Source organism: Gossypium hirsutum, chromosome A12 (genome assembly GCF_007990345.1).
Source record: "Gossypium hirsutum isolate 1008001.06 chromosome A12, Gossypium_hirsutum_v2.1, whole genome shotgun sequence".
Lineage (NCBI taxonomy): Eukaryota > Viridiplantae > Streptophyta > Magnoliopsida > Malvales > Malvaceae > Gossypium > Gossypium hirsutum.
In genome coordinates this window covers 94839900-94911988 of record NC_053435.1, presented here as the reverse complement: position 1 = coordinate 94911988, position 72089 = coordinate 94839900, and the positions used below count along the sequence as shown (strand labels likewise).

The window sequence follows — 72089 nt, the reverse complement described above, 5'->3', positions numbered from 1 at the left end:
GAGTAATTAGTAAAAAGGATAAGATTGAATAAAGGTTAAAAGTTTAATTCTAAAACAATAGAAAGAAAAAGGGATTAAAATGGCAATTAAGCCATTTGTAATAATTGAGGCGGCAAAATGGATAGAAAAATCTAATATTTTTCTTAGATTGTATTAATTATTATTATTATTATTTGATTTAAAATTTTGTTATTAGATTATAAATAAATTAAAATTTGTGCCAAATGTATGATGATAAAAGTGTACATGTGTGATATGTGTATTTATACACATGTAAAAAAATAAAAATAAAAAATATATATTTGTATATTTTCTTAAATAATAAGTAAAATATATTTATATATATTAATAATTATTAAATTGATATTATATTATGAAATAAGACAAGTGTATAATTATTATTGGTACATGTGTAAAATATATATAATTTCTTATATAATAAGTAAATGATAATAGTTAAATTATAATATTTTTTATAATAAACAAATTGAATAATGACAATTGTAATAAAAATATTGGTACAATTGTTATAAAAATAATTTGTTTACTTAATATTAAAGTAATATAAAATAACCAAAAGAAATAAGTAAATAGAATAAAAAGAAAGTAAAAGAAAGAAGAACAGAAAAGAAGCAGAGAACAAAACTAAAACAGGGGAACAAAAAAAAAAGAAAAATTAGGATTTTAAAGCTTCAAGTTTAATTGCTAACAAGGAAAACGAGGCATCGACATCCAAAGGAAAAGAAAAGATTGTTGAGGAATAAACGCGTATTTCGGGTTTGTATTACTATAACCAAACTATTTATTAAATCTTATATTGAATTTGTAGTCATGGGACATCTAAGATAAGGTAAGTAATAATATTTGAAATTAAGTAAGAATATGTGTGGATATTGAATTATATGTGAATTGAGATAATAGATGATTTGAATTGATTGAATATTTGAAATTGTTGTGGAAATGAATTCGAAATTGGAAAAGTAAAATAATACCCTATTAACTTGTCGGACTAGATTGGATACAAATGGCATGCCATAGGATTGTGATGTGATGAGGAGATTTGTAGCTCAGCTGAAAAGATGATTTTGTTATTATATGCTTCGGTTTAACCGAAGAGGCATTTAATACCTTATTGGTGTGTTTGGGAGGATATGATATACCGGAGTGTTTGGGAGGCTATATTATACTGGTGTGTTATAGAGGATTTATATTATTCCGGGTTGTTTGGGTTGGATATTCTGGTGTGTTTGGGTGGAATCTGTGTATCTGTCAGAGTTCGAGCCTTGTTAATAGTGTAAATAATTGAAATGAAAATTTGAAAATGAGATTGATTGATTTGGCACTACTGAAAAGTACGAGAAAGAATGTATGAATTAAATTATGAATTGAATTAGTATGTGAAAAAAAATGAAATATGAATTTAAGATTTATGAAGTGATATATAATTATATATAATTAGTTTAAATGATTTATAAAGCTTATGGTTGATATTGTAATTTATTAATGTTAAATAGTTTGGTTTATAGTAATACCACTGAGTATGAAATACTCAGCGTACGGTTGTTTCCGTGCGCAGGTCATTAGAGTTCAAGATCCACTTCAGCATCCAGAAAGATCCCGACTACAACAAGAAAATTTTGGTGATGTGTTTCTTCTTTTTGTTTAAGTGGCATGTACTAGGTGGTTGTACATGAATTATATATATCTAGGTTAAATGATCTTGTTGTAATTAGATAGTTATGAAATTTTGGATGATAAGTAAGTTTAAAGTTATAAATTAGTAAATTTGGTATTAAATTTTGAAATGAAATGAAAGATATGAATTAGTTCCTTATATGTTAACACTTTAAAATTTAAGTAATAAATCAATGGATTAAGCATGATCTAGTAGTGTTTAAGATGTAAAATTCTTTGGTTGAAACATTGGTATTGGTTTGTTTTTGGTTTGAATTTGCAGGGGGTTTTAGGTAAAAATTAATAAGCAGAAATACTGTCGAAATTTTTTGTAAAAAAAATAATTTACGAAAAAAATTTCGGAACACTCGAACAAGTCCCTTTCTATTTTTAATACATGTTTTGGGCTTCGAGAGTCCAATATATGGACTAAATTATTAAATTATACTTTGAATGTTATATTAATGGTGAATTATTTGTAAGTTGTCTAATATATCTAGTAATGCCTCGTAACCCTGTTCTGGCGACGATTTGAGGTTAGGGAGTGTTACATATAGTTTGTATGAATAGGTGTTTATAATCATTATTCAATAAGATATATTTTATAGTTTAATTGGTGAAATTAAGTTTTGATAGATATCATTGAAGTTGTTAATTTTTTATTTTGATTATATATTCAATTTTATGGGTGTTTTGGTGCAAATTCATGCCAACTATATACATATTTAAATATTTTGGTTTAGGTTTAGGTTTGGTTTTATAATATTATGTTTTGGCATTTTATGGTTCCAAATATTTGGTTAAATTATGATGATATGGTTTATTGTATGAATTGTGAGATATGCCCAACAAGGGGTAGTACAGGAATATTCACCTGTTGTCCATCGACTACGCCTTTCGGCCTGATCTTAGGCCCTGACTCACCCTCCGTGGACGAACCTTGCGGAGGAACCCTTGGGTTTTCGGGGCATTGGATTCTCGCCAATGTTTGCGTTACTCAAGCCGACATTCTCGCTTCCGCTTCGTCTACTCTTGCTCACGCGGGTGCTTCCCCCTAAGGCGGAACGCTCCCCTACCGATGCATTTTTACATCCCACAGCTTCGGCAGATCGCTTAGCCCCATTCATCTTCGGCGCAAGAGCGCTCGATCAGTGAGCTATTACGCACTCTTTAACTATTATGATTTTGTTTTTTTTAGATTTATTGGCTTAAAAATATTTTTCAAGTATTCATGTGAATATCTGTTTAATCATAAATACAACTTTGGATTTACATGGTAAATTCAGGGTAAGTTTTTCTATTTGATTATGAATACATGTATATGCGTGAATTGTTTTGGTGTTTTTATCCATGCCAAAATTATGAATACATGTGCTTGTTAATTATTTGGCTTTGAACCAGTACATTATTTCTGTTTGGTTTTGATATATATGGTTTTGGAGCAAAAAAGAAATAGTAAAAAATTAAGGTTTTCGGTTTTTTATTGCATTATTAAGACAACCTTATTTTGGGTTATTTCAGAGCCTATAAAGCAATAAAAAAATAGTTTTGACATTTGATTATTGGGGAAATTTTAAATTTGAATATTGGTATATTTATATATATTTTAAAATAACTTAATTGAAGTTAAAAGTCACCAAAGTGAATTTTTTTGTATAAATTTTTTTGTTTTAAAATATAAAAGGTTGTGTGCATGTAACTTAAGTTATGTTAATATTGATTGGCCCAAATGAAAGTTAATAATATTACATGTGCAACCATGATAATAAACATGTGACAATTATTCGGTTTTATATGTGAGCAATAAATTGGGCTAAAGGAAGATTTATGGTTCTACACATTCTTATTGTCAGTGTTTGATTATTACACTAATATATCACTTACAAGTTAATATTTTGTCCAAAGATGAAATATTAATGGAATGTCCAATATCTTGAGATGAGGTTTACCTTTATTCAAATTATTTTGGTTTAAATTTGAAGTCTTATATGAAGTTGTTTATGGTTTATGATTTATTCAACTATTGTTATATTTGTCAACATCATTGTAGGTTGTTTTGGGATAAATATATACATATATATACTATTATCTTATAATTTGATTGAAAGATGAAATTAAGAGAAATATTTTGAAACAAATAAATTCAGATTTTGGCTTTAGGTTTTAATTAAGGATGTCTAATATTTTAAATAGATTAGTTGAAAAAAATGCTGCCAAAGTGACATCTTTTGTGTAGATTAGTTTATTTGAAATATCAAGATGATTATATGTTTTTGTAATTCATGCGTTAATTAATTGACCCAAAGATAAGTTAATATTTGGCAGAATTTCAACGACATCTGTGGTGATAAATGTGTAATAATTATAAGGTATTTTATGTTAGTAATAAGTTAGTATAAAGATTAATTAATTATTTGACATAATTTATTATCAATGTTTGATTGCTACAACAAGAGTATCGTTTACTGTTAATATTACTGTCCAAAGACTTGATATTAATGTTGTGTTTGGTATCTTGAGATGGGATTAGCCGTTATCCTAAATTTATTGTTTACTTATGAATATTGATATGAGCTTATTTTTATTTATTTTTTGTTCTATATTCAGCTAATTCATCTTCTACTGCCACAATATCTGCTAATATAAATTATATACCCATGCTTAATGGGACTAATTTCAATGAATGGAAAAGGCACTTACTTATAGTGCTTGGCCGTATGAACATAGACCTTACACTAAGGGAAGAACTACTCGCACCTCTCATTGCAGAAAGCACCCTCAATATTAAAAAGGGATTTTGAGAGGTGGGATCGTTCAAATTGCAAGCGTCTAATGATCATAAAACACAGCATTTCAGAAGCCTTTAAGGGCATAGAATCAGAAAAGATTACTCAGGCTAAGGTTTTCTTGACGAAATTAAGAAATGTTTTGCTAAAAACGATAAGGTTGAAATGAAATCACTTCTGACTTCTTTGATGTCTATAAAATTAAGGGTTAAAGAAATTCTGAGCGGTTTAAGGGCTATGAGTTTTATGATTCCACAATTAGGAATATTTTTGAGACGAGAATTGCAACATTCTTTTAGGATGTTGAGTTTGGAGGGAGAAATAAGATTAGAGACATTACTTTTAATGAGGAATTGAATTCTAACTCATCTCTTACTATCACTTTTGATGATGTTTAGGTTCTCATACCTATTATTGATTAAGAAGTGAATCTAGAACCTCAATAAGACAATGTTGAACAACTCCTTATTCAAGATGAGGTAATCGTTCTAGAAGAACAGACTCAACAACCTTAAGAATGAATGTCATTGAAAAGGTCCACTAGAGAAATGGTTATAATGGTTTTAGTGGAATATTTTGACATTAAGCTAATCAGATGAATATTAAGTGTAGTAACCCGAAATTCACGGGCACCGGAAAAGTGAGTTATAGGGCCTCCGTCTTAGTGAAATAAGTTCGAAAATAATTATTAAAAATATTTATGAGCCTAGTGGTGTGTCTAATTAGGATCTAATTAGGTGAATTTAGCTTAATTTAGAGTAAGTAATAAAAAGGATTAAATTGAATAAATGGTAAAAGTTTAATTATAAAGCAATAGAAAATAAAAAGGATTAAAATGGCAATTAAGCCATTGACTACAAATGAGGCGGCATATTGGTGAAATAAAATCAAAGATTTTTTTAGGTTTTTATATTATAATGATTATTATTATGGTTTTATATTAAATTATTATAATTATTAATTAACATTATGGTTTTATATTAGATTATTATTATTAGCATTATTATTAAATAAATTAAATAGAAGACAATTGTATGGTAATAAAATATACATGTGTAAGAATTGTATTGGTACAATTGTAATTTAAATATTTAATTACTTATAATTTAAGTATAAAAATATTTTATAATTATTAATTGTATTAATTAAATCATGAGATTTTTATTTGTAATATAAATAATAACATTTGTAATAATATAAATATGTACACTTGTTATATAATTATTAATTTACTTAATATTAAAGTAAAAGATATTTTAATATATGATATTAATATTATATTATGTTAATAAAATAATAAAGCATAAAAAGAATTAAGGAAACAAAGAAACAAAACAAAAGAAACGAAGCGGGGAACAAAACGAAAACAGGGGAAGAAAAAGGGAAAGAAAATAAAAAGGGAAATTGGGATTTTAAAGCTTCAAGTTTAATTGGTAAGCTTAATTAAGTCCTTTTCTCTTAATTTTGATATTTTAGAAGCTTTAAAACAAGTTTTGATGAAATTAAGTTGATAATTCAAGAGTTTATATGTTTCCAAATATGGTTCATGTTGGATAAATTATGAAATTAGGGATTTAATTGAATGAATTCTAAGTTAGAATTGATTAAGGGATTAAATTGTAAACTAGGCTATAAGTTTTATGTTGAAGGGACTAAATTGAAGAAATTTCGAAATTAGGGAAATATGCTGGAAATTTTATAGTTAAATATAAGTTTAGACAAAATTTGAATAGAAAAAGAGAGTGAATTGGATTAAGAAAATAATTAAGTTTAGTTAGGATTAAATTGGGAATAAGGTAGGAATTGTTTAGAAATTTAATTATTCATTATAATTAATGCTGTAAATAATAATATAAATTACTATTATTTTCGTAGCCAACAAAGAACCTGAAACGTCAGCATCGAAAGGAAAGGAGAAAGTCATCGAGGACTAAAACGGGAGAATTACGGTGTGTATTACTATAACTCAAATTTTAATTATTATTGATTGCTGGAATTTTAATTGTTATGTATGGTAAGTAAGACCTGAGGTAAGTATGTGATTATTTGAAAAGTGTATTGATTGAAAAATAAATAAATGGTGACAATTGTATGGTGTTGATGGTATACACTTGTGTGAATATTAATTTGTATATGAATTAAGATAATAGATATTTGAATTGAATGAGTATTGAAAATTTTTGTGTAAAATAAATTGAAATTAGAAAAAGTAAAATAATACCCTATTAACTTGTCGGACTAGATTTGATACAAATGCCATGCCATTGGATTTGTGATGTGATGAGGAGATTGTAGTTCAGCCGAGAAGATGTTTCTGTTATTATATACTTCGATTTATCCGAAGAGGCACTTAATGCCTTACTGGTGTGTTATGGAGGATTTAAAATATTCTGGGTGTGTTTGGGTTGGACATTCTGGTGTGTTTGGGTGGAAATCCGCGTATCTGTCATAGTCCGAGCTCTGTTAATAGGGTAAATAATTGAAATGAAATTTTGAAAATGAGATTATTTGTTTTAGCACTATTGAAAAGTACGAGAAAGAATGTATGAATTAAATTATGAATTGAGTTAGTATGAGAAAAATGAATTATGAATTTAAGATTTATGAAGTAAAATAATTATATATAAAAGTAGTTTAAATAATTATAAAATTTATGGTTGATGTTTGTAATTTATTAATGTTAAATAGTCTTGATTTATAGTAATACCACTGAGTATATCCATACTTAGCATATGGTTGTTTCCGTGCGCAGGTTAGTAGAAGTCAAGTGTCCCGGCTCAGCATCCAGAATTGTAATATCTTGATTTTGGGCCTAGTCGGAATAGTGGTTTTGAGACCACAAATCTAAGATAGAAAGAATTTTTTTTATAATTATTTTGAGGTCTATGATATGATATGATTGTATGATTGTGTGAAAATTTCATGAAGAAATTCTATGCATAAAGTGCTTAATTTGAAATTAGGGACTAAATTGAATAAATTGCAAAACTTGTGTTCTAGAAGCATTTTGCATAAAATTGAATTAGATTATTAATTAGAGGTCCTTACAGAGCAATTTGACCAATTTGTAAGTCTATGGACAAAAATTGGACATGGATGGAATTTTTGGAAAGTTTAGTAGTAAGGGCATTTTGGTCATGTGGATATTAAATGAAATTATGTAGTATAGGAAGTTGTAGATAAAACGGAATAAAAACGAGGTATTGAGACCTCGAATTCATAAACCGAGCCATAAATATTTTTAGAAATATTTATGGAGTGTAAATAAGTTAGTATTAAAGTTTCGTCAAGAAATTTTAAGGTTTCGATAATTAATTAGGTGAAAAGGACTAAATTGAACTAAGTGCAAAATTTGTGAGATGTGATTAAATAGCTTAAGTATTTAAAAAGATGGATTTAAAGAGCAATTAGACCCAAAGGTTAATGGCTGGACAGTTTGGGTATGAAATAAGCAAGAAAACAATGTGAACAAGGGGCAAAATTGGAAATAGCATAAAAGTTAGTAATTAAATAATGATGTAATTGAAAAATCTAGACATTTCTTCATCTTTCTCAGCCAAAAACGCCGTAGTAGGTCTCCTATGCTGGTTTTTCATATTTTGCACCATGTAAGTTCAATTTTTACTTTTTCTTAGTAATTTTTATGTTTTTGTGACTTTTACAATTAGGTCCAATCATCTAATTCATTAGTTTTTGATTTGGTGGGTGAAATTGGAAGTTACCGTGGCTGAGTAAGGGCAGTATATGATGAATTATTATGAAATTTAAGTTCTAATTTCATATTAAGGTTGTTTTATTAAGTCATTTTGATAGAAAATGGTATTTAGGACCTAATTGTGAAAAAAATTGTGAATTAGATGTTGGTGTTGAAATTCAGAATATCAAAGGTTGTGAAATAGTTTATAATGATAAAATAAAGAGTTAATTGAGAAAAATTAGTTCAATTTATGGGTGAATTGAGTAGGGACTAAATTGTAAAAACTGTAAATTTTGGGGTAAAAGTGCAATTTCAAAATTTAAACAGCATAAATTGTGAAGTGAAATAGAAATCAAATAAATGCTAATGAGTAGAAATAATTTATATTATAGATCAAGAGAAACGAGATTCAAGTCGTGATCGAGGGAAAAATAAAGTTTACGAATAGGCTCGATTGCTAATATTTTATATCGAGGTAAGTTCATATGATTTTTAATAATGCAATGTGTAATTTAATGTTTTGAAATGAAAATTTCATGAATGATATATTATATTATTGCATATAAAATGTCATTAAACTGTGATAATTGTAAAATGATATTTGAATAAAAGTACAAATTAAATGGAACACCGGACTTGAGTACTTTCATTCAGTGGCTAAGAAGAATTGACGGAAAAGACCATGGTTGGACCATGGCAACATGTGAAATGTGATTTCCGTATAAGACCATAGCTGGGCTATGGCTTCGGAGAAATGTGATATGTGCTACTGTATAAGACCATATCTGGGATATGGCATCAGTGTGATACGTGATCCGTGTAAGACCATGGCTGGGCTATGGCTTCGGTATGTGATATGTGACTATGTGCAAGACCATAGTTTTACTATGGCATTGTGATAATGAGGTACTCAATTCCGTAATCGTTCCCTAATTTGATTATGAACGAAAATGTAAAATGGCCTGAAAAGATTAAGAATTGGTGAATACTATGAAAATGACACGATTTGGAATAAGTTCTTGATACTTGATGACATTGAGATTATGGATCTATGCTTATGAAGCATAATTATGTGTTCTTACCATGATGGATGAAATGATATTGTATGGATTTAGTGAATAATAGTGGTGAATGAACAAATATGGCCTTGGCAGTTTTGGGTTACTGCAGTAGTGTAAGTTTTGAAGTTCACCATAAATTGTGGAAATTGAGTTACGGGCTGAGTAAAATATGAGATTAAAGCCTGATGAGTCTAGTTTCATATAGAGGAAACGGTACATGCAATTGGATTTTATGTTATGAGATATTTAAATTGTTGTGAGACAGTCTGAATGACTTCGAGATCCCCTGTTCTAATTTTAGAAAATCATTAGAAATTGTACTAAATGGCTAAACCAAAAATTCTGGAAATTTTATGGCAGAAAGGTATATGAATCTAGTTTCAAGGAAAATTAACGGAACTTAATTTGAAGTTCCGTAGCTCCAGAAATAAATTATTTAGTAAATGTATCTCGATAAAACAGTTTAAGCTGAGTATGTATAATTGTACAATTGTGGTGTTTTATCTTAAAAGCATGTTGGTAATTGCTTATTAATTTCATATGGACTTACTAAGCATTTATGCTTACTCCCTCTTTTTCATTCCTTGTAGTTTTGACAAGCCAGCTCGGAAATCGGGAACAGTCGGAGGCCCACTCACACTATCCGTATACCATCTTGGCATAATGGCTTGTATATTTTGAGTATGGCATGTATAGCATTATAATCATTTTGTGTATATGGTCTTATGATATGGATATTGAGTGGTATGGAAATGCTTGGTAATGATTAGCCATTGGAATGGCTAATCATGACCATATTTGGTGTTATGTATGCTAAATTGCTAGCTAATCCATGGAAACCATGAAATAGGTAAAATTTACCATAAAATAGATTCAGACAGCAGCAGTGATGTGAGTTTGAAAAATCATTAAAAATAGTAGAGATACAATTAGATGATGAATAAAATATGGAATTGAAGAATTATTAGTCTATTTTCATATGGATGGAACAAAACAGGTATATGAGTTATATTTTATGAGAAGTTTAAATTTTTGTGAAACAGGGCCAGAGCGATTTCTGGATCCCCTATTCTGACTTTGGGAATTCACCATAAATTGTACAAATATAATTAGAAGTTATGCTTTATATGTACAGATTCCTTATTGAGTCTAGTTTTATTAGAAACAAATGGAATAGTCATTGAAACTCTGTACAGGGAGATATCTGATTCGTAATATACAGAGGTCAGAGCAGTCGAACCCTAAAACAGGGGAGACTTTAACTAATAAACTGTACTAATTGGCTTGACCAAAAATTGTAGAAAAAAATTACTAGATAGATATATGAGTCTAGTTTAAGGAAAAATTTACGAAATTTGATTTCGAGTTTCGGAACTCGAGATATGAATTTTTAAACAAATATGACGCAGTTGGACAGCTTGTCCGAATTTGTTTAAGTGCTCAAATAAGTTTAGTAATGCCTCGTGCTCGACTCCGGCGACGGTCTCGGGTAAGGGGGCGTTACAAGAACAATCCCGACTCCAACACAAACTTGGTGATGTATATTTTTCTTTTGGGTAAAGGTGGCATGTACGTAGGTGTTGTTTAGTCACTTGAATATGTATATTACTTTGAGTAGTGAAGGATGAATTATAAGATTTAGATGGTTAAATGAAATGGTAAGGAAAGTACATGATATTTTGATACATGAACATTAAGTTGTTAAATGAATGAAGTTTATAATCAATTTTGAATGATGCTATGATAGTTATTAAGTTAAAATTATGTTAATGATATAAATATTAGTTATATGACTGTGAAACACTGGTGTTGGTGATTTTGGTTTGAATTTGCAGGAGGTTTAGGTAAAAATAAGCAGAAATGCTGCCGAAATTTTTTATAAAAAAAAAATTGGAATACTTGAACAAGTCCCGTTCTACTTTTAATACGTGTTTGAACTTCGAGAGTCCAAGATAGTGACTTAATTATTATATTATACTATGAAAGTTATATTAATTGTAAATTATTCGTAAGTTGTCTGATATGTCCGGTAATGCCTCATAACTTCATTCCGGCGACGGTTTGGGGTTAGGGGGTGTTACATTAAGTTAATGGTTTCTCAATGGTAACATTAATTGTAATACCCCTACCCGTATTCATTGCCGGAATAGGGTACGAGGCATTACCGAAGTTTACGAATTAATTTTTTTTATATTCAATATAGCCCTTTTATAAATATCTAACCTTCTCTGTAATATTAAATCGAGACCAATCCACATCAACCAAATCAATTCAACATATTTTCATGATAGATTCATGTATTTATATAAGATAACGTCATCACATATCTATAACCAGGTTTGTTAACCATACTAATGGCTAACTTTACATTCATTTCACGTTAACATTTACTTTGTTAGCTTATACATGCCATTGATTTCCAAAATAAAGTTTCTTTATATACCGAAGTCCTGAGGTTGATAGTGTGATGTGTCTCCGACCAAATCCGACCTCCGAGCTCTTAACACTACAAAACAGGGAAAAAGGAAACGGGGTAAGCACTTTGTGCTTAGTAAGCTCATGTAACAAGAATTATACTTACCTAATATTTTCAATACAATACAATAAACATTCATATATCCATTCAATGCATTATTACCCTAACATTTACAAACTCAACATTTAAGTTAGTACAATAATTTCCATGTACCAATAATATATACCATGATTGATGTGTTCATCAATACCATGATTTCCATTTCCTTGTTATTTTTCCATATTTATCCCGTTGAATTTATCGGAATTTCGATGGATTTTTCAGAGGTACACTTTTAGTTTACAATTCCGGGTCCGTCAAATCATATTCATGTGCGCACATATCCATTTCAGAGAGTACACTCCCGCAAACCTCAACCTTGCAGCGGGATTACCAGTCCAGGCTAAATCCCCTGCAATATAAACTCATAGAGTATTGTCGGGATTACCAGTCCAGGCCAAATCCCCTGCAATGACAATTACTCTAATGAGCTTGGATCTGAATTACTAGTCCAAGCTAAATTTAGACCCTAATTCGGATTACCCGTTCGGGCTAAATCCATTTTACACATATTCTTCGGGAGGGCTATATCAAGATTGGATCACCCGTCCGGGCTAGATCCTTTTTACTGTCAATTCCTTTTTAGAGATCCATCGAATTTTCCTTTCATTCAACCGGGATTTCTTCCCATTTTATCAAATATATCAATGTTTCATTCATTTTCATACAATGAACATTCAAATCATATTCACATCAATAACATACAATCTCAAGCATTTAAGAATATAATTCAAGTTACACGAACTTACCTTGATACTTGTTTGTAAATAAAAAAAATCTACTAATCCCGAACTTTTTCCTTTCCTCGATCTAGCTTCGTATTTGAATTTTCTGGATCTAAATAAATAAATTTAATTATTAATTTAATACATTTCATGTTCATATGCAACATTCTCTATAATTCAACTATTATTTATAGTTCATTCAAAGTTGTCTACTTGAGTCATAGTCACTAAATTATTTTTATCTTGAGATACAGAACTCCAAATTAGGATATGATAATTTTTCATGAAACTAGACTCACATATCTTCTTACCATAAAATTTTTAGAATTTTTGGTTTAGCCAATCAGTACAGTTTATTCTTTAAAGTCACCCCTGTTCTGCTGTCGACAGTTCTGACCCTTCTTCACTAAAAATTATTTATCTCTTCATACAGAATTCAAATGATGTTATCGTTTGTTTCTCTTAAAAATAGACTCATTAAGGATTCTATAAATATAAATTTAAGCCCCTAATTGTTTTTATTCAATTTTTTATTATTTTTCAAAGTCAGAACAGGGGAACCCAAATTCATTCTGACCTTGTCTCACAAAATTCATTATATCTCAAACTTTACAAATCCATTGCTTACAATATTTATTCTATGAGAAACTAGACTCAATAAGATTTAATTCCATATTTTGTTCATCTTCTAATTCGATTCCTACAATTTTTGGTGATTTTTCAAAGTTAGTCTACTACTGCTGTCCAAACTGTTTTAGTGCAAGCTGTTTATTACCATTTTTCCCCTAAGCTTTTAATAAATGATAATTTCGTCCCTAATCAATTAGCCTCTCAATTGAGCTGATTTTTCTCAATTAACATTTTATTATATCACCTTAAACTAGTTTACAACCTTTAGGAATCAGAATTTCAGCAATAGACTTTAATTCCAAACATTTTCACAATTAGGTCCTAAAAATCAATTCCATTGAAATTGTCTAATAAAATCATCTCATAAACAAATTAAAGCTTTAATTTCATTCTATTTCATCATAAAATTACAGCACTCAACCATGGTGACTTTCAATTTCATCTATGAAATCAAAAACTAATGAATTTAATAGTAGGACCTAGTTGTAAAAGTCTTAGAAACACAAAAATTACAAGAAAAAGGCAAGGATTAACTCACTTGGTGCAAAAATTATGAAATACCAGCTTAGAGAACCCTCCTATGGCGTTTTTAGCTGCTGGAATTGAAGAGAAATGAAGAGAAATCTAGATATTTCCTATTTAGTCCTAGTTTTATTGAGTTAAGTTTGCAATATTCCAATTTTACCCTTAATTTATCAATTTTTCTGCTGATTTCATACCCTTGCCGTCCAGCCCAAATAACTTTTGGGCCTAATTTCCTTTTAAATCCTTTCTCATTAGACTCTTAAGCTATTTAATCATTCTAGCAACTTTTACACCTATTACAATTTAGTCCTTTTCATTTAATTGACTACCCAAACATTAAAATTTCCTAACGAAATTTTAATACCACACTAATAACATTTCATAAATATTTATAAAATTATTTTAGACTCGGTTTTACAAGATAGAGGTCCCGATATCTTATTTTTACCCAATTTCTTCAATAATTTCTTTTTCTAACTAACCACTAAATCGGTAAAATTTTTCTATCAATATTTTCATACGATTTTCCTATCATATCAATTTTCATGCAAAAATATTGAAATAAATTTCTCTTTAAATCGGATTTGTGGTTACGAAACCACTGTTCCGATAACCTTGAATTTAGGCCATTACATTAATCATACATTTATATGGTGCAATTTGAAAGCTCTGTGTCTAATGATGCAAAGTTAATGATTTGCAAAGAACTTCATCTATGGGTTTAAGCAAACTTCTCGTCAATAATATTACAAATTTTACCAAATAATTATCTCATTCGATTTAGAGATGAATTTTATTGATAATTGTATATACCATAAGTTTAGTGGGAATAAGGTTCTATATTTGGTTTTATATATTAATGACATACTGCTTGTCAATAATAAGTATAGCCTCAATCAATGCCTTAAGAATGATTTTGAGATTACAAAAATGCATTAGATTTTTTTACATTTTAGCAGTGGAAAGTTTAATGTATGTTTAGGTTTGTATACATTGGAATATTGTATACACTATTAGGATGTTAGGCATATATTTTAAGCAACCCTGGTTTGGACCATTAGATAGCATCCAAGAGGGTTATAAGGTATTTTCAGAGAACAAAAGATTACATGCTCACGTATCGGAGGTCTAATCAGTTAGAGATCATTAGGTATATAGACTCCAATCTTGGTGGAATATGGATACAAGATTTTGTCACTAAGGTGTAAATTTTGAAAACAAATTGCAGTCTTTTATTCCAATAGCAACAGGAGCATATCAATGTAAAAACACATAGACTTTAAGTTCCTGATTGTTAAAGTAAAAGTTCAGAGTTATTAGGTGCTTATAAAGCATATTAGGACAAACTCCATGATTGGGGATCCGCTTACTAAGGAACTACACCTGAGGTTTTATAAGAGCACACTGCTCATATGGGTATAATGTCATTTAAAGGATATTTGGTTTTAGTGGGAGTTTGTATTTTTAAATGCCTTTATGTCATAGACACATTTTCAGTTATTTCAATTTAAAAATATTTAGTTTATTTTTTGCAGAAACAAAATTTATTTGGTTTATTCACACTTTGATTTTGGTAATGTTTGATTTCACCAAGGAGGACAAGTTGGAAATAGACATGTTTAGGTCGTATTGCATGTAATTTCCATGCTACACATCCACATTTGATCTATGTCATTTGGTTGCGTTAATATATGTGATCATGGATGGATTTAGTTACGATGTAACGAAAGTTGTCTTGGTTCTATGTTAACATAATTAATGGACGAGATTGTTCGAAATACCTTTTGGATATGATAGTAAAATTTTGAGCTCATAAGGTTATATAATGACATACAATTATAGAGTAATTAGTATATATATGTGGTCCAATTAGGAGATTGTTGGAAAATATAGACATCACATATATAATAAGGGTAATTACATGTTATTATTTACTATCATGATAGGTTAGCCCAAATTAGAAGTGATCTAATTTGATTAAAGTTTTATTGGGCTTTAATTATTAAATAAAGTATAGGTCAAATATGTATAGATACTCTAGTAATTGAGTTCTAATCAAATTCTAATTAATGATGGGCTAATTAGGAATTAGAACTAATAGGCCAAGGTTATAAATATTAGGGTCATGGTCCCCAAATAACACAACAAGATATCTTTTTTCTAATATCCACATTAGCCGAGGAAAAAGAGCAAATATTCTTTGAATTTCTTGTGTGCTAATTTGGAAGATTAAATCCCCAAGATCCAGAAAAATTTCAAGGAATTCATGGATTCAGGTACGCTTCCGCATCTAGTTTTGTTCTTAATTTATTCTTGATGATTTGAAATGATAGATCCCGGTTTATTAAGTTTTATTTTTAGATTTATTTTACAATTCTAACAGTCACATCAAAGGGTGATTCGCCTTTATTCCACTCCACCGTCACAGTTGCTCCCCCCTGAAAGTCTCATTGCATCGAATCAGTCTTGGAGGTAGAAGCCACAACCTTTGGTGGAGATGAGAAAATTTAATAAGCTTATTATACCAAGAAACCCCTCAGTTTTTCCCTATGATTATGCCCTCAAACTTATGTATGGTATTTATAAGGCATATCTTCGGGTATCCAAAGAGCATGAACTCGTGAACACATAACGATCGTCAACTGGAGCCCCAGTTATACTCCAACTCGTAACCCCATAACGGTCGTCAACTGGGACCTTTACTTAAACTAAATCACCGTCACCTCGAAACTCGACTTCCATAAGATGAGTTTCTAAGGTAATGGTCCTGTAATAGCCTGATTTAGACCCCAGTCGAAATGGTAGTTTCGGGACCACGAATTTCGAGTAAAAAATATTTAAATATTATTTTCTGTGTTTATAATGTGTGAATTTATATCTGTAAAATTTTTGTGATTTAATTTTATCGTTTGAGTGCCCGATTAAATAAAAAGGGCTTAATCGCATTAAATGAAAATTTGATGGTTAAGTTTAAAAGGGGCCAAATTGATGATGTCTTTATTGCATGATGTATTTATGTTGCAATTTGACCATATTTATATGTAATGGACGGTAGTGACTATATGTTATAAAGGTTTTATGTAACACCCCAAAGCCGGCCCAGACGTTATGACCGGATCCGACATGTGTTCAAAACATTTTATATTATTGGTCTAGAAAAACTTACTTAGTGTTTTAAAAGATAATTTCATTATAGGTTAAAGTGAATGGAAGCTGTGCACCAGGTAGGAAACCGGAAAAGAGGTGGTGAGTCCATCGGACTGCTTAAGTACCAAGCTCCCTTCGGATCCAATCCTAGACATGCATACCGCCATTGCCACACCTTAACGTCATGGATATTTCTAGGAAACCGATTTGATTAAGTCATTTTTAGGAAAAGTGATTAATTTTGGAAAATACTTTCATTGCGGAAGCTTTATTTGTTGTCGTGTTATTTTGAAATCAATTGTTGTTTTTGAAAATGCGCCCTAAAGCTATCCAATTTCAACAGTTAAAATAAGTAATACCTATCTTAGTAATACATATTAAAACCATCAAAAATAATTAAGCGGCCTTATTACATTTAAAAACCCAAAACTTCAAACGTAAATAAAAGGATGTCCAGTTCACCAGAAGAAAATCAAACTTTCAGAACGGGTGGCCACTCCGAATTCCCTCACAGCTCCAAGCCCACTATGGTTGGGGATTTCCTGCGTGGATGAAAATAAAAGGGGTGAGTTTGGGGAAACTCAGTGTGTAAGGAAAACTCATTCAAAGCCCAAGTCAGCTCAAGCCTATTGGGCCTAAGCCCATTCAGGTAACAGTGGTACTGGGCCAGAGCCCTTTTCAGATTACAATAAACTGGGCCTTAGCCCTTTATTCAGATAACAGTATGGCCCATAGGCCCATTTCAAAATACATGCAACATCAGTAAACATATGCAAGCCCATTTGGGGAGACTACTCAACCCACCAACCACTACACTCCACCCGTACCAGCCATACACTCCATGTGGGGAATAGCTCAACCCACCCAGCCCAACACTCCACAGTTGCAGCCTTGCTGCTCAGTTAACAGTAAATTGAGGCAAAGCCTCCAGTACATGGACAAGCCACTTTCAGTACTTCCTCCGTCAATATCCCAGTCCCATGCATCAGATAATAACAACATGGCATGCAGTGAATAACAACAGTCAAACATGCATTTAGGTCAATTTAACCCTAGGGGTATTTCGGTAATTTATCTCCTAGGGGTAAAGCTGTAAAATTTTCACTTTTAAAGGTATTTCAGTAATTTATCTATTTTAGGGTTTTTCATGCATATTCCTACCTTTCACGTAGTAACAGAATCACTACCGAGGGTTCTTACCGAATTGGGCCCATTGGCCCATCATTCCAATTTTGGCCCATTAAGCCCAAAAATATCGAGGGCACAGAAATCATGCACTTTGCAGTCCAAACATTGCAGCTTACCAAAAACATTAATCGATTTACCTCACGAGCATTCGCACACTCGCAAATCTACAAAATACCGGTTTTTAGCATTTCGGCTTTTCGACTTTTGCCGATCCAGACTAAGAAAGAGGGTGTTAGTTACACACCTGTTTGCGACGATATGCTGACGAGATCCACACACGAACCGCCTACAATTGGATTACTAACACGTTAATCTAACTATTCAAATACAAAATACGTATTAACCCCATACAATATTCGGCCAACCACACCTACAGATCATAGTAAGCTTATAAGAAATCAATAAGCAACTCATTAACAAATTTTTGTCAATGTTTACCACATAATCATAATTTCACTGCAAGCTGTCTTCCTGAGCAACAGTCACTAAATCATTTATAACTGGAGCTACGAAACTCCAAATCAAGTTCCATTAATTTTCCCTGAAAATAGACTCATATATCTTCTATCCATAAAATTTTCAGAATTTTTGGTTTAGCCAATCAATACCAGTTTTTTCTCAAAGTTTCCAATGTTTCACTGTTTGACTAATCTGAACACTGTTCATTACGAATCAAATTTCTCATTGTAAAGAATTCAAAATATGTTCTTGTTTATTTCATTAGAAACTAGGCTCAATAATCTTTAATTACATAATTTATTCAGCTTCTAATTCATCTCCCACAATTTATGGTGATTTTACAAAGTCACGTTACTGCTGCTGTCCCAAGCAGATTTATTACCAAATCACTCTTTCACACATACCTTGCATGCATGTTATTTAAACATGTATAACACCAATCAATCATCACATATCTATGATTTTACTTAAGTATAATCTCCATTTCATCATTTTAAAGCACAACATGTTAGCCGATTTTCCCTTTAGCATCTAAGGCACATGCATGCTCATTTGTTTGGCTCAACTTCACCTATCTTCCATTTTTCATCAAAAGAACATAAAACAACAACCATTTCCTTCATTTTAATTCACGACTAAATGCTCACAACACAACTAAAAACCAAAATATGCTTCAAGAGTTAAGGTAGAATCAAGAAGAACTCATGAACCTCAAAATAGAAGCAAGGTACCAAAACTTACCTTCAATTTTCTTCCCTAAGTGACCGAACATTCAAGAGCTTTCTCCTCTCCTTTCTCTTCTCTAACTTTAGGCTATGATGAACAAAGACGGACAAAACTTTGTTCTTTTCACCCTTTTTTTTTTAATAAAATTTCATATTTCATCCATTTAATTCTTTAATACAAAAGATATGAAATGCCCATCATGGAACATTTACTAACCCATTATCATGGAACATTTACCTAACCCATTATCATGGAACATTTACCTAACCCATTATCATGGAACATTTACCTAATCCATTATCATGGAACATTTACCTAACCCATTATCGATTTGTACCATGAATTATGGATATCAAGTGCTCATATTGTCTACAACAACATGATGGCTGGCCACTTCATGTAAAATGGGAGGTTTGTCATGCAAATCCTCCTATTTTGCACTCCTATTTATTTGGCCACTTCAATTTAGCCTATAGCATTTTCAAACATTTTCATATAGGTTCTATTTCATAATTTCACCCCCTTTTTCTTATGGAACAAAAATTAACTAAAATTGTCGGGTTCTATCTTAAGCTTGGGCCTTCTAGAGGCCCACTAACATAATTAAACCTATGCCAACATTCACAGATTTCCTGAAAATTGGGGCGTTACATTTTATATTTATGTTTAAAGGTTAATATGGTAATTTATGAAATAACATATGTTATAATAAAACATAAAAAAATTAAAATAAGCTTTCATAATACTTTGTTCTTTCCAAAATTAAAAAGAAAGAAAAGAAACAAAAGTTTGGGGTATTTAGCCATTAGTAAGTTTGATTCAAGGTGAGTTTTAACTCGGTTTTTGATAATTTTTACGTTTTTGAGATTGTTGCTATGTTATCTATCAAGCCCATGTCTCAATTTTTGAATTTGATGATGATTTTGTATTTTTTCATTGTTGAAACCTTGTGATATTTGTTGTTTGATGATGGAAATTAAAAGATATGTGATAGATTAACATGTTTTGTATTTGAATTTTTGATGATTTTGAGTAATTAAGGCTAATTTGTAAAAATGATAAATTGAGGACTAAAATGTGAAAGAAATGAAATTTTTGGACTTGTATGAGGAAGATGAATATTCAGCCTAAGCATGATATATTGAAATTTTTCATATTTTGTGTTTTGTACAATAGGGACTAAATTGTAAAAAGTGTAAATGTTAGGGGTAAAATGGTAATTTGCCCATTTACGTGTTTTTGGACTAAAATGAGTGAAAATATGCTTGAATGAGTTTAATTTGAATATGTTTAGATCAAGAACCAAAGAAATCGAATTTGGATCGGGGGAAAATTAAAGTTGTCGATTCGCAGTTCCGTTCCGATTTTCATCATCCGATGTAAGTTTATAAGCAAATAGATATTGTTAATTTTAAAAAAATATGAATTTTATATGCTGAAATGAACTATGTGGAAATATATATGTGTTAGCCGAATGTAAGTAAGCTTGGGAGCTATGTTTACGAATTCGTTTCGACTGAGTTACGACGTCTGAAAGCCCCGTAAAAACCTTAGGAATAGTGAGGATACATATGTCATGACATAGGATTTCCGATATGTGTTTTCTTGTAAAACCACGTCTGGGACGTTGGTATCGATATATGTGGTTACGTGTAAGACCATGTCTGGGACATCGTCATCATATTTGATTCGTGTAAGACCCTATCTGGGATAGTGGCATCGATATGAGATAGCATGTAAGACTACGTCTGGGACGTTGGCATTGTATGATATATGTGATTATCCGAGTATCCTATTCAATTCCGAATGGTTCAACGGGAAGTGATAAGTTGTGATCGAAGGTGTAAAATGAGCTAAAACAATCATGTATGAGTTAGTTGATTACCCATTTGAAAATAAGGTAAGTTGGCTATTTGATATGTGATACAAATTATACAAGTTACTAATTGAACATATGTGCATTTGTGTTATATTCGGCCATATGCTATGTATATGCAAGTGATGTTATATTTTGATTCACAAGTATATGTATATAAGTGTAAATATATTTGATTATGAAATTATATTTTGGCTTTGAAATTGAAAGATACTTGTTAATATACATATATATATATGTGTGTGTGTGTGTGTGTGTGTGTACATTCGGCCATGAATAAGTTTATATGTTAAAGTATATGTTATACATGAAATTGTAAGCTTGAGATATAATGTGATTATGATAGTATAATTTGGTTTGGTTTAAATAAGTTAATTATGCCATTGAATTTTTTATTTGCTTATGACTTACTAAGCTATGATAGCTTATTGTGTGTGTTTATGTTTGGCTCTGTTTTATAGATTTTGGAGATTAGTTACGAGCTCGAGGATCATCAGCAAAGTCCATACACTATCGACTATTTTTGGTATTTTATAAGTTTAAACTTGAACCTATGGCATGTATAAGCTAGGTTGTATTTGGTTAAGTTTGAAGTATGTATATATTAAGCCATGCGAAAATGGCTAATATGTTATGTGAGTATATGAAACTTTAGTCAATATATATGTGTTATATGTTTTGAAAATGGTTGGTGATTTTGGATGTGGTTTGAACGAATCGGCCATGGTATATACATAGGTATGAATTATGCTTGTTATGTTACTCTTGGTTAAAATGGTTCGGTTATGATTTGTATTGATAGTAATAGTTTAATTCGGTTGACAAGTATATTCGGTTAAATGTTGAATTTAGGTAATGAATATGTTTGATTGATGATTTGGCACTTGAACTTATATATCTAAGTATATGATGTATCGGTTTGATATATATTATTTCATGGCATATATGAAGGTGGTGTTTGGATATACGAATTTGGTTTAAGTGAAGTAAACATGGTTGATCGATTTGTTTTGGTTGAGGTTTATTATTGACCCTTATTTTAATGTATAATTTGTATACATATTGGTTTAGAATTGGCAATTGATGACCTTTTATATTCAGTTGATGATAGGTAAATAAAAATATATGCCTATGTCATGATTTCTGGTGATTCTCCGTGAAGGGTTGAATTGCTTATATAATGTTTGATGCGTAATGTGTTATGAAGATAAGTAGTTGTATGTTCTGCTTTAGTATTTGACTATTTAGAATAGTTTAGAATGGCAAAGAATATATATAATTTAAATGTTATACGAAAGATAAACTGAATGATCGAATATAAAATAAATATTTTGGTTGTGTATATGCATTTTAGGCATGATAATTAGCATGTGTATTGAGCGCACTCTAAGTCATTATTTGTGCTCTATATAAATGATTTGGGTATAATTTTTAGTATGTGAATTAGGCTTGATATGTTTAAGTATAAATGTTTCGAAAATGGTCCAAATTTGATTTGGTTAAATGTGCATAAGGTTTCTATTGTTTAATAAAATATATATGATCATTTGGTGAAGTTGTTAATGCTGTATATGCTAATGGACAAAGTGCCATGTGAATTGTTTTATTTGATTTAATATGTGCATGTAAAGAAATATGAAATAAAATGTTTGATTTTTATTAGGTATTCGAATACCATTAAAGTGTTAAATATATGATTTGTATATGTATTATGATTAATAAAATCATGCTTAATATTTAATTAGATATATGCTTTATATATATGAACATGACTTGTGTTAATGTGTGAATGGTCGAAACTGTGCTTTTGTTCAGTAATACCTCGTGACCCTAATCCGGCGACGGATACGGGTTAGGAGTGTTATAGGTCCCATCCTAACTTCCATGGAATTGTTTTCCCATTATTGAAAGAGAGCACAATTTTTCAAAAATAAAAACAAAAACACAATGATTCACCAAAAAAGAGCTTGTTTGAATGTAAGTTTTGGCTTTAATAATTCTGGGTTTGAATTTGTCTTAATGAAAATTTGACTTTGATTTCTTAAGGAAAAATGATAACAAAAAATAAAATTGATAGCAGATTTTTAAAAAATGGTTTTAATACTTTTTAAAAATATTTTGACTATAATTTTTAAGATTTTTTTTAATTTTTTTATAGAATTATGGTTAATTTTTTTTAAAGTATCAAACTAAAATTTTACCAATAGTTTAAGGGCTAAATTAGAAATTAACTATTTAAATTAACATGCCATGTCATCCTTTTAAGGTAGTTAACGAACAAATGACCAAAATGTAACAATTGAATAACATTAGTGACTATTATATAACTTTTGAAAGTTTGTGACCGAAATGTAATTTTAAACAGAGCTTAGGGACAATTGGTGTAGTTTACCTTAAATTTTTTTTAAGTTTTATCTCAATTCTTTTGCAAGTGACTTGAAAGAGTGTAATCTTTTTCCTATTTTAGTATATTATATAGGTTAGCCAATGGGTTATAAAGGGCTTTTTTTTTTAATATATTTTTTAATTTTTATAGTTAGGGCTAAATTGATAGATTTTGTAAATATTGAGGGTCATATTTATTGAATATTTTAAAATGACAAATTTTGTAAAATTGAGGGTTAAATTTGTTGAGTTTTTAACATATTTTTAATAATTTATATTTATTTTAATATTTTTTAAAAATTTAAAATTATTAAGAAAAAAAATTAAAAAATAAAATGATATTTTAGTTATAGTTTAGGGATCAAATTAATAATTAACTATTTAAATTAATGTTCCATATCATCATTGAATAAAAAAATTAACTAAAAAATTAATTAATTTATTTTTTAGTAGAAGGGTAAAAATATACAATAAATAGTGAAAAAAAAGTAAATTATAGATACAAATCCTCGCCCTTACACCGGGTAGGTGCCATCAATTTAATTACTTAAGGATGGAGTGGAGTTTGTCTTGACATTATTTTCTAAACCAACACTCATTTGTTGTTGATGTTGGTATCTTTTTTCTTCTACTTTCAATGAAACCAGCAAAAAAGAAAAACTAGAAAAACAAGGTTAAAAGCTTGAAGAATAAAAAAGGATTAATGGTGAAATATACATCAGAGTTTGTCAAGTGCCCCCATATCTGGCTTAAAACAAAAAGGTTTACCACTTGCAATGTTCATCGATATGTTAAAAGGATTTCAAGATGAAGCCTTTATTTTTTTTTTCATTTTCTTAACTCTAATCGTTTGATGATTGTAGGACAAGGATCATTTTGCATTGAATTCATAGATGATATTTTTGTGCAAAGGTTTACTACATCAAATTGTTTGAAATTGTACCATTGTTTTGCATTGAATTCATAAATGATTTTTTTGTGCAAAAGTAAAAAGAAATATCTTTGATGAGACCAAATCAGGTTAAGTTATTGTTGAATGAATGTGTTTACTGAACATGGTGATTATAACTATTTCAGAGCTGATATTGTATGTAATCAATGCAATATTTGAGAACAAACAGGAAGCTGAAAGTGTGATGATTCTGTAACATGTAAATCATCAAGTAGGATTAACGGATTAATTGTTGTCACTTTTGATCGCTAAGATCAAAAGAATCTGATTAAAATAAAAACAATTTTCTTTGAGTGAATTAAAAAAGAAAAGAAAAGAAAAACTGTTAATTGTTTGGGTGAGTGGAGGCTTGCTCATGTTTCGCCAATGTAGTTGCTTCCAAGATTCTCATAATGTCAATCTAAACAAAGGGGAAAGACAATTTTCATGAAAAAAAAAAACAGCTTTATAAAATGAGGAAGGGGTAGAGGATTTTTTCATGTCAATAAATATAAATAAAAGAACATGTCAAAAAATATTAACAGCTAGACTAAATTTTAACAAACCAAAAAGTCAAGGACCATTTTGATCAAATAAAAGTAGAAGACTAAAATTATACAAAACGTGAAATGCAGGGATGAACTGTAAAATTTAACCTAAGATATTAAAATCTGGAACGAAGTCGTTTTGAATCATATTTGGAGGACACTTATTTACGAATTGTTCGCTGCTTCGCCGTCGCCAGCATCAACAGAAGAACGATAATGGCGACTGAACTGGAAGAGCTAATAGGCTTCCTCTCTGCCCCCTCTCCTCCTGTAAGTTTCCTGTATTCATTGTGATCATCTATTTTGCTTCTTATAATTCGCCACAAATTGATGTAAAATTCTCGAAACTGGTTTTTATCTTTTTAAAAATTGTTTTAACAAGTTTTCAACTTCTACTCTATATTTAGCTACTTACAAGCACTCGAACTAAGCTAAACAATTTATTTTTGGGTCATTTCATCTTCATACAAGAAAACCCCATTTAATTCCCAGCTTTAGTTCTTCCTTTTACAACTTGTAGAATTCAAGTCGTTGAACCTTAAATATACTTGTATAGAAGTTTCTCTATTCAGGGTTGTTGCTGTTTCAAGCTCAGTTGAATTACTTGTATTGGTATTTGTTGATGTTATATGTGTAGGTGAAGAAGGCTGCTGTTGATATTGTGCGTGATTTAACAGGCTCTGAGGACGGCTTGCACTCTCTTTCAAACTATGCCAACACTGTGCTTCCATCGTTATCTAGGCTTTTGAGTGATGATAAGGTGTTTATGTTTTTACAGAGAAACTTTCTTTTGCTAATCCTTAGTGCTTTTCATTAACTGATTTTAGTGAAAATGTTTGAATCAATTAACACAAGCACCTATCTTTCGATTTCAAGCACATTTCATTGTATGGGGTGGTTCTCTCATAGATAAATGTTGCAGGAAGTTTCAGAACCAGCTGCTGAAGCTCTTGTAAATCTGTCCCAAAATGCAGGACTGGCTGCTAAGATGGTTGAAATGGGGTTGATTAAAATAGCCATGGATATGTTGCATAAGCCAGGCTCTAGTATTACTCGATTGCTGGTTATGCTCCTGGTTAATCTAACACAGTTGGATGATGGTATTTCTTCCTTGCTTCAGGTGCTTTATTTTTATTACCTATGACTATTACTACTATTTTATGAAATCCATACAAATATTGGGAAAAAGGTCATTTTTTCATTTTAACTATTGCAAGATTTATATTGAATGTTGTATGTCTATATCTAGCTTCTTATTATGGCTCTTTTTCTGCCTTATCTTTGGGAAACTTCATTTACTTATCACATGACCTTTTGTGCTTTTTAGATTGGAGATGATAAGATGCAAGGACTTTATGTAATGAAGCTTGTAAGATCATTCTGTAGATCCAGTGAAACCAGTGGTGTGTTTTACATCTTTTTTTTTTTACTTCAATTCATTTATAGCCTTGTACACTTGTATTGTCTGTTTATCCTTCAAATGTTAGCCTCACATTCTTCTGTTACACCTTTACAAGATGACCCTTTTGATCATGTTGGTTCCATACTTGTAAACATCTCAAAGAAAGAGGAGGGGCGGAAAATGTTATTGGATCCCAAGCGTGGCTTGTTAAAGCAGATTATTAGACAGTTTGATTCTTCTAGTCTATTGAGAAAAAAAGGGGTATGTAAAATTGATTAATGAAGCAGTAAGTTTCTTCAGTATTACTCATTTTATGGAATATTAATCTTCTTTTAGTTTTCTTCTTCTTGTCCTTTATGGCAATTACGCTTGACCCAGAAATCTTGGAAACTCTTTCTAACCTTGTGGAAAGTCTTTGAAGTTGCATTGAAATATTTATAGCCTTTTCTAGGATCCAGTGATTCGATCATTTTGCTTCATTGCATTATTGCTATAAACATGTAAGGTCCTTTAGAGAATTTGCTGCTGTTGCCAAGTTAGGACTGTCTCAGAAAAAGCTGGTTCATTAACGGCCTATTACATGTTAATGAGACAACATCTGCTTGGTCACAGTTTTTCTTTTTGGCCAAAGTTTTCCCATGGTTATTTATCAGCCCCAGAATGATTACTGCATTTTTTCTCGCAGATGTCTTTGATAAGAATAACCGTTTTAGGGGAGCTAACGGAAGGCTTTCCATAAGATAGCCTGTCTATAATATAACCCAAGATTAATTTGAGATTTGCATTAGAAGAGCTTAATGAGCTAGAAATTTGTTGTAAGAAGAAACTGAAAGAGCTGATACCTCATAGCTGACGATCAATGTTCAATAGTAGACTTGTTCAGAGTTTGGTGGGTAGATAAATTGACTAGTTTGAGAGTTTGATTAAGCTTGTGAATAGCTTCTTTTCAACAATACTAATTTGAGAGTTTGATTAAGCTTGTGAATAGCTTCTTTTCAACAATGTATTGTAAATAAAAGCTTACTCTAATCAAACTTAGGGGCAAAGCTTATTCAAATAAAACCAATTTGTACTTGACTAGACCTATTAACTTAGCTTCTCCAGAGATCAGCGGGTTGTTTTCATGGTTACAGGTTTCTGGAACTATTAGGAACTGCTGCTTTGAAGCAGAGAATCAACTACAGAATTTGCTCTTGATATCAGAGTTTCTTTGGCCAGCTCTGCTTCTCCCAGTTGCTGGAAACAAGGTAACTTTGGTCAGCTCTGAAGAGAGATTTCTTAGTTTGATTTGAATGTCTTGTGGCAGCATTGCTTGATGTGTCACATTTGTTTCATCAGTTTCTTGTTTATATATCCAGCAAAAGCTCATGGCTTGAATTTTTTTCCTCATTTGTCTCTTGGCCTCTGCCCAGATATATGGTGAACAAGACACATCAAAAATGCCACTTGAACTTGGAAGTGCACTCTCCATTGACCGTGAACCTGTTAAGGATCCTGAGATTCGTGTTCAAGCATTGGAGGCTATTTACCTGATTGCTTTACAGGTGAAAATTGGTGATATTTCTTTTGTTCCTATCTAAGTGTAGCACACTGTTAAACCCATTAAACATATTCTACTTCCTTTTAAGAAATTGCTGAGCTTTCTTGTGCACCCACAAAACTATTAGCTGAAATTTTGGAAGAGGACTGTGGAAAGTTCTTAGTTTTTCTTCTAAGATTTTCTGGGGATTGTTCTTCAGTTCCCATCTATGAAAGTTGTGACATGAGTTATTGTTTTTCATTGTATTTATAAACGACAAGGAATGGTATTAAAGTCCTCAGAAGATATTGACTCTTATGTTTCCCTTATATATATTAGCAATGCACTATTGCAGATGGTGCTATAAAACTAGGGAATGATCATCTCTACTACTTGGAAAAAGCACCGGAAATTTCCACCACTTAATCTGGGAGTGATCAGTACACTTTCAACTAAATCCAGTGTTAATATCTGTTCAAATCAATTTTTTCTTTCTAATTGGTTTTTATTTACCTTCATACTAAATTTAAGATCATTAAAATTTCAATCATGGATTTAGTTGAAAGTGCATCACTCACTTTTAGACTAAACTTGAGGATCATTTCTCATGGAACTAAACTAAGCTAGGAAATCAACTTAGATGCTTTCGAAATGCATGGACTTTTTCAGTTTATTAAAATTCAAAACTTCAGTCCGGGTTACCTTGGTTTCCTTAATGCATCTTCTACATTAGGATTTTTCACTTTATACGAATTTGTATTCATCTCTGTGAAAGGTATTGCTTGCATGCATCACAAGATTTTTTGTTCATCTCTCCAGGAAGCGGGTCGAAGGGCGTTGTGGTCTGTCAATGGACCGAGAATATTACAAGTGGGGTATGAAGATGAAGAAGATCCAAAAGTAATGGAAGCCTACGAGCAAATCGGTTCCTTGGTATGTTTTTAACTCATCCTCTAGTAATTGTTATGGTATATAAATAATATAATAGAAGCACTAATTATGATTCTGATATTGACTTGATTCAATCATTACCAGCTTGTTCATGGAAGTGAGAGTGAAGAACCATCAACAACTACATCAAAATAGCAATTAACTTGAATGTTTATTGGTTTCTCCATTATCTTTTTAAGGTACTACTCTCTAGGTTTTGGAAAGGCCCTTGGTTTTTTCTAGCCAAAACGATGTCGTATTCGATTACATAAAGAAGTTGGTTTCCAGTATGCATTTTATGTTTTGCATTATCTTGGAGTGTACCATTTCGCTTTTATTTATAAAATCTTGTGCTACCAAATCAGAAATCTTAATTAAAATAATATAAAAAACAATTATATAATTAAAAAAGAGTTAATTCTTTTTTCTTCCAAAACTCTGGTTACGTGTGTGGTTTTTTATTACATACAGGTATCAGATTAGATAAAAATAACATAGTGAAGCCTAAAAGTAATTGAATTAAAATTTACCTGTTTTTCAATAATTTTTATATAATACTTAAAATTTAATTAAAAATTAAATAAAAAATTTCAGTATTTAAATAATTATGAATTAAACTGAAATCGAAAACTATGGCTCGATTTAATATTCGATTTTCTTATTCATTTCTACCAAACAAGACCTTGAAATATTAAAAATAAATTACTTGGATCCAAAATTTTTAAAAAAGGCCCATTCCTATAGAATTGGGTAGGGATTCTATTTTTCCAGATCAATAGCAAGAGACAAAATGGGGCCTAACCGCACGTATTAAATCAATTAGTTGGCCTCCGTCCGATCACTAATTCGATATCCTAAATATTTCTCATGATGGAGCCGCATGTATCAAATTATAATTTCAGATGATATTTTCTTTATTCCAATGCACATGTCGGTTCTTTTTCTTTCCCCAATTCTGGTCGATTTAGAAGTTTCACTTTCATTCCAACCCTAAATAAGATGTTTGAATTTTCTTTCTTCACTTTTTTTTATTAGTAGTTGTTTCCTATACTCTTAGACTTTTCTTAATCATTGTTATTATTTTATTTATGAAAAACGCCGCTTTTGACCATTATTCTCGTTTAAGCCTATAAGGGACAGACGGCAGAGTACAGACCAGAAAATTCCCAAAGTCGTCTGTGCTTTTCTTTTTTCCTTATTTTTTACAAAGTTATTATTATTCCTCTTCAAAATTTGATGTGGTTTTATTTGAAGTTTGTTTAGCAAGAGGAGATGGGTTTTGCTATATCCGATGAGCTATTGGGGACTGTTGTTCCGATTGTTGTTTACTGGATTTATTCAGGAATATATGTGTGTTTAGGGTCTTTTGAAAATTATAGATTGCATTCGAAAGCGGATGAGGATGAGAAGAATTTGGTCTCCAAACAAACTGTCGTTAAAGGCGTTCTTTTGCAACAATCTGTTCAGGCTGTTGTCGCCATCCTTTTGTTCACGGTAATTCCTTCCTAAAATTAAAATTATTTATCTTTCTTTGACGATTGATTTATTTTTCACTATATTTTCTAATTATAGCTGATTTTTTCTTCTTCTTATGGTTGCGATCTTGTTTTACTTTTTTGATTTTCGGATTATCTTATGGTTTTTGGTGCTGGGTTTCATTGAATTTTAGCTCCTTTTTAATTTCCTTTACTAGAGAAGCGTTTCTGACAGTATTCATAGCTAGGGCCTTTCCTTTTCCTTTTTTTTTTTAATCGTACTGCTATTCGTTCTTAGAATTAGACTGTCACTTGGTTTACTCAGAAAGTAACTTAGTCCATAAGATTTTGCTAAATTCTCTAGGCATGATTCGAAATTCTTACCCTTGATTACTTTGCAAGGATACAAGCAAGTGTTTGGAGTTAATTATTTGGATGCAATATATTTGTCCAGGCTGACTTACAGAGGTTGGATGGATACTCTAATCAGCCATGATTTCAACTTGATTTCTTTTGATCCACTCATTATTATAAATAGGACAGCAAGTACTTATTTATCTATACTCAACTGCACATGTCCTGTCTCCGTAGCCCATCTAGTAGCCTTGTTACATTGAATCTATGGTGTTTCGACTCATTTGTTTTCCCTTAGCTACACGTTTATAACACATTTTTGGACGTGTATGTAAGTCTGGTTCTCCAATTATATGGAAAAACTTAGAAAGATTGAGCACACGTTTTAGTTATATGCTTGCTCCAAGTCAATCATAGCATTGAATTGTCTTTGTAATTATGAACTTTCAGCTATAATCTTACCGTTTTAGTATGTACTTCTCTTTTGCATATCTACTGACTAATCCATCTTCAATTTATTCTTTAATAGTTATGAGGTAGGCAGAATAAATGTGGAAGTATGCTTTGTTATGGTTTGTGTTTGTGATTTCTAGCTTGTTGGTTAACTGTTATTATTTTCCTTTGTTATCTTTACTCCACTTTTGGTTTTTGTTAATTGAACCTAAGATTCCATTCCTTTTTCAGTTGTCAAATTGTCTGTACTGTATTTAATTTTACCAAACATTGCATTTTGCAGTTGTCAGGGAGCGATGCTGGGGCATCTGCACAACAGTCATCTTCCTTTATTACTCTAGTTAGACAATTTGTCACAGCAATGGTGGTTCTGGATACGTGGCAGTATTTTCTGCATAGATACATGCACGAGAACAAGTTCTTATATCGGCACGTGCACTCTCTGCATCATCGGCTTGTTGTTCCTTATGCATTTGGAGCTTTGTACAATCATCCAGTGGAGGGGCTTCTTGGTGACACAGTAGGCGGTGCCTTATCATTTCTCCTCTCTGGCATGTCTCCACGAACTTCTATCTTTTTCTTCTCTTTTGCCACCATCAAAACAGTCGATGACCATTGCGGATTGATGCTTCCTGGAAACCCCTTTCATATTTTCTTTAGAAACAATTCTGCATATCATGATATTCACCATCAGCTTTATGGGACCAAATACAATTTCTCGCAACCGTTCTTCGTCATGTGGGATAGAATTCTGGGAACGTACATGCCTTATTCACTCGAGAAGAGAGCAGAAGGGGGCTTCGAAGCACGGCCAACGAAAGAGTTCAAAGACGATTAATTAGTTATAATTAATTAGTTATACCGTGAGCATCCCTTTCCTTTTATTACGTAAAATGTACCACCAGTATTATTCCTTCTTTTTTACCCATCAGTGAACCACACTGCTTTTGTGATTTGTATATTCCTATATTCTTAGGATCTAAGCTTCAAACTTCCTTTTTTTTTATATAGAGAAGTAATAATGATCTATTAGTCACGACTCACGCTCACTTAAGCCTATAAGCTTTTCAGGAACAGCTTCAGCCAGCTCTTCATCTCAATGGATAAGAGAGAAACTGGGAGTTCATATCCACACAAAGTTGTTTAAATGCTAGTAGTAGAACTGAGGGATTTTATTCTATAATTCATATACTTATTTTGAGAGGAGATATATTAACTTTTAATTCGAATTTAACCATTATTATCTTAATCTGTTGTTTTCATGCGAAATTTATATGATAACATGTAGGTGTTAAAGTCAAGAACATTTCAGAGATTAAAATCCAATGAACAATGCAAATAATAGTTTTTAAGGACTAACAAAAGCAAAGAAAACCATATGTATCAAATACTTTTTTCTAATAGAGTAGTTAAACTATCTTATTTAAAGATGTTTATTTATTCATTAAAGAATTGTTTAGTAAATTTAAATTGCCATATTACTTGACTCAGTAACATCAGACTCAGTCAGAGTCGTCCAGAAGCAAAATTTTAATTCAGAAACAATTGAGAACTGCTCAGCTCAGAACATCTAAAAAAACTCAATGCCAGCCAGCATGGACTTTTCTCAAATGGTGAAATAAATAATGTGGGGGCAATCGCATAACCAGGCAACATTGCACATTTCAGTGGAAATACCAAATTTGGAGAAGAGCAAACAAAGTGAGTGTTCCAAAAACAAAATTTTGACATGAAAGTTGATTTGTCGACAAAATGAAAAAGTAGAACATGATTCATAACAAATTTAAAAACATAAATCCAAATCTTAAATCCCCTCAAACTACTATTCCAAGATTCAGTATCAATCCATTAGCAAATCCTAGCTCTCACTTGGATGATTGCTTTTCCTTTGTCTTCTGAATCTTCAGTACCTTCTTCACGATCTTTTGCTCTTCCACCAAGAAGGCCCTTATGATCCTGCAATAATCCCCAATCAACAAAACAAGTCTTGAACCGCTAAATACATGAATGCAACATGACATAGAAAGTCTCAAATGTTGATGAACAAACCTTTCTCGAACAGCACTTCCAGATAGAACTCCACCATAAGCACGGTTCACGGACCTACGGTTTCTAGGCAATCTAGACCTCTTATACTCAGCAGGCCTCAAATGAGGAATCTGCAAAATATTATAGGCTTATTTAAGTTCAACTGAGAAAACTATAATACTATAGTCAAACTGAAATACCCAGTTTTCTTTCTCCGTATTCCCACATTGTACTTCAATTGAAAAGCCATGAAACAATATAAATTTAAATAACGCTAATGATCAAAATGACCCTAAACGTGTATATAAGTTGAAATTACCATAACATTAAGTCTAAAACATCTCAAGATCAAAACTTCACAGAAACCTAAAAAGAATGAATCAAAATCTCCAATGAATCACATCTCAGCTCCCTAAAATCATAAACAATAAACCACTTCCTTATAAATAATTCAACAGTCATTCAATAAATTCCATCAAAATATTTAAGGGAAAAAAGGCATACTCCTTGAATTCTCTTGCCGGTAACAGGACATTTAGGTCCACTAGCTCTCTTCTTTGTCGTTTGATAAACCAGCTTCCCTCCTATAGCAGCAAAAGCAAAAGAGGAAACCACCGCCATGCCAATGCACCATCGATCATAAACAATCGTCCCATTGATTCAAATGAATAAAAATATATTTACGAATCTGGGTTTTGGAGAGAGAGATGGAAGAAGATACCTGGGGTTTTGACGACGTGGTGTTGGTTGGACTTGGTGGCGTAGCTGTGACGCGTGCGGTAAGTGAGCCGCTGAACCATTTTGGAGCCGCCTCTGGTGTTGGTTTAGGGTTTTGGATTGGAGGCGATTCAGTTGAGTCCCCAAGGTATATTTATCGCCAACCAAAATGGGTTTTAAACATCAACAGCTCGGCTATTGGGCTTCTTTTTCTTAGTTTTAAACAGCAATACTGCGGCTCTATTGGGCCTCTTTTCTAAGTTTTAATTTCAAGTGTAAACTACATCAATTGTCCCTAACCTTTTATTAAAATTATATTTCACTCACTCAACTTTTAAAAATTATATAATTGTCACTAAAGTTTTTGAAATGTTGCATTATTGGCACCCATCCATCTTCTGTTAAGAGAGTGATATGACACATTAATTTAAAGGGTTAATAACTAATTTAGCCCTTGACTATAACCAAATATTAATTTGATGCTTTTAATTTTTTAATAATAATCCTAAAAATTTAAAGGGTAAACTATCCAAATAGTCACCCAAGTTTTAATACTTTTTTGGTCACCAATTTTTTTTTTGTTAATTTAGTTACTTCCACTAGATTAATTGTCATTTTTAGTCATTCCACCATTAAAATGCCTTGGTCCCTGAACGAAATACTAACGTGGTGGCCTTTTGATTGGTATAAAAATAATTTTAGCCCTTAACACTTTACATATTTTGTCAGGTTGGTCCTAATTCTAGAAAAAAAACCAATAAACTTAACCCTCAATGTTTGCATATTTTTTCAATTTAGTCTGAATTTAAAAAATTATGATTTTAAGAACTTGAAAAAATATATAAAATTTATTATAAAAGGATATAAAAATATAAAACATTTTTAAAAATATAAATTTACATAAAGGCTTAATTGCTATTTGGTCCTAATTCTAAAAATTCAATAAATTTAACCATTAATGTTTGCACATTTTGATAATTTAGTCCAAATTCTAAAAATTTATAAATAAAATATTAAAAAATATATAACATTCAAAAAAATCAATCAAAACCCCAAATCAAAATAAGTTTTCTTAGTTATAATTTAAAATCATGAAGAACCCACAAAATGCTTACTTTTTATATATGCAACCGCACAACAGTGCAATTAAAAAAGTAAAAAAAAAGTTCAAAAGAGAGAAACTTTACAAAACAAAATTCATCCTTTCATCTCCTTCCTCATTCATCTTCATGCTTCCTATTGTTCTCATACTTCCACTCAAACCTCACAATCTCAAATACCATACCTAATCCATACCCAACTTTACTAGATTGAAACTACATAATCACTTCATCATTGAGCACTCACCATTAAATCCACACCCAAAGTCGTTTTTTTTTCTTTTTCTTTTATAGACACACCCAAACTGAGTTTCGCTTATTCTTTTAATGAGAAAAAATCGATCAATGAAGTACCGCTTAGCCTTAAGCATTTAAATCCCTCAAAGCCTTGCACTTTGCCGCAGAAATGGAGTCAGAGATGTTTCTATAAGTAAAGGCTTTTTTATTTGAATCCATCAACCAACTGTTGATCATGATGCTAGTTGGATTTGGTTGTGATTGATTCAAAAAATTAATTCAAAGGACTTGTTTAGTTCAGTGGGGTTTAAAGAAAAAAAGAAATTTTGATTCAAAAAATTCAAGAGAAATTGAAGGTTAAATTTTGTTGAATCTCTAAAATTTTTTATTAAAATATAAGAAATATTGATTTGAATCCCTCAACCAAATTCATATTTAAGTCTTTATGTAGTTATATATATTTTAATAATTTATATTTTTATGTCATTTTATAATAAAATTTATATACTTTCATGTTTTTAAAATTATAAATTTTTTGAATTTGGACTAAATTGACAAAATTTGAGCATTAAATTTATTGAACTTTTTAGAAATTAGGAACAAATTGACAGAATGTATAAAGTGTTAAGGGCTAAATTTGTTAAATTTGTTATCATACCAATTGAAAGACTGCTATGTCAACATTTGGGTTAGTGACCAAGGCATTTTAATGGTGGAGTGACTAAAAATGACAATTAATCTAACAGGGTGGCTAAATTAAAAAAGAAAGAAAGAATGGTAACCAAAATAGGAATGTGTTAAAACTTGGGTCACAATGTAATAGTTTACCCTTTAAATTTCTAGAATTATTATTAAGAAAATTTTTAAAAGTATCAAATTGATATTTTAGTTATAGTTTAGGGGTTAAATTGATTATTAATCCTTTAAATTAGCATGTCCCATCACCCTCTTAACGAAAGTTAATATATAAGTGAAAAAAGTAGCATTTTGATAACTTTAGTGACAATTATGTAACTTTTGAAAGTTGGGTGTCTGAAATGTAATTTTAATCAAAGGTTAGGAACAATTTGTACTTTACCCTAATTTTAAATGAGTTAATTAATTATAAAAAAGGATTGATTAATTTTATTTAATTAATACTAATTAAATAAGTTACACAATATAATTACAATTTTGTTAAAATCATGATAATTTTATCGTATTATAATTTGTGTGCAAGCTTATTTAATTATTTAAATAAAATTAAATTACAATGATCGCATAATTTAATTTCACTTTTGGAGTTGATTATTTAATTTATTCATCCAGTTAAATACAAATCCAAAAAAGTAAATTAATCCTAAGTCATCTTTTGTTTTACGGAGAAAATGTATTTATTGTGGATAGTAATATATGCAATCTATTTTTCATTCGTTGTTCCTATCCATTCATTTACCCTTTTTATTATGTGATTTATTTAAAGTTATATTAAACTAGCAAAGAAACCAATCAGACATAAATAATTGAAACATAAAAATTTGTGTTTAAGTTCTAACTTTTCATCTATTAATTACAAAGTTATGTAACCATAGAGTTAATCCATTAAAAGTACCACGACTAATCTCCTCATTATATATCATTATAAAAGCTACTTATGTTAAGCTTTTATTCAGTGATATTATAACTTGTGTGTTATACTCTTGAGATATCCATAATCTTTTAGGTTAAATATGTTCACCTAAAACAATCCATATTTATCTTATGGTTACAACTGTATCTTCCATGAGGAAAAAAATATTACTTATACTAATAATTACTAGTCATTTGTCCCAAAGAAATAACTCGTGGTCATATTTCATTTTTATAATTCACTCAATATAAATGAGAGGATACCATTTACTCTTTTAGGCAACTATTATTCCACTATTGTTAGTGAAGCCATATTAGTTCATGTACCAAATATCCCAACTTTTAACCTACTATCATGAGAATACATGTTTCCAATATATTAAAGTACATGAGTTATACACATATAACCATTCACTTGATCAAGATTTAAGTAAGTCACACCATGAACGTCACACGTGAATAAATTCACAAATAAGTCTAAGATAAATTCATCTTAGATATTATTCGATTTATTGCCCGTCTAAACAATCACATCTATATCACTATTTTTAGGAGTTAATCAAACTTTGATAGTCAAAATAAGCTATCTCTCCAAATGAACTTATAAATGACATAATAGCCCTAATATTAATCATTTGTTCAGTTGCTTTATTTACAAAACTATTAAGGGTAAACATACAAAGAATATTAAATAATTATGAAGAAATTTTTATTTATTTAATCAATCCAAAAAATTACAAAGAAAGGCATAAATGTTGCTCTCTGCCACTCCTTAAGCCGCAAATGTTGAGGTTCACTCCGTCGAAGATGCCGAGGCACTTACAAGAGATGAATTTATAGAGGAGATTGCTCCTACTGGTGATAAGGATATAGATTCTGCTATTATTTCTCTTGTTGACAGTTTCATTGATGTGGTGGATGTAGAATTAATCATAGGGTGTTCCATTTTGTACTACTTGCCCTTTGAAATAATATTGTAATGTTTCCTTAGTTTCTTTTTAAGTTATTGCTGTCAAATAACCTTTCCGCGAGCCCTTATATTTGTTAGCCCTTCACGCATGCAATGTTTTATGGATGATCATGTGAATAAGTTAAGTCTCCAATGGGATCAAGGTATTTGAAAGGCGAGTTACTTTAGGAAGTATACTTCATAAGAAAATCGAATGTTTTAAAAATTTAAATGTTTGAAAAGGCAAATTACTTTAAGAAATATGTGTCTCGAATCTTTTTTTTTTAAATCCACTTTTTATTTTAAAAAACGAAAATGGAGTCACCAATTTTTTTAATTAGGTGTGATTTGATCACTTCAAGGCTTTGCCATTTTAATAAAATGCTAGATTTATTAAAATCATTTTCAGTCTACAAAAATTCAGGAAATAGGTTTGGGAGTCGTGTTGTGCAGAAGAGTGTAAACGAGTAAAATTATTGTACTAAAAAATCACACTAAGTTCAATTTCTAGGAAAGAGAGGTGGATCACAAGGATCGCTTAAGTATTAGGTCTTTCCTAGCTAGAATATCACTCTTTTGTAATTTAATAGCACAATAAATCACTACAATCACACTCACAAAATATACAAAATAATACAATAAAGAACACTAGAATTTTAACGAGGTTCAGTAAATTTTGCCTATGTCCTCAGGCACTACCAAATATATTTCACTCCAAAATACAAGTGAAGATTTACAAAGAGAGAGAAAAATGTCTTAAGTAAAGAATGGCAAATGTGGGTTAATGAAAAAATGAAAAATGGTTAAGCCTATTTATAGTGGAGGTTCAGGGATCAACTAGCAAAGTCACTATACAATTAGGGACCAAAATTTGCAATTATCTCATACCAAATCTCAATCCCACTCTTGGTGCCTTAAATATCAGATTTCTAGTGCCAACATTTTGATACCCATATCTTTGTCTTTCCAAAGTATGGATGATTGCCGATAATCTCCACCTTGAAGATTTGATTAGGATAATCTTATCTTCACTCAATTCTTTCTGCCTTTGTCAACAATACTTGATAGTGCCTTTTTCAACTGTTAAACTTGCAGGATATTGATCAAGTTCAAATAATGTTCGAACATGGTTGTTGTTACCACCTTGGTCATCATATCTGCGGGATTATCTACAGTCTTAATCTTCTGAAGATGAATTTTCCCCTCATCAATAATTTCTAATACAAAATGGAATCGTACGTCGATATGCTTTGTACATGTATGATAGGCTTGATTCTTTGCTAAATGAATAGCACTTTGACTATCACAATACACATTAATATGCTCCTGAACCAATCCCAAGGTTTTAACCATACCTTGTAACCAAATAACTTCCTTTACAGCCTCTGTTAATGCCACTGTAGACTGCAGTGTAGACTTCCAACTTATTGGTCCTCCAGCAAGTGTAAATACATAACCGGTGGTTGATCTTCGTTTATCCAAATCACTGGCATAGTCAGAATCAACATACCCAATAACACCTTTACCAAGTGTAGTATCCTACTTGAACAGTAATCCAACATCCATGGTCTTCTGAATATACCGTAGAATCCATTTCACTGCTTGCCAATGTCTTTTTCCAAGATTATGCATATACCTGCTCACTATACTAACTGCCTATGAAATGTCGGGTCTTGAACACACCATTGTATACATCAAGCTACCTACTGTATTAGAATACAGAACTTGTAACATGTATTCTTGTTCCGTATTCGTTGAAGGAGATAGTTGTGCAGAAAGCTTGAAATAAGAAGCCAACGGGGTACTTACAGGTTTTGTCTGCTCGTTCATGCCAAACCGCTGTAGTACTTTCTTCAAATATTGCTTCTGAGACAAACTAAATTGCTTCTGAGACAAACTACTCTGCCATGAGCTTTATCTCTGCATATTTCTATGCCAAGAATCTTCTTAGCTTCACGTAGATCTTTCATCTCAAACTCAAGGTTGAATTGAGTCTTCAATCTCTCAATTTCAACTTTACTCTTAGATGCTATCAACATATCGTCAATATATAAAAGAAAGTATATGAAAATTCCTTCTTGTAGCTTTTGAAAATACACGCAATGATCAAATTTACTTCTTGTGTACCTTTACCCTTTCATGAACTGATCAAATTGCTTGTACCACTGTCTCGAAGATTGTTTCAATCCATAAAGTGACTTTGTCAGTTTGCGAACCAATTTTCTTTATCAGCAACCTTGAATCCATCTGGCTGAGTCATATAGATTTCCTCTTCCAAATCACCGTGTAAAAACATGGTCTTCACATCGAACTGAACTAGTTCAAGATCATATTGCGCAACCAAAGCTAGCAAAATTCGAATAGAGGAATGCTTCACAACTAGAGAAAACACTTCATTGTAGTCTATTCCTTCTTTCTGAGCGTAACCCTTTGCTGCCAATCTAGCCTTGTATCGAATTTCATTTTTACCAGGAAATCCTTCCTTATTTGCATATACCCATTTACATCCAATTTCCTTCTTTCCTTTGGGCAGTGTCACCAACTCCCAAGTCCTATTTTTATGAAGAGAGTGCATTTCTTCATTCATAGCTTGCTTCCACTTTACACCATCAGGGTTACTTCTTGCTTCTGTGTAAGTAGAAGGAACATCATCATCTGCAATTGTAAGTGTATAGGCTACCATGTCATCAAAGTGAGCAGGCATACGAATCTCTCTTCTTGATTTTCTATATGCAATTGAATCTTGTTGCTGTAGAAGTTCTTGAATTGAAACTTCTTTATCATTTGTTCCTTCAATATTAGCTGGATCATCGTTACCCTTTTCAAGCTCCACCTGCTGCAAAGTACTACTGATTTTGTCATCCTTCTTTTATGAATCATTGTTCTTCATTATGGTTGATTCATCAAAAGTCACATTTCTACTGAAAACAATCTTCCTTGTATCAGGACATCAGAGATGATATCATTTTACTCCACCAGTTATACCCAAGAATAATGCTTTCTTTGCTCTTGGGTCTAACTTAGATTATTTTACATGATAATATGCAGTGGAACCACAAACATGTAAAGAATCAGAATCAGTAGCAGATTTACCAGTCCACATCTCCATAGGATTTTTTTTCCATTTATTGCAGTTAATGGCAAACGATTAATTAGATGGCATGCATATGTAACTGCCTCAGCCCAAAATTTCTTGCCCAATCCAGCATTGGACAACATACATCGAACTTTCTCCAGTATAGTCCGATTCATATGTTCTGCCACCCCATTCTGCTGTGGTGTATCCCGAACAGTGAAGTGTCGCACAATGCCCTTATCTTGACATACTTGTAGAAATGGATCATTCTTGTACTCCGTACCATTATCTGATAGAAGTTGTTTGACCTTTCGACCAGTCTGAGTCTCCACCATCTTCTTCCATTTTAGAAATGCATCCAAAACTTTACTTTTTCTTTTCATTAGATACACCCATACTTCTTGAATAATCATCAACAAAAGTAACAAAATAATGCATACCTCGCAAAGAAGCCACTTTGGTAGGTCCCCACACATCACTGTGAACATAGTCTAAAATTCCTTTCGTATTGTGAATTGCTGAACCAAATTTTACCCTCATCTGCTTTCCCAGAACACAATGTTCACAGAATTCCAATTTGCAAGAATTTTCACCTTTCAACAAGCTTTGCTTCGCCAAATTCTGCAAAGTTTTTTCACCAGCATGTCCCAATCGCATATGCCATAACCTAGTAGCCTCTGAATCTGCATCTTTCGCAGAAACTGTTGATGTTGAGCCAATAACTGTACTTTCATTTTGAATAGTACATGTTATTCCTTCTTGTACCTTTCATCACCGTCAATACCCCATCTATTACCTTTAGTAATCCATCTCTCAAAATGATTGTGAGCCCTTTAGATTCTAGGACCCCTAATGAAATGAGATTTTTCTTCAAGCTAGGTATGTAGCGAACATTTGTCAAGACTTGGATTGAGCCGTCGTGATTCTTCAATTGGATTGTACCTACTCCCATTGTCTTACAAGCGCTGTCATTGCCCATAAAAATAACTCTACCTTCTAGTTCTTTAAGACTAGAAAACAAGTCCTTATTAGGACACATATGGTAAGTACATCCTGAATCCAAAATCCACTCATCTGTATGACATGGCATCGCCATGCCAACGAAGCTAAAGTCTGACTCCTTATCATGCTCCGCTACACATGCATTAGAAATAGCTTTGCCTTTTTGTAACTTAGGACAATTCTTTTTCCAATGCTCTTTCTCACGACAAAAAGCACATTCATCTTTGGCAGGTCTCCCTTTGGACTTTCCCCTTCTACCAGGTTTGCTGCTGTGTGAACAACCTCTTACTATTAAGACTTTGCAGTTGTATCTTTGTGATCCTTTTTGTAACACCCTAAAAATTTCTACAATAAGATATTATCCTTAATATAGTAAAATAAGGAAATAAAGTGACAAGAAGAGGAAAATTGAGTTATGTCACTGGGAAGTATATTATGACATATTGATTCAATAAAGGACTAAATTGTAAAAGTAAAAAAATTTTTGTGGCGTAAGAGTAAATACTCAAAAGTTGAAAGACTAATAGTCCAAATATTTTAAGGGTGGAATGATCTAGAAACCAAGGAAAATTGATGAATTAGGACCAAATTGAATAGGTGAAGAATTATGAGGGATTAAATTATAATTTTACCAAATTAAGTGATAACTCAAGAATAAAATTTTAAAAGATCACAAAGGGAAAAATGGTCAATTGAAAGAGAGAGAAATCTAGAAAGTAATGATGATGTTCGTGATATTTTATAATATTTAATTAGATAATTATTATTTATTTAATATTTTAATAAGATATTTTATTATTTTATTATTTTATTTAGTCATATATATGTGTGTGTGTGTGGAAAAAAAATACAAACATACACCATCCATCATCTTTTCCATGCACTAACCTGAGAGGAAGAGAGAAAGAAAGAAATTTTTACTTTCTTTACAATTTGGTCATTCTACAAAAAATTCACCATTTTCACCCAAAAATCAAAAGAATTTCCATGGCTACCAAGAGAGAAAAATGTTAAGGAGACTATGGGAAGTTAGAATATCAAGTTGGATTCAAGAAAATGAAGCCAGGAAGCCAAAGGAGAGAGAAAATCAAGTTAAAGATTGAAATCAATGGAACAAGGTAAGAACATCAAGATTTCAATACATTTTTAAGATTAATATTATTGAAAAAACATGGAATTGATGTTAATGTAGAGTTTTATTATATATGGTCTCATGTTCTTGATATGTTAGTGAAGAGAAAATAAGATAAAGTAATGAGAAATAGTGTAGAGAAAGAAAATAAGGGTGTTATAAACATGGTAAATAAATATCTTGCACTAAAATAGTTTTGGACAGTAGCAGTAGGCTAATTTTGAAAAATCACCATAAATTTTGAAAATTGAATTAGAGGATGAAAAAAATATAGAATTAAATATTATTGAGTCTAGTTTCTTATAGAAGAAATGGTGTAAGCAATGAAATTGTGAATTGTGAGATATAATAAATTTAGTGAGACAAGGTCAAAATGATTTTGGGTTCCCCTGTTATGACTTTGGAAAATAATAAAAAATTGGAGAAAAATAATTAGGTCCTTAAAGTTATATTTTTAAAATCCTGAATGAGTCTATTTTCAATAGAAACAAACGAGAACATCATCTGAATCCTGTACAATAAGATGATTAATTTTTAGTAAAGAAGGGTTGGAACTGTCAGACGGCAAAATAAGGGTGACTTTAAAGAATAAACTGTACTTATTGGCTAAACCAAAAATTCTGAAAATTTTATGGTAAGAAGATACGTAAGTCTAGTTTCATAAAAAATTAGCATATCTTAATTTAGAGTTCTACAGTTCAAGATATAAATAATTTAGTAACTATGACGCAAATGGACAGTTTTGAATATACATATAAGTAAATAGTAAAATTATTGATAATGTTACCTATAGCATGTTATATAAATATAGGATGTGGAATGGAGAGGAGGAGGAGGAAAATATGTATGAATATTCAGCTAGCATGGCTAATTTGCATGTTTTAGGCTTAGGGACTAAATTGAATAAAAGTAAAACTTTATGGGAAATTTTGTAAAAATGTTAGAAATGACCAATTTGCATGAAATGGATTATTTTATTATTTAAAATTGCAAATTGAACGAAATTATTAACTTAGTTCAAGATCGGGGAAAACATGTTTTAAGGATTAAATTGAAAAGTGTTGAAATTATGGAAAATTATGATATTTTATAGAATTCATGGGTTGTTATCAATTTGAATGAGAATAACGGCTGGAAATAAGGATTAAATTGCAAGAATTTTATTTTTTTGAGCCTAAGGATGAAATCGTCATTAATTTAAAAGTTTAAGGGCAAAATGGTAATTTTGTTTAAAGCATTAATTGAATGTATTAGAACATGAAATAAATGAAAACAATGATCAAATTTATTTATAAAGATTCAGATGACTCGAATACGAGACTTGAACGTAGAAAAGAAAAAATATCAGATTAATGAAATTATAAACATGAACAAGCAACGAGGTAAGTTAGTGTAACTTGAATTGTATTTTTAAATATATGAAATATCGATATAATGAATTATCTGATTTATGTTTATGAAGAAATGGCAAGAGAATGATATTTATCATGACATGTAAATATGTAATTATCTTTGATACGTTGATACAAGGAAATTAAGTATATTGAGACAAGTAATAAATTCAAGTAAAACATGTCGAGAAAAATAAGTATGTTTAAGGGACAATCTGTTTGATTTTAATTGGTTCCAAATATGAACGTTAGATGAAATAAAATATCTGATAAATAAATCGGTAACTCCGGTAATGCTCCGTAACTCTATTCCGGTGATGGATTCGGGTTAGAGGAGTTACACTTTTTATCTTTCTTTCGAGTCTCAGATCTATACAACGCACTACAGACTGCATCAAATGTGATCGTATCCTTCCCATGAAGCAATGTGGTGGTAAAATGATCATATTCATCAAGAAGGGAATTCAACAACAATAATGCATTGTCTTCATCTTCAAATTTCTCATCCAAATTTAGCAAGTCTGCTAAAATTTTATTGAATGAGTTCACATGGTCATTCATTGATATATCGGGTGCATACATGAACCGATAAAGTTTCTTTTTCATATAAAGCCTATTTTCAAGACTTTTCGTTAGAAACTTTTCTTCTAGTGTATCCTACAACTTCTTCGCTGATGTCTCCTTCATGACAGAGTACTTTTGCTCTTTGGCCAAACATAGGCGAATTGTACCACACGCCTGTCTATTGATCTTGGCCCACTCCTTGTCATCCATCTTTTCAGGTTTTTCTTCAAGGACTATATCCAGCTCTTGCTGACATAAGACATCTAGGATCTCACATTGCCACATACCAAAATTATTGGTACCATCAAATTTCTCTACTTCAAATTTTGTATTGGTCACAGTAGTCTTTGCTGATGACGATGCCTTTGCCATTTTTCTCCTCAGTCCCAACTACTGTATATGTAAACAGTACCGTCAATATGAATAGTGTCATGGATGAACAATACCGTATACGCAAATAGTATCGTAAACGGTCGTATTTCCCAAGTACGAATTTAGCTTGGACACCAATTGTTGTGCGGAAGCGTGTAAAAGAGTAAAATTATTGTAATAAAAAATCACACTAAATTCAATTCCTAGTAAAGAGAGGTAGATCACAAGGATCGCTTAAGTACCAAGTCTTTGCTAGCTAGAATATCTCTCTATCGTAATTTAATAGCACAATAAATCACTACAATCACACTCACAAAATATGCAAAATAATACAATAAAGAACACTAGAATTTTAACGAGGTTCAGCAAATTTTGCCTAAGCCCTCGGGCACTACCAAATATATTTCACTCCAAAATACAAGTGAAGATTTACAAAGAGAGAGAAAAATGCCTTAAGTAGAGAATGACAAATGTGGGTTGATGAAAAAATGAGAAATGGTTAGGTCTATTTATAGTGGAGGTTCAGTGATCAACTAGCAAAGTCACTATACAATTAGGGACCAAAATTTGCAATTACCTCATGCCAAATCTCAATCCCACTATTGGTTCCTTAAATCTCAGATTTCTAGTGCCAACATTTTGATACCCATATCTTTGTCTTTCCAAAGTATGGATGATTGCCAATAAGTCAGTTATGTAAGAGGAATGATTAGAACCCTCATAACGTCCAAAGTTGGTACCAAATTGATTACTTGATGTCTTAATGTCGAAAGTTGAAAATTCGAATAGAAATTGAAATACAATCCCTCTTTGCATGGTGTTCTTTTTAATTACAATCACTTAGTTAAATTAAAATTATGTAAAAGACCTTCTTATTTCGAGATAACCAAAATGAAAAGGTCATGTCCTGGAAGTTAGAGCACGACATCTCGAATCCTCGAAAATAAAATTGCTCATTATTTAATTATTATTTAAATCTCATGTGTTTATAGTTTTAAAAAGAATGTTAGGTTATTTAGGTTCAAAGAGAGAGTCGAACCCCGTAAGTTAGGACACAACTTCTCGAATCTCTAAATAAAGAATGTTGCCTCGGTTTTAAAATTTCCCTTTTTATGCATCGAGTAAAAATGAATGTAACATTTAAAGCGATATGCATTTAATTTATTTAGGCATAGTATGAAAATGGACGAATATATTTAAACATGATACATGACATGAGAATAGCAAAGTAATATAAACTAGCCATGTAGGTAAAACATCTATATTAGAATGATAAATAATAAATAAATACCATAATAATAATGTAACTATAATAATAATAAAAATATTAATAGCAATAGTCATATCACTATCATAATATCAAAGAAAATAAATAAATAAAAATATGTAATAACCACCTAAAAATGCATAAAAAAGAATATAAACAACATAAATTTTAAGTGCTAAAATAAAAAATAGTAATTAATGGGGTAAAATTAAATAAATGAATGATTAAATTGAAATTTAAATGGAATTTAAAGTATGAATTATATAAAATAAACAAATAAATAAATAAAGCAAAATAAGGGATTAAAATATAACATGCGAAAAAGAATAGGGACCAAATGGGTAATTGTTCCAAACCCAATACACGTGCTACTTCCAGGAGTGACTAATGGTCAGAAGACCAAAATGAAAATAAAATTAAATTAAATGGTAAATTTAAAAGAGAAAAGAAAAATTAAATTAGGACTATATCAAAACATGCTCAAAAGCGGAAGGACATGGGCAACAATTATCTCATCCCTTTAAGAAACATGCGGATCTAAAGGGGGTTGGGTCCGGTTGGCAGATTATGCCCAAAACGATGCCGTTTTGGAGTTTCTAGAACCAGGCCAAAACGACGTCGTACCAGTGCCCTATTTAAGTTAAAATTTTTTGAAAAAAAATCATTTCTCATTTTTTTTAAAAGAAAAAAAAACTTCCTTTCTCTTTTGTTTTTCTCTCAAACATCCCTATGTCTGGTTATAGGGTCCGACGAGCTCTTGCGGCAGCCACCGGTCATCGACTATAGGACTCACTGTCTCTAGTGGTTGAAATTCGCAGGCCGACCTTCTTTTCAACCGTTTTGACCCCCAAAACTCAGATTTGGGGTCAATATCTCCGAAAACTCCATAAAAAATTGAAAAACCCTTCGATTTCTCTGTATTTTGATGGGTACCCCACACCCTCCTTTTCGATGTGGCCTTAGATGAACCAAAGACGATTCAGAGGTCTCACGCCAAAAGGAGCTGTCCTTCATCGGAGACAGTGTCCTCGTCCACTCGCGGTGGTGGAATATGAAGCGGCCCGGTAAGTTTTTCAACCTTTTTTTTTATTTTTTTATAAAATAAAATAAAATAATAGATTTAAAATAAAAGAACCACATTTTAATTTTTTTTATTTGTATTCCGTTTCGATTACTTCTTGTGTGTAAACAATACAATTAGTTCATTAGGCTTTTATAGTCGATTAATTACAATTTTTTTTTTTTGCTTTTCTGCCTCTGTTTTTGTCTCTTTCTTTCTTCTTTGCAGGTATCCATGGCAAGGGGCTGAGTCAACGGTGGTGGAGAAGCGCGCCCTTACCATTTTAGTGAAATGGTGGCAGAGAAGGCAGACCTCGGGGCGAGGGGACTTCGAGAAGCATGCCCGATGATGTGGCGAAGTGGAGGAGCGGTGGCAGCTAGAGTTTGGGTTTTTTCTTAGGGTGTCTGAAAATTGTTTAAGGCTTGGGCTTGTAATTTGGGCCAGTGTATTTTTTTTGTAAATGGATTTTATTTATTTATTATTTGTTTTGTTTTGGTTTGGGTTTATTTATTTGTGTTAGACCGGGTAAAATTGAGCTATTACAACGTGATCTAAGAAAGTTGAAAGCTTTGAATTTGAAAAATCTAAGAGCTTAAGAAGGCGAAGTACTTTAAGAAGTATACAACTGAAAAAACTAAGTGCTAGAGAAGGTGAATGTGACCTAAGCTGGTCAAAAGCTGTAAAAAGCCAAGCGCTTGAGAAGACAAAGTACTTTAAGAAGTATGTGAACTGGGCAGGTCAAAAGCTTTGAAAAGCTAAGTGCCTGAGAAGATGAAGTACTTGACTTGGGGAGATCGAAAGCTTCGAAAAGCTAAGTGCTTGAGAACACAAAATGCTTTAAGAAATACGTGACTTGGGGGAAGTCAAAATATTTGGAAAGTTAAGTATCATGTTCGATTCATGCTCACCGCACCAATTATTAATACAAAAAAAGTTGTGATGATTTGTGGTGGTTCACCTAATGGGTGGAGAGCTGTAGGAAATTAAGATGTTCAGAATGTAGATGCCAATAAATAAATGAATAGGAGAGGAGAAAGTTGTGAATGTTATAGGAAAGAGTGCCTTGGCCCCTTTTCACGATGCCTGTAAGCCGTAAAATTTTTTTATAGTTCTCAAGGTATCAATGTTGCCCATTTATTGATTTCAAACTCCCCAAAATTTAATTGAACTATTAAAGCCTTGTGTCATGTGTTATCATGTCTAGGAAATTGATACGTGTAATGTTTGAATGATAGATATTTTGTTTGTGTCAAATGTATGGTCACATTGGTTTAAGTTTGCGAGGTTTTTTCGTTAATAAATCGCATGTATCACTATCCGCAGTAAATGTGTTTTCTCGTTACGAACAAGAGATGACTTGATACTTAAATTATTTTCTTTATTACTTAAATAATTTGCAAGTAAACAATATAAGTCTGCATAATTTCATGACAACATGTTAATTAGATTAATTTGCTCATAGATTCTATTACAATAAAGTCGTCATAATTTTAACGAGATTAAAATTGAGTTGAGTTAGTAAATTAATTAATTAATTAAATGAATAAACAATATTTTGGGCATAAGAAATATATTTATTGGTATGGATAAATTATATAAATTGATTAAAGACCCATGACAAGGTCCAACTAGGCTCAGTTAAGAGGTAAGGGCGGCCATGCCCCAATCCAAGAGAGGGTGTGGTCATCACCCCTATACACTTCTAATAGGAGTGTTCCTTTCCTATTAAAAATATTATTATTCAAGTACACTTTGTTCTATTTTCCATATAATTATAGTGATGAATGGTTAAAATAAAACATCTCTCTTGTATCCTTATTCTGTCAAAATATAATCAAGTTATTTCTTAAAATAAATTTTATATTTTGATAAAAATTTATCTTTGATTTTTAGCTCATTTGAAAGTTTACATAGTTTTCATCAATTTACCAACATAACTCACACTCTAACAAATCAAGATTAAAATTAGTGCAAAAGATTAAATAGTAAAAAGTCGAGAACAAATAAATCCGTCAACTCTAAAAATAAAGGTATAACTTAAATAGTATATTTATTATTATAAATATCACAGATGTCAAAATTTTTATTTAAAATTTTCAGTGTGCTTACAAGCATATTTTTCAAACTGAGTTTTTCAACATTTCCTTAGTCAAAGATATTGATCACCACCATTATTAGCATGCAAAGATGAGTGTATTCTTTTTACAAAGAAAACATGATATATTTATTCAAAATTTTTATATATCTGAAGATCACATACCTCATAGTTGATGGACTCATTTGAGGTTAAAACTCTAATTGGTGTTCATGCAATACTTCCCATTGTTGTTGTAGTTAGCATTAAGTGTGTAGAATTTGCAAAAACCCAAGCCATAAGAATGGTGAAAATTTTGCAGGTGTTTGATTCTAGACCATGACATAAATTGGGTTTTTGTGGAAAACCATAACGGGTTAAGCTTTGTTTCAGCTATATTGTAAAGCTTCAACAAAGCACTAAGTCGTTTGATTTTGAGGATTTGTCTGGTTGGTTGATCTTCAAGATCAAATTCGAGTATTTTGACGTTATTGAATGAAGCTTTAAGTAATATATGCAAATTAAATTGGAACTGAAGCTGCGACTTATATTTATACAAAAAAAATAATTTGAACATGCTACTGATCTGCAAACACAAGATAGATTTTGTCTTGAAAGAAAAGAAAAGCTGTAAAAGTTACTATCATTCTGGAATTTTCAAACCATACTCTATACTTGGATTTCTTCATTGATCATCTATCAGAATTCAACTTAAAAGTACAAAGATGATGACGACGACGATGTCTTCTAGGACCAGTCTTCCTCTACTAACTTCGCTATACACATCTTTTTATCTATGTTACTTTGACTCTTCATTTTTGTTTAACTATCCAACTTCCTAATTGTATCAGATACGGCAATGGGATATGGCTTTCTTTCAAAGGTGGTTTAGAAAAAAATTAATCAGAGTCGGAGTAACTTAGCTCTATGACCAAAAAAGAAAGAACAAGAAAACCCGAAAACAAAGAGAAAACAAATCAGCCAACCCTCCAGTGCAGTTTTGGGAGCTTCTAGTTTTATCTGCACTGTATCACTTCTCCAAGTGTTGAAACTTTCTTGAGGTTATTAATCTTCCATGTTGAAGAAATTAACCACTTGAGAAACTTTTTGTCATCAACATTCAACTCAAGACCTGTTGTGGATAGGATCTGATCCTCTTCGAACTCTTCGTTTGCTTGTTCGATTCGGATCGAATTTGTTGTTTACAAAAGCTGGTTTCTTCTCAGTACTCATTCCCTTCGTATCGACAGCCTTAAGAACACGTTGACTATGCCTGAAGACAAAGTCTATATTTCTCAAACCAGACACTTCAACTGGTTGAAGTGCTAATAACCCCAAAAAGATGAGCAATATGATCACTCTTTGAGCACTGCAAACCATTTTTTTTTTCACTGGACGGAACAGAACTGAATTCAACTCAAACAAACTGAACAGACACCGTGTCTTTGTTGAGTCAGTGTGTTGTTATGTTCCATTGCCGTAGATAGCCCTGTTATTTATCTCTGTTGTTGGATTTGGAAAGGACTCTAAAGGGCATTAAAAAAGCAATGATGGGACCCAAATTTAAAAGAGAGAGTTTTGGGATTCACTAAAATCATGTCTGCTATCTAAGCAAATTAAGGCTGTTATTTGGAAGAATCTGACAACCATGAATAAAGGGTTTGGAAATTGGAATAATACCCTTGAGAAGCCAAGTATCTTTTGTTGAGCTACCTTCTATTATTATTAAAGTTACAACATCAATTTTAATAAGACAATGAATCGAATAATTTATTAATTTTAATTAATTAATTAATTCAACTAATTAATCCCTACACAATTTTTATAAGGTAAAAAGAGCTTGTACCTATCTCGCTCAAAATCCTAGAACCCAAGCATGGTGACCCATCTATATTAACTCTTATCATTTGCCTCTGTTTTGTCTGCCAAAACTAGGGCCAACCAACCTGGTCTCTTCTTTGGACTCTTGCCACATCATCCGACCAGTTCCTATGTGTACATTCAACTTGGGACCCACTTATTCCAATCTAGCATGCTTCTCGAATGGATATAATTCTACTTTTTTATTTTATTTTATATAATTAGGGTTGTAATGTAAAATACAATGATTTTGTCATTAAATCAAAAGGTTATGAACTGAGATGTTTTAAGAAAATTACAGATCTTTGTGATTTATAGAATACGACATGTATTGCTAAAACTAACAAATATAATGATTGTTTCATAAAAATGATGTGAAAATTAGTGCAAATTAAGCCAAGAGTATTAAAATATAAAGCCATTCCTTTGATACTAAGAAAAGGGTGGCTTTGTTTTCTTTAATGGAAATGACTGGTCAGACAGAAGCCATGGATGGACCACTTAGAACTGCTAGATTGCTTTGCAGCAGTAGCAACCAAAGTTAATTCCATTAAAAGAACGAGAATTTTTTTTTTGGTTCATTAAAGAACGAGAATTTAAAGTGAAAGTATGTGTATATATATATGTGTGTGCAAAAAGAAGACCCACTTCAAAAAAAAAAAAAATAAAGAAAAAACTTGTGTTTTGTCCCTTAATATGTTTGAATGTTCTCGTTTATCCATGTAGGATTATATATATTTCTTTTACTTCATCTTTTTTTATTAAAATATGCAAAATACCACATGCAAGTTGGAACATTCTAAAGCATAAATGCTTGCACTTTAGGGTTAGTTTATGGAATGGGGATTTGATGTTGGGATGAGATGTGAGTTTAATGGTGACTGGCTGGCTGGCTGGCTGCTCATACTCCATCCATTAGTATTTCACTCCATCTTGGCTTGAACTTGTCTTAGTTAATGTTCTGATTCTCCACTTCTTATCAATACAATTGAACAACAAAAAAGTTTTAGGGAATGAAAATCAAATTCTGAGCTGCTTTCCTAAACTACATTGATGTAACATATCAATAAATTATTTGAGGCATTTGAATTTTGAATTAAAATATTTATCTTTTAATGATATCATAACTCAAATTTAATTTAATTAATTATCTTGTTTTCTTTTTAAGTGTAAATACAATTTTTAAATTACAAAGTAATATATATTTATAAGAGTAATCTATGTCACTAACTATTAGTAAGTTGTTTTTATCACCCAACTATAAAAATTATAAAATGATCACTTAAATATTCAATTTTATCTTTTTTTATCACTGGCGGGCTAATAATAACAACTTTTTAAAATGTTAACCAACTGATGACCAGAAAAGATAAAAAATAAATAATTGAGTGACCATTTTATAATTTTTCATCATTAAATGAATAAAAAAGAAATTTACTAATAATTAAAAGACTGCTAATATAATTTATTCCAATTAGAAATAAATTCTTTGAACCAACTATTATTCAATTGAGGAGCAGGCCTAATTTGAATCTTTTGATTAGTCATAACAAGTATTTTAAAAGAAAAAAGGAGTGAAAAAAAAGGAGGGAAATAAGGGTGATTGTAGATTGTCGAGGTTGGTCTAAAAGTAGATACTTTTAAACTTTGATTTAAACCAAAGGCAAAAGGGGCCCATTCCGCTTGATGATGAGGCAGTGTAGCCACTGCCAGCGTCGATGGTCTTTGTGCAAATGAGACCCTCCACTGAATCCCTGACCCAACTCCCACCCAAAGTATTAAAGAAAGCTAAAGTCACTCTATTTCTTCTAATTTCTATTTCTTACATTTCCCAAATCCCAATCTTCCAATTTTCTTTTTATATCCAATTCCTTTTCGACTATATTTTGAAATCTGCATCTAACAAGCATTGCATATGTATATGATCTAGTAATTTAACGCTTACTTCATCGTCTTAAATACATACCTGAGCAAAAGCTTTTGAACCCTTTTTTTTAGACTAACAACAAATATTTATGTCTCAGAGTTCCAATCTGAGACATGCATATGTTTTCACTTGGCAGAGACCACAAAATGGAATGTTACCAAAAACACAAGTTAAAGGCAGAATCTTTAACTGGCTTTACTTTTAAGGTTGTTCCCATATAGATCATGATCAAGTCTGGTCGAGAATATATGCTCTTTTCTTTATAAAAAAAGAAAAAGAATACCACCAAGTATTGGCATCCATTGATGTGACCAACTAGTTTAGTGGCGTCTGTAGTGGGACTCGCATTTCAGATTTTAACGATTCCCAAATGGTATTCGAATTTCACCACTTTTGCTTTAATGAGGTAAATAATTTAGATTCATAAACACCATTTGTTTACTTCTTTCTTTTATTCCTCCCAACATCCCCATACAACTCAAACCATCCGGATTTCAACAAGTGCCAAATACAAATCTCTCTCAACACTGATAGAAAATTTCATAGATTTGATAGATGATACTAGTACAATATCTGATATATCGGATACAAATGTCAAACACGAAAATTAAAAATAAATAATAGAATGAATAAACAATAACATATGGCGACCAGTTTCTTGCAATCCAATCAACAGAAATTGAAAATCTAGATGGGGAGAATGTGTGAAGTTCACATACAAGACACAATGATGGGCACAAGATATGAACATGACTGAGTCACCCATAGCGATTCATTGAAACAGAAATCAGTAGAGCTCCAAAGCTCTGTCCACCAACAATTCGTGGAATAAAAAGTTCAAAGATTTTCAAGTTCAGTGATAGGGCAAATGAGCGGAACAGTCATCAGTGTTCATCAACTAGCAATATAATGGCAGTGCAGAGCTTCGCGCTTCAAACGCTTACCTGCTGGGGTCCTGATGCAATGGTAAAATGCATACCCCTATGTTGCCCGGATTGTAGCACAAAAGCAACCTGTGTTGCAGCCGCTGCCACTTCCTGATATGGATACAATACAATATCAACTGAAGTATAAAAACCATGTCTGTGATGTAGCCTTTTGTTTAACTTGATGCTTTCCAGGCTTCCCCGGGGAGAGAAATAAAAAAAGTGGTTTTCAAATTGAAAGTAGGAAGTAATGATAAAATAACCTGTCTTTGCCTTCGTTGCTGTAATATACTCATGGCCCAGGCCATAATGTAGCATGGCAAGAGAAATACAGCAGCACGAATAAAGAAAAGCTGAAACATGAAACAAAGCAATTTAAGAAGAAATGGCTCCAATGGGATGATGACTTTAATATGGATGACTGAGAAATGCTATGCGAGCTTTTGGCAAAACTTACGGAGAAGAAAGTAGACAAATCTTCATCTGAGTCGGGATCGGGAACATTCAATGCATGGCGCAATAGCAGAAGTCCCATTAACTGATAAAAATGAAGAAAAGAATAATATTAATCACTTTAAAAATGAAGTCTTAATTAAATGGTCAAGTACAAAACTGAAGGTCATCGAGTTAAATGCTGTAAAATCCTTTGTCCAAATTAATTCATCAATATATTTCCTTCAGGCATAGTTTATATATTAATAAATAGAAATGATAATAGTCCAATTTTCAGGAATTAATGTTAAACTCACTTAAACAAGCATGTTAAACATGATTATAAATTGAATGTGTCGAGGAGCTTCATAACTAAAAGCTTACAATTAGTGCAGCTGAACGGCAAAAAGCAGCTCCACTGGCATTTGATGCAGCATATTCATCATATTCGGTTTCCAAAAACTGCCGTTCTGCCTCTGCAATGGCTAAGAGGCGCGGATCACGCAAGTCCAGTGGGGTGCCAGAGATTGTCCAGACTCCACTACAAGACAGATATAGAAATTAATAAGATGGTATCTTCCAAACAGATCATACAGAGTAGTTGTCAGTGTCATCTGCAAAAAACATGTGAGGCCATCAAACTTGCCCAATATCGATAGAGGTTTCTTCAGTTTGGGTGCGAGGTAGAGCAGTGTAACCTGGTTCATAAGGCTGCAAGGCAAACAGAAAGGACAGACTACCTCAGCAAGGAGACATAACCAAATATGAATAGCACTAAGCATGAACTAAGAATTTAACAAGGCATCAGCAGCAGTTAAATGCCTAAATGTATCTGACCCCAAGGTTGCTTAAATCCAACCACAGCTGTGATAAATTCTGAAAAGCAACATACATGATAAGCCGGGGCTCAAAAGATAAGGGTTTTTCCCATAAATCAAAAGGCTAATAAAAATTCTTCATAAAAGCCATCGATTTCACCCTCTTCCACACTCATGTAACTACTTCGGAATCCTCAAACTTGCCATTCCTTGCACAAAAGGCCTAAACTTTTGCTAGTTCAAATGAAAAGGGATGAAACCAAGGTGCAGTAATCGATGAATGTTACTAAACAAAATAACGAAATTGATAGGGGATGCTAAAGCAAGTACATACCTGATGACATATCTCGCACTTTATATTGCCTTTCTCGTTGCACCAATGCTGCACGCATTTTCTATGTGCATACTGCAATTTGAAACATATAGAATTCAACAAATGACTCTCATAAATCTTGTTTCATGTAGTATTTAAGAAATACCAAAGCAATTACTGATCATGGCGAAATATGCATAATTTTATGAGGTTCATTAAACTGAAACTAAATCGTGAAGAAAGCTTTAGATAATGCACTTTCTATTTCGGGAAAAAATGTTCTTGATCGAACTTTTTTTCGTGAAAAAGAAAAGAAATGCAAGTTAAACAAAATATATATATATTTAATAATAATACCTTGAGGCTGCCACTGCAGGCACATGGAGTCTCAAGATTCTTAATGGAATCTTCATCCTGGCAAATGCGGCACTCCGCCGACTGAATCAGCGGCTCCTCCTCCTCCTCTCCGTTGACAACCCCCTTCTCCTTAGACTCCAACAAGCACGACGACCCCGGAACCTCCGTTGAGGGACCAGCATCCGACTCCTCCGGCTTCATCAGACGGTCGACACCCAAAACCAGGTGATCACTCATAATTTCTACAAATTTAACCAAAGAGAAAAAAGAAAGAACTTCGATTTCTAACTATTTAATTCAATCAGAAAAAAATAAAATAATAAGAGGAAACCCGGAATCGCTCTGAGTTAGAGCAGCGAAACCGGGGGTTCCAAACAAATGAAAGAATGAGAAAGTACTGAACGAAGAAATCAAAGACAAAAAGAATTAAAAAGATAAAAATAAAAAAATTTACCTTCAGCGGGAAAAAATGGGAATTTGTGTTTAATTAAGGGAACGAAGAAATAGGAGAGAAAATTTCTAATTAAGCGTGTCTTTCATTTTTCTCTTTTGTTCTTTGGCTACGCACGCGTTTTTCCTCTCTAAATTTCCGTTGATTGGGAGCTTTTTGTAAGAAATTTTGCTTTTCCTCAAATATGTGATAATAGTAAGAATATTTTTTTAAAAAAAAAAAAAGAGAGGAGAAAATTGGTGAGCTGGTGAAAGACTGGGATTTGAGTGGAAAGAGACATGGAGAAGTCAATCGATACGGCTCCAAAAGGGTATTTTTAGAATTTGAGATCGCCAATGCACATTAGCTGGCTCACCTCCTTTTCTCTCTTTCGGTGCCTGTCCTTGCTATTTTATATATATATGAAAATTTGTTAAATTTATGAAAAATAAGAAAATCTAACATGCTAACATTATAGAACATAGTATCATATATGTACACATATGTGTGTTACACCCTATTGGAAGAGAAGAACAAAAGGTAATTTCAGGGGTGTGTAAGAGAACATATGAGAAATGAACAAAATTTTCTTAAGAAAACAACAAGGCAGCCATTGTAAGGCACTTCAGGGACAATATTTGAGGAAGATCCAGTGATACAGCTCTGAAAATACCCCCTGCTCTACTTCCCACTACTACTATTTTATCAGTTTTTATCTAATCCTGTAGTGTAGGTAAAAAATGAAAAGTCAAGTGGTATAATAATAAAGGTTTTGGAACTTCCGGTATATACACAATCGGAATCTAGTCATCTATCCCGGTTCCCCCATGAAAAGATTACACTCAATCCCACGGTAAAAGTTGATGATATACAGTCTTATATTTCCCACTCACATGGTGAACCTAAGTGGAGGGCATATTAAACCAAGGAAGCATAATGATAATATACCATCATAAGACATGCATTCTCCTCACTTGGCTGCAAACTCGTAAACCAATCTCCTCAGGACAACAATATCATTTTCTGCCAATACGAGTCACTATATATCGTCCTTTCTCTAAATCATACACTGTCTTCAACTCAGGTTTCCTCCATTTCAATATAAACCAAGCTATGAACATCAATATTGCAGAAACGGCAATGATGGAGAATAGCGTGGGTGAATCATTGCTGACAATGGTAGTTATCCAATCAATTTGCGGCGCATCCAACTTGGCCGTGTTTTGTACTATGAAAGCTCCCAAGGCCCAATCTAGTGGTATATTTTCTACCCGATTAGCAAAGCTGATCCTGTTTAAAGGCTGAATCACATTAGTAAAATTTCAATTCTGAGAAAGAACAAGAACACTATTGACAAACCCCCAATTTGATATTACTATATGGAGGAAAGCCACAGTGCCCAAAAAGCCATCGAACAAACATGGTTTGTTTGCTTTTGAGGACACTTAGCAGCAAATATACCTTTCATCATCCAAAGCAATTCCAAGGCTATCATGAAGTAAGGCCACAATATATGCTGAAGAAAAACAATAGCGCAACAATTCTTCCTCACCAAGTGATTGGTGCTTCTTCTTCAATTTTGACCAATCTTCTCCACAGAAATGTTGCCCCGCCATCATGACATCAGAAAGAGAGGCCCTTTGATGCAACCTAAAGAACTAATCCAACAAAGAGTAGTCAAACAAAGAAATGGAAGCAATTTAAGAAACAGAAACGCAGTGCAACCATGAAAACATCACGTGGGCTAAGATTGTGCATGCAAGGCATATGAAATGTCTGTGTGTTTTGGGGGAAAGGGGGGGGGAGACTAAGCAAGCATAAGCCAGTAGGAGAAAGGGAGATTATAAGTATACCTTTGAGGTATGGAAGAAATTTTCTGTAGCCAAAAATTTTCCTTGAAGCTTGGGCATGAAAACAGACCCCAAATAACAGCGGTAGTTGGAACATTTTTCTGCATCTCAGAATATATATAATGATTATAATCATGTGGCACAAGGTAATGCAGTAAATGTAGTGGTTCTAAGAGAGTTTGTAACCTTTTCCGTTTTGTAATAACATTAGTGCAGCAGATCTGCACTCTGAGAAGTTACCAGTAGCTTGAAGTTCGGAACTATATTTACTTTTTTCAGCCATATAACCCAGTGAAAGATTTGATGATGGAAACAAGTAACCTTTAGGTGTACAAGGATCCATGTACATCACCTTATTAAGAGAGTCAGAAGCTGTATTAAGGTAAGAAAAAACATAATGAGCCATATAACCATAATAACTTAACAAACTAGTACCACACCATCTCTATCAAAGGTAACAAAGATTTTGTGAAGATATCCAATAAAAAAACTTTTGATTCTAACAAGCTTTTCCATAATGTCCGGTATGAAAAAGCCATAAATGATCAAAGGTAAAAAGAAGCCAACTTTTAGAATTAAACATTCAACTGAGCCTAAACAGTCAAAACCGCAATATACAAACAGCGCTCATACTCAAATTTAGATATCTTCCTTAAGCTTCAACATTGCAAGACTCTAGAAGATGATTAAATTAGAATTCAGCATGAGTGAAATTCCTAACTGGAGTTCCATGCACAATTTCAAGCACTTCTAAGCCTGAAAAACTTTGGCAGAAAGAAAATACATCAAAACTTACCAGGACCGAAATCTCCTTTAATTAACGATTCCCTCAATGATTCATGTGCAACATCCTGAAAATAAAATGATGAAAATTAAAAGCTCCTAGGTTAAGATTGAATTTCTTGACAGAATGTCTAATAACATACATACAAAATCACAATGCAAAGCCATATTGAAATAATAATCATACTAGTTAGAAGTTAGATATGTATTGTAGTCATTACTGTTTTTGAAGGGAAAAAAGAACTTGCAGTAGCACAGTCAATCAGTCAAATAAACATCCAGAATGTTATGGAAAAAAATGTCCTTATATATATTCTCAGAACATTCGATTTTAACTATGCAAAACATAGCAAAGATCTCCTTTGAATTTCAAGAAAGTTAAACCCCTTTTTTTTGGGAATAAAATGCCTACAATTGGAACACGACAGCCTAGCAACCATAACAAACAAAAAAGGTAGATGAATAGCTATTGCATGCGAAGGTTACCTGACCAAAATGAAGAAAGCTGTAACTATAGAGACTGTAAGTGAAATTCCCAAACTTGATGGAGCGTGAGAACTTAGAAGGCAAAGGCTCACTTGAGAAAAAGGTTACCTGAAAAATAAGTATAAGCCAAGTAATGGCGATCTTATAAGCGCTTCTCAACTTATACATTCAGAGCACCAAGCCAAGAACATACGTAATGGCATCCAATGCATTTGCAATAAGTTAAATAATAGCCTCTTCTTTCTTTTAACCTCCCCCCTCCCCCCTTTCTTTTGACAATATATATAGTTTCATTGCTTTAAGCAGAAGTAATGCCGTTGACAACAATAAATTTTTTCATGTTAATGCCCATTTCTTGAAATGACACCAACATGTCGTTTTTAAAGACAGATAACGAAATTTAGTTCATGGCTCACACTAAAAAACCTGCTTCATAGTTATAAGTTCAATAAAGAAACTTTTTACAGTGGGTTACGAAATAGTCTAAGATATCATTTCTTGATACACAAGAAATAGCTTCAAGGAACTCTAACATGTAGGACCATTAATTATAAGCTCAAATGACTTGTAAAATCTAGAGTGGAAAAATCTAATCAATTCTACCAAAACATTATAGGAAAGAATTCCAAATTAAGAATCTAGAAGCAGGGAAGACTAAAGATAACCACAAACCTGAGCAGATGCCCCACCAAGTTCAATAATTCCAGTCGTATCCAGAGGATTACCTCCAAGAGTACCAAGTGCATAGTTTGCAACAACCCAAGCATAGACCCCCTCATCAGAGCCTAAGACAGTTAGAGCATCCAAAATTTAGCCTCAAAAAAAGTGGATCAGGGATTAAAAACTAGATATAAACAAAAGGACTGAAAGATTTCCTGTCTTGACTATAAGAGTAGATCTTATTTAAGCTCATAATACATAATAAATACAGTCAGGAGAGAGAAAATGAAACGCAAATATCAAAAATATCATAAGTAGTTATCAATGAAGTTGGTTCCCTCTGTGATATGTAATTTCAGCCAAAATGGACCAAGACAAACAACCATTGTTCACGTTAGAATCAACATAAACCATTATACTAAAATGTGGACTAACCGCATTGTACTACTCTTCCCTTTCCTACATCTCAGTTGTAAAACACCATCGAAGTTTTCCCCCATTAGCTTGGAAAATTCACTTAAAACATGGTCAAGACTCAAGTACTCTATTTCTTACCACTAAAGATGAACTTGAACCTCGTGCTACTCTTCTATTCCTATTCACATGTTAGATTCAAAACAGATCACACTGCATTACCACTGAAGTAACCCGCATTGTATTACCTGTAATAACTGACGCCCACTCGTCGTGAAATTTAAACCCAGACACCCTAAGCACCTTCCTGCACTCCTCCAAAATCCGCTCCTGCAACTCAACATCCAACAACCTCAGCCCAGCCGTCGCCATTAACCTAATTTCCGTCTCTGCCAACTGTTTTCTTGGAACTTTCTTCCTCCCAAACTCCAGAAGCTTTCCCAAAGAATCCGAAACAGCTTCCGGATACTCCACGTAAGCCGACAACCCCGGATTAACCTTCAAGCTATCTGACCCTTCTTTAAAATCGAAAACCAGGTTTTTGCTTCCATCAACTCTGTACCGAAACACATGGATCCTCGTTCCGGTGCTTCCACCATCGATTATGATTCCGTACTTCGTGGACACTGGTGAGGAGAAAATGAAAATGTAACTAAAAATCAATAAAGCGAGAGATACGGATACTGAGATTGCAAAGAGAGAAGGGGTAGGCTTGGTTTGACGAGGGTTTCGGGAAAAAAGAGAGGTGGATCGGGAATTGGGTCGGGTTTGGAACTTAATTGGATCCATTTTAGGTTGGTTGGTGGTGGTCTTGAGTTCGGAATCGACCCGATGTCGAGCATTCAATCGTCGCATCAAAAGATCAACAAGTATTGCTGGGAAGAAGCATGTGATTGTTAATAATACTACTCAAGAAAAGAATTGAATTTTTCGTAATTGAAAGGGAAAAAAAGGATTTCTAGGGTTTTTGGCTTAGAATTGGGATTGAATTGGAGAGGGAGAGAGACTATGACTTTCAGAGGTTGCAGCTCTCTCTCTCTCTCTCTCTCTCTCTCTCTCTGATCTGATTCTTGTTGTCTTCCGGCTTTTCAGTTTAATATGTTTGAAGCCTTTACGCGTACTTATAATGATGGAGGGTTAACTGTACACCACTGCCTCAACTTCGTTTAAAATTATGTTTTAATTACCAACATTCAGAAGTTAACGTTATCCATTTGTTACATTTTAATGAGGGGACGAATGACATTAGTTCAAAGGGATGATCCCTAAACTATATTTAAAATATTATTTTGATATTTTTAACATTGTTCTTCCTAATAAATACGCAAAAAAAATATAAATAATTCAAATTATAAAACTAAAAAATTCTAAAAATGCTCTTCTTATGAATGTAAAATTGCAAGTCATGTATGATAAGTACTCTGAAAAGAGTCGCCAATTAAAACTATAGAGGATGCAAATGCGGCAGTGTTCTGAAAAACGTAGCACATATGTTGTTATCGTATTTTCAGGGTGATAATTTTTTTCTTCTTTCATGTACTGTATCAAGACTTTTTTACAGTACGACTGACTGAAAAGAAAATAAAATAATTAAGCAGTTGTTGCACCTATTTCCAAATATAGACCTACATGTAGCTGTTGTTTATAATGTTGATATACTTTCATCAGTTTTCTTTTCTATTGGCAATAAAGTAAATAGATATATATGTGCAATGTTTACAACATATTTCATGTTTCATTTTTATAATATTTGATAGACTATTTAATATATTTTGTAGATTTAGAATTAATTTAGATCACATCCTATATTATTAGGAGCTTACATAAATTTGGATTGATATTAATAAATATGTGAAGTTAATTATTTAGTCATTGTAAAAGGTTAGGGTTCCAATGCTTATCATCATTTATTGTTTTGTTTACTTTGAATTTATTAAATGTAATAATGAGGTGCACACATTGAGTAGAGCCTATACAGATGTTACATGCATAATTGTTGAAATTAAATCAAATAGATTAATGCATCATCTAAAAAAGGTAAAAAATTGATTAATTCGTGAATCAAAATAAATCACGATTAAATCATTAATTATTAATTAGATAAATTAGTAAAAAAATCGGCTGAATTGATTCCTATATGTTTGAGTCAAATTATTCTAGCTCAAACAAAAATATTTTGGCTCAATTCCTTTCGGTATTAGCCCAAACCCTTACCACAATCTATAATATTTAAACAAATAAAAAAAAGTTAAAAATGAAAATGAAAACCAAAAGGCAGCCATTTTGTTTTCATCTTTGTCGTCTGTCCTGCTTCTTTGTACCAGATTCTTCACTCTTTTTTTTTTTTTTTTTTTTTTGCTTGGTGCTTAGCTTCAGTGGGATCTTGGGTCATTTCACAATGATATTATTGACACCTTATTTTAGGTGAATGGAAGGGAGATGCATGTGAGAGTGGATCAAAGAAAATAAAAAATGATAGGGTAATGAAAGGGAAACCAGGTTAACATGTCTTTTAAGGTTATGATATAATTTAGTTTTTCTTTTTCTTTCTTTTTTTTTAAAATTTTTTTTAAAATGTTAGATAAATATATAATGAAAAAAAAAGGATAAATAAGTGTTGCACTGCTAACCTGCTTAGGTCTCTAAAAAACCATTGGAAAAGATAAAAAAGTATGTTAAAATTTTAAAAAATCAGTGGTGCTTGGGTCTCTAAAACATTGCGAAAGATAAAAATGGGTTGTAAAGTATTGAGTTTAGGTTGGATTACTGTATTGTATGATTTATCAATTTATGTTTGAATTGGTTGAATTAATGGTCTAGTCAAGAATAAATGGTTTTACTTGTTTTGTTGAGATTTAGTGTTTCTAGTGCAAATTTACGTCATAATTACTCATAATTTTTCGGAGAGATTAGTTTAATAAAATTTCATCATTCACATCAATATCTTTTGTATTTGTCCTTAATGATCTTGCATGCAAAGCAAAATGAATAAGTAAATACTGGCTAATTGATAACCTAATGTTAAGACAGTTGTCTTAGCGGTTAGTATTAGCCACATCAACAAAGGCCATTAAGATTTAACAGTCATGTAACGCCCTTAACCCGAATCAACTCAATGAATTGATACTACCTCAAGCATAAAATTTAAAGATAAATTGTTCTTCAATATTCAAGCTCAAATTTAGCATCCAAACATAGTTTATTTAATAACTTCAAACTGAATAGCTCTAATAGTAGTGCAATGTAGTATAGTTTATAAAATTATCAAAAAAGTAATCAGACATTGGATTGTAGCACCTCCAAATCAAGATTGTCATCGGTTTAGATAAGGGGAGTTACATGCCAATTGTTAAATCTAATGGTTATTGGGCTTAATTGATAAATTTTATCAGTGACAGGGCTCAACTGAATGTAAAAGACCTGAGGGGCTTATTGAGTTTTCGAGAATACTTTTTCTTATAGCATTAACCCAAATAAATTTCACTTAGATATCAAGTACGCTATTGCATATACACTGCTAAACACTCCCCTGGATCAATAAAGTGTGATTTTATTCGTTTGAGCATTTAATCTAATATAAATTAATAATGAACTCTTAACAATCATTTCATTAAGTCTTGACTTAAAGTTTTTGCCAAACATTTGTTTGACACAAATAGAAATCTTATCACCAGCATCTTTACCCCAATATTGCATAAAAAATAATCATTTTTGTTAATCATTCAATTAAGAAAATAATGAATATGAGATTTTAGATTAATGAAAATATTAAGATTTTGGAAAATTTGATATATATGTTTGAGTTCTACTTTGTGTAAACTATATATGAATTTTGAAATACCCTAAAATTTTAGTTTTTGAGAAATGATAAATATTTTAAAGGTGAATTAAGTATTTGGAGAGAAAGCATGAATAATGAATTTTAGTAAGGATTAAATTGCAAATTTTTTAAAGTTGAAGGATTAAAAGTAGAAATTGACCATTTTTGGAAAAGTGGTGAAATTGAATAATTTTTTTTTATGAATATGATATGGATATGTATTTGTGGGGTGTCTCTCGCATTTATCGGACACGTTGCAAGCATCTTAGATGATAATTGACGAGCAATTGAAGAAGGGCCAAAACAAGCCCGACATGGTGAATGGGACATTGTGACATCATGACGTGTTCTCCTATTTGGCAGGCACATTGTAACACCCCTAACCCGTATCCATCACCGTAATAGGGTTACGGGGCATTACCAATCAATTACAGCATACATCTTACATTTCTCACATGAAAATCCATTAATACATAAACACCATCAAACATAATCACTTTGTCCTTTATAACGCACTACGAGACCTTAAATCATGCTTGAAAGAGGTTCGAGACTAAATCAATAACATTTAAAAAATTTGGAGAACTTAGAAAATTATCATGCATACAAGTTTCACACGCTCGTATGAACAGGTCGTTTGCCTCACATGGCCACCAGACAGGCCCGTGTCTCAGGCCGTGTGAAAACAGGGCATACATACTGACTTGCACCATACGGCCATAGACATGCCCGTGTGCCTTGGCCGTGGGAAATCTAGAGGGGTTACTGACTTGGGTCACACGGCTAGCCACACGCCCATGTGCCAGCCCGTGTGCCACACACTGTAATACCCTGAAAATTTTTACAGTAAGATATTATCCTTGATATAGTAAAATAAAGAAATAAAGTGACATAAAGGGAAATTTTGAGTTATGTCAATATTAAGAAGTATATTATGATATATTAATTCAAGAAAGGACTAAATTGTAAAAGTGAGAAAAGTTTTGTTGCACAAGAGTACATACTCAAAATTTAAGGGGTTAAAGTGTAAATATGAAAAAGTTGAAGGACCAATAGTGTAAATATTTTAAGAGTGGAATGATCTAGAAACTAAGGAAAATGGATGAATTAGGACCAAATTGAATAGGTGAAGAACTATGAGGGACTAAATTGCAATTTTACCAAAATTAATAATGACTCAAGGATGGAATTTTAAAAGATAATAAAGGGCAAAATAGTCAATTGGAAGAGAGAGAAATCTAGAAAGTAATGATGATGTTGATGATATTTTATGATTATTTAATTAGATATATATTATTTTAATGAGATATTTTATTATTATTTTATTATTAATTATTTAGTATAAAAGGAAGGAAAGATGAAGAATTTTCATCATCTTTCCATGCATGCAGCCGACGTTAAAAGAGAAGGAAAAGAAAGAAATTTTCTTTTCTTTACAATTTGGTCCTTCCACCAAAAATTCACCATTTCCACCTAGAAATCAAAAGAATTTCCATTGCTACTAAGAGAGAGAAATGTTAAGGAGACCATGGGGAGTTAGAATATCAAGTTGGATTCAAGAAATAGAAGCTGGAGGAGAGAGAAAATCAAGTTAAAGATTAGTATCAATAGAACAAGGTAAGTATATCAAGATTTCAATATGTTTTTAAGTTTGTTATTATTGATAAAACATGGAAATAATGTTATAGTAGAGTTTTCTTACATAAGGTCTTATGTTCTTGATATGTTAGTGAAGAGAAAATAAGAGAAAGTGATGAGAAATGGTGTAGAAAAAGAAAATAAGGATGTTATAACATGGTAATTAATATCTTGTACTAAAACAGTTTTGGACAGCAGCAGTAGTCTAACAAAAAAAATCATCAAAAATTATAGAAATCTAATTATAGGATGAATAAAATATGAAATTAAATCTTATTAAGTCTAGTTTATTATAGAAGAAATGATGTAAGCAATGGAATTGTAAATCATGAGATATGATGAATTTTGTGAGACAAGGTCAGAATGATTTCGGGTTTCCCTATTCTAAATTTGTAAAATCATAAAAAAATGTATAAAAATAATTAGGGGCTTAAATTTATATGTTTAGAATCCTGAATGAGTCTATTTTCAATAGAAACAAACATGAACATCATTCGAATTCTGTAAGAGGAGATAATTAATTTTTAGTGAAGAAGGGTCAGAACTTTCAGACAGCAGAACAGGGGTAAATTTAAAGAATAAACTGTACTTATTGGATAAACCAAAAATTCTGAAAATTTCATGGTAAGAATATATATGAGCCTAGTTTCAGGAAAAATTAGCGGATCTTAATTTGGAGTTCTATAGCTCCAGATATAAATAATTTAGTGACTATGACACAGATGGACAGCTTGAATATTCATAAAAGTAAATAATAAAAATTATGGATAATGTTATTTACAAGTGTGTTATCTACATTAAGGATGTGGAATGGAGAGGAGGAGGAGGAAAAATATGTATGAATATTCATCTAGCATGGCTAATTTGCATATTTTAGGCTCAGGGACTAAATTGAATAAAAATAAAACTTTATGGGCGATTTTATAAAAATGTCAGAAATGACCAAATTGCATGAAATGAATTATTTTATTATTTAAATTACAAAATTTAATGAAATTATTAATTTAGTTCAAGATCGGGGGAAAACATGTTTTAGGGATTAAATTGAAAAGTGTTGAAATTATGGAAAATTCCGATATTTTATAGAATTAATGGACTGTTATCAATATATATGAGAATAATAGCTGGAAATAAGGATTAAATTGCAAGAATTTTATTTTCCTGACCCTAAGGATGAAATCGTCATTAATTAAAAGTTTTGGGGCAAAATGGTAATTTTACCTAGAGCATTAATTAAATGCATTAGAATATGAAATGAATGAAAATGATTATCAAATTTATTTATAAAGATCCGGACGACTCAAATATGAGACTTGATCTTGGAAAAGAAAAGATATCGGATTAATGAAATTATAAACACAAACAAGCAATGAGGTAAGTTTGTGTAACTTGAATTGTATTTTAAATACTTGAAATATGTGATTATGTGATGAAAATATGATTTGAATGTTCAATTCATGATATTTGATAAAATATTGATAATACTCGATATAAATTGAAAATAAATCCGGTTGAATGAAAGGAAAATTCAATGGATCTCTGAAAAAGAATTGACGGTAAAAAGGATCTAGCCCGGACGGGTGATCCTATCCTGATATAGCCCTCCTGAAGAATACGTGTAAATGGATTTAGCCCGGACGGGTAATCCGAACTAGGGTCTGAATTTAGCCTGGACTGGTAATTCAGATCCAAGCTCATTAGAGTAATTGTCGTTGCAGGGGATTTACTGGTAATCCTGACAATACTCTATGAGTTTATATTACAGGGGATTTAGCCTGGACTGGTAATCCTGACAATACTCTATGAGTTTATATTACAGGGGATTTAGCCTGGACTGGTAATCCCACTGTAAGGATGAGGTTCACGGGAGTGTGCTCTCTGATATGAAATGTGTAAGACCATGGTTGAAAGATACCATGGCAACCTGATATGAAATGTGTAAGACCATGGTTGAAAGATACCATGGCAGCCTGATATGAAACGTGTAAGACCATGGTTGAAAGATACCATGGCACCTGATATGAAACGTGTAAGACCATGGTTGAAAGATACCATGGCAACATGACGAGAAATAAATAAGACCATGGTTGAAAGATACCATGGCAGCGTGACATGAAATGAATAAGACCATGGTTGAAAGATACCATGGCAACATGACAGAAAATGAGTAAGACCATAGTTGAAAGACACTATGGCATCATGTCAAAGATAAATAAGACCGTGGATGGGAGACGCTATGACATCTGTTGAACAATTGATATTCAGGTAATATGTATCAGATGACGAATGGTTATATGAAATAATTATAAAGATAGATAAACGAAATAAGTATAAGTACATGGAATATAATTTATGTTAAGTTTGATATAAACTATTACCGGAATAAATATACATAAAATATATGGAAATGATAGAGCATGAAATATTGATATAATGAAATGAATGATATATGCTTATGAAGAAACGGTAAGAGCATGATATGTTTCATGACATGTACATATATCATTATCTTTGATATGTTGATACAAGGAAATTATGTAAGTTGAGACTATTATTAAACTCAAGTGCGATATGTCGAGAAAATAGATATATCAATGTTGAATTTATATGAGATATGTGCAAGTATATTAACAATGCTGCTGTTTGATGCTTATACAAGTGTCAAACTGTTGATTGAATGGTAATATATTTATTTATATGATGCATTGAATCGGTAAGTATTTAAATTTTTTTTAGTGATCTGTAAATGGTAGTAATGCTCCGAAACCCTGTTCTGGCAGCGGATACGGGTTAGGGGTGTTACACACACGGCCAGTAGACACGCCTGTGTGTCTAGACCGTGTCAAACCTGTAGGGTATACTGACTTAAATTCGAAGGGTACCCCAGAGGACACACGACCGTGTAGCATGATTGTGTGTCGTATATGGCTGAGACATACGTTCGTATCTTTGTCTGTGTGGACAAAAATAGGCTATTTGCAAAGCCAATTTGCAACCCTTTCCTCATGCATACCTAGCAACCAAAATGGTACAATTTCAATACATTTCATACACATATTATACCAATTCAACTTGGTACTCAATTACATAATTAATACCATGCATAATCCATTCATATACCAATTAAAAAACAAGACCTCATTTGCACATTTTCATTCCATCAATTCCTTGCCAAAACATACCATGTATATCATGATTCATCAACCATAATTTCCCAATAATACTTAATCTTTTTCAACCAACATCATCAGCTATATCAATTTTAAACCACATATAAGCACATACCAAAATCAAATATTTATCCAATCATTTTGGCATTCATTTGCAAAGCCAAAATCAAGCATAACACAATTACACATATTCATCACTTATCCTTAACCATTTGAACATCCAACTCCATACCTAAATATGCCAATTCAAATCACCAATTTACAATCAAAATATTAATATAGCAATAATAAACCAAACATCACAATTCATATACTCATATAATTATATACTACCACATACACCACATTTAAGTCAAATCATATGGTTAATTACCAATGAAACACATAGGCATCAATTTCCAAATTTACATTCAACATTACCAAAACACATGTCCACATAACCCAAGCCTATACATTCCATATAATCAAGTCACAAGTGTATAAATGCCTAAATAAAAAACTGGATAATGTGATGCAATCTCCACCGACTTTCAACCCAAACGAACGTCCGAATCAGTATAAAACGTAGAAAAATAACACAAATAAGCTATAAAGCTTAGTAAACTCATACGATATAAACTTATATTATTGAATAAACACATATTTAGCATTTACATATACTATAATATAAATTCATTTGATTTCACTTTTATACCATAATTCCAATAACATAATTAACAAAACTTCACAAGTTTAATTATTTCTATGCTTATACGGATCAAAAACATTTTTATCAATTTGATCACATTTACATATACAAAATCAACTATCAATATAATTTCATTCAAACCAACGTTCCTCACATTTTCTTTAGCGAAGGTGAATCATGTTAATTATCATCAAGTAACGGTATTTCGCACTTTATGTACCTTATGTTTATATAGTTAAAACAAACATAACTCATGCCTCATTTAACATCCAATTCATACCTCCATATAGCCAAATGGACCCATTTTGACATAAAACATATTTATACACAAATCTTTCTCATTTCATTTACATGATACAATATGAACTCACTACTTTCGTTCGATTCTCACATAAGTATTGTACGTACCTTTATTACTTATTTCGATCGTACTTTCATTCTTGTCTTGACTATGCCCATTGAACCCTTCGAAATTGCTAAGGATACTCGGATATAATATAAAGCTCATATAATGCCATATACCAGATATGGTCTTACATGTTATCTCATATCGATGCCAATGTCCCAGACATGGTCTTACACGTAATCACAATACAATGCAAATGTCCCAGGCATGGTCTTACATGTAATCTCATCTCGGCAATTCTAATGTCATGACATTTGTATCCTATACTATTCCTAGGTTCGTACAAGACTTTCGGATGTCGTAACTCTGTCGATTCTTGCTTGTAGTTGCTCATTTGACATTCATAGCAGTTCAATAACAAATAAACGTATATAATTCAATTCAATTCAATAATAAATAAGCATTTATAACACAATTTAAATATTTTTATTAGCATACGAACGTAACTCTTTCGCTATAACGATGAAATAGGTCAACTAATTTGATACTTTATTTTCCTCCGTTCTAGATCCGAATCTCATTTTTCTCAATCTATATAATAAACAAATTTCCTTATTTAATCATTAATTCATTCAATTTAACACAATTTACACTTTTTGGCAAAATTTCACTTTTGCCCCTATTATTTCACATTTTTGCAATTTAGTCCCTAACACATAAAATATAAAATTCATGAAATTTAAACAATCCCGTGCTTAGCCGAATATCACACAATCATATATCATCCTATATTTTCACTTTATTCGTATTTTAATCACATAATTTTATAATTTCACAAATTAGCCCATAATTTGCATTTTTACTCAAAATCACTTTGTAAAATATGTAAAACTATCATCTAACTTCCATATTTCATCATCAATCATAAAAAATAATGAATATTCATCAATGGAATCTCAAAAAATCATGAAAAATTTCAAAATTAAAGGTATGGGCTAGCTAGATTAAGCTGCAACGAGCTCAAAAACGTAAAAATCATTAAAAACGGAACAAAAATTGTACCTAGATGAGCAATCAAAGTTTGGCCTAAACTAATGAACTCCCATGGCTGTTTCTTTTCAAATTTTCAGTGGTGCATTAAGGAAGATGATGGCTTTTACTTTTATTTTAATTATTATAACATTATTTACCTTTTTACTAAAATAACCTTTGTTTTAACATTAAAAGTTCACTACTTCAAGTCCATTACCGTCCACTGATGCTATTAGTGGGCTAATTTCAATTTAAGGATATTTATTTTGAGATTCTATAGCTATTGAACCCTTTTTGCTAATAGAATTCAACTTTTACGCTTTACGCGATTTAGTCATTTTTACCTAATTAACCACTCAAATGGTAAAATTTCTTTACGAAATTTTCACACAATATTTCTATCATACCATAAAACTTAATAAAATAATAAAATAAATATTTTAACTTCGAATTGTGGTTCCAAAACCACAGTTCTGATTTGACCCAAAAACGGGCT

At 31.8% G+C, this 72089-nt stretch overlaps 5 protein-coding genes across 6 annotated transcripts; 2 read left to right on the top strand and 3 right to left on the bottom strand.

Moving 5' to 3' along the window:
• Positions 1-25066: 25066 nt before the first annotated feature.
• Positions 25067-29095, top strand: LOC107918595 (protein HGH1 homolog). Its single transcript, XM_016848185.1, has 9 exons — positions 25067-25203; positions 25571-25693; positions 25856-26053; positions 26261-26336; positions 26451-26596; positions 27469-27582; positions 27748-27879; positions 28674-28787; positions 28890-29095. Exons 1-9 carry the CDS (start codon positions 25150-25152, stop codon positions 28938-28940), a joined length of 1008 nt encoding a protein of 335 aa, XP_016703674.1. The 5' UTR covers positions 25067-25149; the 3' UTR covers positions 28941-29095.
• A 534-nt stretch (positions 29096-29629) lies between these two features.
• Positions 29630-32102, top strand: LOC107920200 (sphinganine C4-monooxygenase 1). Its single transcript, XM_016849768.2, has 2 exons — positions 29630-30278; positions 31350-32102. The coding sequence occupies exons 1-2, from the start codon at positions 30057-30059 to the stop codon at positions 31902-31904; spliced, it is 777 nt and encodes a 258-aa protein (XP_016705257.1). The 5' UTR covers positions 29630-30056; the 3' UTR covers positions 31905-32102.
• A 670-nt stretch (positions 32103-32772) lies between these two features.
• On the bottom strand, positions 32773-34047 carry LOC107920201 (60S ribosomal protein L34). Its single transcript, XM_016849770.2, has 4 exons — positions 33816-34047; positions 33599-33678; positions 33116-33225; positions 32773-33022 (listed from the first exon to the last, which is right to left on the bottom strand). Exons 1-4 carry the CDS (start codon positions 33892-33894, stop codon positions 32932-32934), a joined length of 360 nt encoding a protein of 119 aa, XP_016705259.1. The 5' UTR covers positions 33895-34047; the 3' UTR covers positions 32773-32931.
• A 19911-nt stretch (positions 34048-53958) lies between these two features.
• Positions 53959-57105, bottom strand: LOC107919992 (uncharacterized). Of its 2 annotated transcripts, none has more exons than XM_016849462.2 (8): positions 56731-57105; positions 56277-56618; positions 55941-56012; positions 55435-55499; positions 55173-55329; positions 54814-54894; positions 54620-54709; positions 53959-54467 (listed from the first exon to the last, which is right to left on the bottom strand). In XM_016849462.2, exons 2-8 carry the CDS (start codon positions 56511-56513, stop codon positions 54363-54365), a joined length of 807 nt encoding a protein of 268 aa, XP_016704951.2. In that variant the 5' UTR covers positions 56514-56618; positions 56731-57105; the 3' UTR covers positions 53959-54362. The 2 variants fall into 2 exon arrangements, with proteins under 2 accessions (XP_016704951.2, XP_016704950.2); XM_016849461.2 differs by having other exon boundaries at positions 56277-56518.
• A 335-nt stretch (positions 57106-57440) lies between these two features.
• On the bottom strand, positions 57441-62073 carry LOC107919991 (probable apyrase 6). Its single transcript, XM_016849460.2, has 8 exons — positions 61148-62073; positions 60498-60610; positions 59826-59933; positions 59353-59407; positions 58743-58928; positions 58560-58657; positions 58168-58364; positions 57441-57996 (listed from the first exon to the last, which is right to left on the bottom strand). Exons 1-8 carry the CDS (start codon positions 61752-61754, stop codon positions 57723-57725), a joined length of 1638 nt encoding a protein of 545 aa, XP_016704949.1. The 5' UTR covers positions 61755-62073; the 3' UTR covers positions 57441-57722.
• Positions 62074-72089: the final 10016 nt, after the last annotated feature.

Bases quoted from the DNA above. Each gene is read 5' to 3' on its own strand.
- LOC107918595 (XM_016848185.1), top strand. From the start codon at position 25,150: ATGGCGACTGAACTGGAAGAGCTAATAGGCTTCCTCTCTGCCCCCTCT. The intron at 27,583-27,747 runs GTAACTTTGGTC...GCCTCTGCCCAG, and splicing joins TCCCAGTTGCTGGAAACAAG to ATATATGGTGAACAAGACAC. The intron at 28,788-28,889 runs GTATGTTTTTAA...AATCATTACCAG, and splicing joins ACGAGCAAATCGGTTCCTTG to CTTGTTCATGGAAGTGAGAG.
- LOC107920200 (XM_016849768.2), top strand. From the start codon at position 30,057: ATGGGTTTTGCTATATCCGATGAGCTATTGGGGACTGTTGTTCCGATT. The intron at 30,279-31,349 runs GTAATTCCTTCC...TGCATTTTGCAG, and splicing joins TCGCCATCCTTTTGTTCACG to TTGTCAGGGAGCGATGCTGG.
- LOC107920201 (XM_016849770.2), bottom strand. From the start codon at position 33,894: ATGGTTCAGCGGCTCACTTACCGCACGCGTCACAGCTACGCCACCAAG. The intron at 33,679-33,815 runs GTATCTTCTTCC...TTGCTGCTATAG, and splicing joins CCACGTCGTCAAAACCCCAG to GAGGGAAGCTGGTTTATCAA. The intron at 33,226-33,598 runs GTATGCCTTTTT...AATATTTTGCAG, and splicing joins CCGGCAAGAGAATTCAAGGA to ATTCCTCATTTGAGGCCTGC.
- LOC107919992 (XM_016849462.2), bottom strand. From the start codon at position 56,513: ATGAGTGATCACCTGGTTTTGGGTGTCGACCGTCTGATGAAGCCGGAG. The intron at 55,500-55,940 runs GTATGTACTTGC...TTTGCCTTGCAG, and splicing joins AGTGCGAGATATGTCATCAG to CCTTATGAACCAGGTTACAC. The intron at 54,468-54,619 runs GTTATTTTATCA...TATCCATATCAG, and splicing joins AGCAACGAAGGCAAAGACAG to GAAGTGGCAGCGGCTGCAAC.
- LOC107919991 (XM_016849460.2), bottom strand. From the start codon at position 61,754: ATGCGACGATTGAATGCTCGACATCGGGTCGATTCCGAACTCAAGACC. The intron at 59,408-59,825 runs GTAACCTTCGCA...TTTTATTTTCAG, and splicing joins GCTTTCTTCATTTTGGTCAG to GATGTTGCACATGAATCATT. The intron at 57,997-58,167 runs GTATATTTGCTG...GCCTTTAAACAG, and splicing joins ATTGCTTTGGATGATGAAAG to GATCAGCTTTGCTAATCGGG.